Source organism: Canis aureus, chromosome 1 (genome assembly GCF_053574225.1).
Source record: "Canis aureus isolate CA01 chromosome 1, VMU_Caureus_v.1.0, whole genome shotgun sequence".
Classification (NCBI taxonomy): Eukaryota; Metazoa; Chordata; class Mammalia; order Carnivora; family Canidae; genus Canis; species Canis aureus.
The window spans coordinates 56639415-56711503 of NC_135611.1; the positions used below are offsets into that span (position 1 = coordinate 56639415).

The following is a 72089-nucleotide window of genomic DNA, read 5'->3' on the forward strand; positions in this document are numbered from 1 at the left end:
AGCCGATGCCGGCTGTGATCAGGGCCTCCCCAGGCAGCACCCCTTTGTGAACGAGTCTAAATTCATCCTGGGGAGTCTCCCTCTAGCTCCATGGTTAGCGATAAACAGCAACATTTTAAAAAGGAGAAAAAGCGATCGTCCGAAACCGTTCTTGGGAGGCATTGTCTGCCTCGGAGAGCCGGGAGCAGGCTTCATGCACCCCGGCAGGGGCGGGTTGAGGGACGATGATTAATACCAGACGTCCGGAGAACCACGTGAGCATGCGGGCAATCTTTCTTATTCAGTTATGCAGAATATTTAAAAGTAAGTGCTGTGTTGGAATTTTTAGGCAAAACACCCTCAAAGCTTTGGGTTTGATTTACAGATGTTACCATTTTGTTCTAGAGAAAAAGCAATTGTCCCTCATAGAATCTACCTTCATATAGACAGGAGAGGGGTCTGAATCCATCCCCCGATGTGATTGTTTTCAGGGAGAGGAGGGGTAATGTTGCAACCTCGCAGGATGAGATCATCTGAGAGCTTATCCCAAGAGATGAAGGAGAAAGGTTATGCATGCCCGTTGCATCTAAGCAGAGTAATAGGTTTTTTTTTTAATTTCCAGAGGTGTTTTTAGGGATTTGGACTAGAAAAATAAGAATGAGGCCGGAGGTGTTTCTGTGGGTAGGCTCCCAGCTGGCTCCCAGGTGAAGGGAGCAAAAATAGTTGCCTGCTCCTTGAGCTGATGTAGCCAACACAGAGCTGGCCTGTCACCTTGGAGCAACCACGACTGGGAATGGGATGAAGCAGAGGAAGTACGTTTCCTTCTTTGTGGTTCAAGAGGGCCTTGCGCATTTCTCTCTCTCTCTCTCTCTCAAGCACAACATCTCCAAAGAAACAAGAGCTTTAAATGATACGCTGGACCGGATGGATTTCACAGATATCTACAGAACTTTACATCCAAACTCAACTGAATACATATTCTTCTCAAGTGCACATGGAACTTTCTCCAGAATAGACCCATACTGGGTCACAAATCAGGTCTTAACTGATACCAAAAGATTGGGATCGTCCCCTACATATTTTCAGACCATAATGCTTTGAAATTAGAACTAAATCACAAGAAGTTTGGAAGGATTTCAAACACATGAAGGTTAAGGACCATCCTGCTAAAAGATGAAAGGGTCAACCAGGAAATTAAGGAAGCATTAAAAAGATTCATGGAAACTAATGAGAATGAAGATACAACCGTTCAAAATCTTTGGGATAAAAAAAAAAAATCTTTGGGATACAGCAAAAGCAGTCCTGAGGGGGAAATACATCGCAATACAAGCAGCCATCCAAAAACTGGAAAGAACTCAAATACAAAAGCTAACCTTGCACCTTAAGGAGCTGGAGAAAAAACAGGCAATAGATCCTACACCCAGGAGAAGAAGAGAGTTAATAAAGATTCGAGCAGAACTCAATGAAATCGAGACCAGAAGAACTGTGGAACAGATCAACAAAACCAGGAGTTGGTTCTTTGAAAGAATTAATAAGATAGATAAACCTTTAGCCAGCCTTATTAAAAAGAAGAGAGAAAAGACTCAAATTAATAAAATCATGAATGAGAAAGGAGAGATCACTACCAACACCAAGGAAATACAAACAATTTTAAAAACATATTATGAGCAGCTATACGCTAATAAATTAGGCAATCTAGAAGAAATGGACCCATTTCTGGAAAACCACAAACTACCAAAACTGGAACTGGAAGAAATAGAAAACCTGAACAGGTCTCTCTTTCTTTCTTTCTTTCTTTCTTTCTTTCTTTCTTTCTTTCTTTCTTTCTTTCTTTCTTTCTTTCTTTTTAAGATTTTATTTATTTATTTGTCAAAGAGAGTGAGTACACAAGCAGGAGGGAGCAGCAGAGGGGAAGGAGAAGCAGGTCCCCCACTGAGCGGAAGCCCGATGCAGGACTCGATCCCAGGACCCTGAGATCATGACCTGAGCTGAAGACAGATGCTTCACCGCCTGAGCTACCCAGGCGCCCCTCTTTCTATTTTCGAATTTAATATGCTTACTGAATCTGACATATACCTGTCTTATCCATAGCCACAGACCTCCAGTGTGGCTCAACTGTACCTCTGAGGCTGTCTAGGGGCCTCCCCCAGGCAGCCTAGATGCTGTGTGATGGGGAAGTCACTTCTGAGAGAGAAAAAGAAAGGAAAAGTAATCTGAGCAAAGGAAATACACATGTCATGTGCTAAACGACCAGGATGCTTCCTAAAAGTCCCAGAGGGGGGAAGATTTCAATTTAGAATCTGATGGATCCCAGCTCACCTGTTTTATTACTGAGCACACTGCTGGCCAGATCCATTTGCTGCTGAGCTAGGTCTGTTCTAAATTCAGACTTGGCTAGTAAAAGTTCTACAATAAAAGCGATTCTTTGATGTCCAATCCCAGCACATAAAATCCAAAAATATGCTTTTACTAAGGTGAATGAGTGAGTGGTTTGGGTTAGCATGTGAACAGTTACAAATGTCAGTGGCTTGGAGGGATAGAAACTCAACTGGAAATTTCACTCAAGCCAGGTGTCTGGTTTAAATTTGGAGAAAAGAATATATTAAATACGCTTTATTGAGCTGTCATGCATGAAATTGCATCTCACATACCTGGAAACACACTGCATCTTTTTCTCAGAAACTGGTAGGATCCCAGTGGGTTTTTTGGGGAGAGGTGAGGAAAGTTCTTGCCTGGCACCCTGTCGTATGGAGTCGGGAGCCATGTACAGCCTGAGGGCACTGGGTTCAAGGCTGCAGGCAGCCCAATGTGGCTGTCGACACACTTGCGTGGACCGTGGCCATCATCACTGAGTCAAGGCCACGAAGCCTGACCACCAAGTCATCAGAATAGCTACTTTTCATGTGTGAACAGAAGGAAGTGAGGTGTTCTTTCCCTGCAGAGGAAACAGAGTGGTTTCCCGCCACGGCCGCCACTCCTCTGTCTCCGCACAGGAAACTCCAATGATTTAAAAGAAACGAATGCATGCTTTGTGATGAGGAACTTAATGAAGAAAAGTCCAAAGATGTATGGTTGTGACAATTTTGCCTTTAGAGATTGATTAAAAAAAAAAAAAAAAAAAGAGTTACAGAATGTAAAACAGTACCTGCGAAGCAGCAGTATAAATACAGTCATGTTTGATGTAACTTAGGGAATTCCATAGAGACCACCTTCTCTACATGTTCTCTCCCCCTCTCCTTGGGGTTGAGGGGCACATGTGAGAAAGTGCCTGCATAGCCCCTCACACATGGCATCAAGGAGGGGAATCACTGGCGGTTACCGTCACCCTTGGTGAACGATCGTTGTTCTGACACTTGATGTGTCAGCAGACAGGCTGCAGGATCGGATTTCTGAGGCCACACATGCTTTTTCTACTGCCCATTGCCTGTGTGCATGTGTGTGAGAGAAGAGCTACTTCCAGTGGAGAAAACACCCAAGATGCTTGAGCCGCCGTGGCCTAGTGTCTCCACCTTGCACTCGGCACCTTGGACTGGAAGTTCCAGCAGAAAACGGATGCTCTGTGGCACACAGATTTTGCAGGGAACACGCAGGGAGTTAAGTGGCCGTCCCCAGGGCAGCAGCCTCTTCCCAGTAATTTCACACCTGTGTTTAACACTTCTGAAGTGGAACATTAGTCAACGGAGACCAATGCCCATCCTGGAACCCAGCTCTGCATGCATATTCCCTGTGAGCGGTCCCCACCGCTGGATGCCCATGTGTGCAGCTCACACATCGCAGGCATGTTGACCGTCACAGCAAGGCCACAGACCAGCCCCAAGGCTGAGGTGTCTCTTGGAGGTAAGAATGGTATCAAGAGTTAGAACATACTAACAATTGGAGTCTCAGAAATAGTGAGACAAGAATATTCGAGAAAATCATGGTCAAAACATTTCTAAATTTGATAAAAACAACAACCACAACAACAAAAAACCCTCCAAATCAGTAGATCCAGAAAGCTCAGACACACCAGAGGTGTCTACCAAAGTGGATCACAAGCAAATCGCTGAAGTCCAGTGATAAAGAGAAAAATCTTAAAAGTAGCCCAACACACACAAAGGTAAAAATAGAAGACTTTTTTAAGTCCGAAGGTAATGAAACAACAAATAAAGACCCGTCAACCAAGAATCTCAAACCAGCAAAAATACCCTTTGAAAACCAAGACCAGCTGTGTGAGCTGCCACCCCAGACCCACTAGAATGTCCATAACCAAGATGTCTGATGTGACTCGGGGCTGGCAAAGCACAGTGACCTCCATGCATTGTTGGGGGGGATGTAAGATAGTGAAGCCATTCTGGAAAACAGTCTAGCAGTCCCTTAAAGAGATTAGCATCCACCTACCCTATGATCCAGCCCTAGGGTCCTATGCATACACCCCGAGATACACGGAAGCACATGTCCACGCAAAGACCGGCCTCTGACTGCCCATCATTCTATTTCTCATAACAGCCAAAATGAGAAGAAACCCAAATATCCATCAAGAGACTAGTGAATGAACGCGCTGCAGCAGTCTAGCCATACTGTGGGATATTCTTTACCCAAGAAGTGCATTCAACAGACTGGATGGATAGCAAAAAAATAGTACGCAGAATTTAAGAAGGCAGACACAAAAGGCAATACACTGTATGGTATTGTTTACATGAAATTTCTAGAAAAAGCAAGTGTGTAGAGAGAGCAGATAAGGGAGGGCTCTGGGGCCAGGTGTGTGCATTCGTCAGGCCGGTCTGAGGAACGGGTCCTGCAGGGAAGGCCCAGGCATGGAGGACGTGTGGGCTACAGCTTGTCTAACTGGGTGGCCCCTGCACCCAGTGACCCCCGTACTCCTGCAACAGCATCCTGCCTCCCCCATGGCATGCTCAGATCTTAGCATCGTCTAGATGCCGAGAGCAAAGCCCCATTTATTCTACTACATAGAAATATCAGCCAGAAGTTGTCATCCATTACTACCATTTCTTTTATCTTGATATAAAGAAAGTAGGGCTTTTTAGTTGACAAAGAGTTAACAAGCAGGAATGCTGATGATCTATCTTTGCTTATTCTCCTTGACGGCTTTCCTATTATTTATGGGAACCAGGGGACTGTGGCATTCTATCAGCCCACCTGTAAAACATCTGGCATTCATTTAGGGGGAGCTGGTTCATTAAGGGAGCTGTAATTTATTGGACTATTTTGGCATTGGTCAGGAAATACTCGGTTGTCAATATTCTGAGCAGACCGGTGTGTGGGTGCGTGACCCGATGGGTGTGCAAATAACAGCAAACACTCTTTAGAAGAAGAGCTCGAGGCTTTAAAAGGAAGCCTGGCTCAGCACTGACCGCACATGGACTTCTCTGTAGCGGGGACCAGAAATAACGGGTCTGAATTTGTATTAAGTGCCATTTTTTTGTTTTGTTGTTTATGATATTGTTACATTCCTGCTAATCACGACGTATCCACTAAAAACCAATCACAGTCACCAATCTATCAAAGAGCAAAGCAGAGTACAGGAAAGGTCCTCAGGATCCTGAGAGCATGCCTAAAGGGATGGATCATACTAGAATTTGTCCTCCCTGCAGGTGACGGGAGGCCCGTGGCGAAGCTGTCAGGAACCGACATCCCGTCGTATGTAACGATGAGACCGCAGGAAGGTAACTGAGACTCTTCCCAACAAAGAAAGTTCACGACACAGGTGACTTTCCCATTGCAATTCCAAGTCGGACCCTTGCACGAGGAAAGCACATTTTGTGTCCCGGGGACTGGGAGCACCATGGGGATGTCATGACCAGGATTTACTGCCAATAAATGTGGGCTACGAGCCGGATTCGGCTTTTCCAATAGGATAAAATGGTGCATGGTCGGGGCCCACAGAAAGTATTTTACCTGCAGAGCAGGGGCTTGTGGATTTGCTTTTTTGAAGATAAAAATAAAATCCAATGGAGATCTTCGATAATTTCCAACATGTAGGATAATATTTCCTGTAATTGCCTTGAATGCAAAATTTTGAGTGATTCACCCAGGAGCTGAAAACCTCATAAAAGTTGCCTTTCTCCATCTGTGAGAAGAGAGAGCTTTCCATCTCCAAGTCTCTAAGAACTGAGAACAGTTCTCCGGGAATGCTGGTCAAAGGGAAGGGCCAGACACAGAGGGAAACGTAAGCAAAAACCAACAACAAAGCAAAATAATGCCTTATTTGTATTTGTTTTTCAGGGTTTAGGGATTGATCACGGGTCCCAGGGGAAGGGGGGACGAGGGAGAGGAACTTATTAGTCTTGTTACTATGTGTTTTGTTTTTTCAGAGGTTAGTTTTTGTTTAGTTTGCTTTATTAAAAATTGAAATGGAGCACTGAATTTGAATGATTTTCTTAGGGTAAGAACAACTGGATATGAAATGAATAAAATATTGCAATTAAAGGAAAATAAAATGAATCTTACAGTGACTAGAACTTCATTTTGGGGAAAACATACTTGCTGAGCAATACCTACCCCAGGAGTGGTGGGCGTGCAGAGTGGTGAGACCACCACCGGCCCGATGGGCTGCACCATCTGGCTCATGTGTGATTGTCAAGCTGCCGAATGGTGCACCCACTTAAGTGGTGCTAGCAGCCCACTAAAGATTTACTTATGTAAAAACTTGGTTCAAAATACAACATTTGAGGGGCACCTGGGTAGTTCAGTAGTTGAGCATCTGCCTTTGGCCCAGGGCATGATCCCCGGTCCCGAGATTGAGCCCCGCATCGGGCTCCCCGCAGGGAGCCTGCTTCTCTCTCTGCCTGTGTCTCTGCCTCTCTGTGTGTGTCTCTCACAAATAAATAAGTAAAATCTTTTTTTTTTTAAATACAACATTTGATATTCATTTTATACATTGAATTTAAGTACGAAATAAAATTTTATCCTGAGGTTGAAGATATTAACTCTGGGGCAAGGTCTACATTCCTTTTTTATTACTTGTTTTCTTTAAGGTCTGCATTTTAAAAGTTCAGAAAAGAACAAAGGTAGGAACCAGTCACTCTGTAGTGGGAAAGTGAATTGATAGAGTACACTGTACCTTTTGATATTTATCCTATCAGAAACTAAAACTGAAGAGGTTTTAAAGCTTAAAAGCACATTAATCAACCCATTTCTTATTTGTCAACATGAGTAACGTTTAATGAAAAATAAATGTAATTTTCAAGCCAAACAATCGTTAGTGGCAAGAGCTGGTGTTACTTCACATTGCTCACAATCCAGAGCGGGCTTGCAGAAGGCAGCCAGGGTCTCCCACCTGCCCTCGTGTTAAGTCTGTGTCGATAGGATGTTTTGATCGAAGTGTGCAAAGAATATCAAGCATCCTTCAGATACATAGACAGGAGAGGGAGGATTATTTTCAAAAAATTAGCCCAGGAAACTGGCTATTGTTCTCTGGCAGGTCCTGTGGTAGTAGTTTCCTGAAAGTGAGCTGCACTTGGGGACCTGGAAGCCCCCAAGTTGGAAGGTCTGGGTTCTGCATTTGCCTCATCGACCTGCTGCACCATGTGAGCGCACCTGTTCCCCCTGCGTCACATTACAGCATCATGCATGGAACTTCCAGAAATATCGGCCCATTGAGGTATATGCAGGTCTTCCAAACATCATCAGGTCTCATTCAACCTTCTGTTCAGAATCGTTTTGTTAACGTCACCACCGCTACCAGAAAACTCACCGATGGGGCGGCTGGCAGGCTTACAGGCCAGAAGCTCCAGTTTTCACTCGGATGCTCGGAGTGTACCTTGGCAAGTATTGTAGTCCTGGAAAAGACAGTCACCTCCTTGTTTTTGAGAAAGTGTCTGCCTGATTCCCGAGTCCGAGTCATCAGAGTTTGTCTGTCGATTTTTCTTACAGAACCTCGTGTCCCCTGGAATGGAAGCAGAGGGTTTTCCCGACAACACCTGCAATACACGCATGCTTTTCCTGGGGAATGCCCTTGTGTTTTTGGGTGTACCTGAGCCCCCACAGACTGTCCTGCCGTGTCATCCGCGCTCTGGAACCCAGACGGCACCGTTTATAGTAGCGGCTGTGCTGCACTAGCCGCCCCACTGCCGCCTCCGCTCACCCGGGAAGCCCACTCCATAAAGCATCGCTGGATCTCATGTGGTTTTATCTAGGCAGAGGGAGGGGACCGAGTTCCCATCACTGGTGTCCATCAACTCCCTCAGGTCCCGCACACCCCACTCCTCCGCGTGTTGCCAGCTGTATACGGATCTAACTTACATCCTGGTGATGCTCACCCAAAGGGCCTCTGGTGCATTTTCCTGCCTTCTGTCCCCTGTAGGGTCAGGAAAGTGGGACTCTGGACCCTATGCTCAACTGCATTCATGCTTTTCAGAGGCGTGAGGCTGCCTGAGGCTTCTGGGTGGAACCCAGCCTCCAGCCTCCTGCCTCAGTCTCCACGTTCAGCCTTCAGCCTCCACTTCAACCTCCGGCCTCAGTGTCCAGCCTTGGCCTCCACATTCAACCTTTAGCCTCCAACTTCAACCTCAGCTTCCAGCCTCCAACCTCCACCTCAGCTTCCAGCCTCCAGGCTCACCCTACACCCTCAGTCTCCACTCTCAGTCTCCAACTTCCAACTTCAACCTCAGGCTCTAGTCCCAGCCTCAGTCTCAGCCTCAGGCTCCAGCCTCCAAAGCTTCTAACCTCAACCTCCAGCCTCCAGCCTCAGTCTGAGCCTCAGCCTCCAGGCATTCACAGCACTGAGGGAGCATGATTTCAATACCCAAAGCCTTTACCCCATGTTAGCAGGTAGTCCATGTTTTTTATGTAAGAGTTAAGCTCTGAGCTTTAAAACGACAAATGCTATTTTATTCTAATCATTTACAAATGAGCTTGGGAAAATGGAAGTAAGTCGGTCACGTCTCTGAAGTCAGGCATCTTGGCAAAAACCTTCTAACCAATATCACATTTACAGACTTCCCCATGGGCTTGCGTTTGGTTTTGCATACATGCAGTAATGAGGGTAATCAGGATAATGATCTGACCATTTTGCTTTGGTTTTGGTTAATTGTGAATAAATGGAATTCTCGGGAGGAGAAAAAAACCCCTATTTTTAGATTTTCACCTAAGATGGGTTATGGTGTTCAAGCTACAGTTACAGGAATAGCCAGACTCATATTCTATTCCTGTTTCTTAAGAAGGTCCTGGTTAAGTTGTTATTTTTATGTTCTATATAGATTTCGCTTTCTGGAGGTTTTCTTGAATGTGGGTTTGACGTGAGATTTCTGATCGGTATGGTTTGTTTCTGAAAATGCTGTTGTCCGTACATTCGAGGACTTGCCGACCTGCAGGGTGTACGTCCTAGAGCTACAAAACATTCTTAAGGGCGAAGAGGCCGATACAGGGCTGCCTGAGGAGCACACCCAGAGCTCAGGGTAGTTAGGGCTGACGCTCACCGGACAACAGGGAGGGGACCACAGGGCTGTGGGTCCCACCAGGTTCCACTAAGCCGTGGCCTCTCCCCACACAGCCTGTTGCTCCTTTGACCACTGAGTCGGTCTCTGCACAGATGGCTCATGCACAGGTGTTTCTCTTCCTGCAGGTACGAGTTTGATGATGTGAATTCTTATGGGGTGGGGTGTACCTGGTGTTCCTTTTGTGCCCAAGCCTTTCAGAGAAGGGTGGACGACAGTAACCGTCGCTCATCGGGCACCTCCTCTGTGCGGGACGCGGACTCGGACGCTTTCCTGAGTGATTGCTAGGTTCCAAGGCCACTCTGCGAAGCTGTGGTTTATTTCACCATCTGGCTTTCTTCTTTCTCGTCATGTCCCTGGTGTGTGGGGACGTTGATGGCTTTCTGAGGCTGTGCAGTGAGTGAACACAAGGGTCGGCTGTGCGGTGAACGTGCAGATTTTACTTGGAATCCTGAACAAATACTTCATTATGTTTTTTTTTTCCTTCAGTCTTCTGTTATCTTTTAAACTTTCATTGCAGAACGAACTTTTTTTTTTTAATTATTTATTCTTGAGAGACACACAGAGAGGGACAGGGACACAGGCAGAGGGAGAAGCAGGCTCCATGCAGGGAGACTGACTGTGGGACTCGATCCCTGGATCCTGGGATCACACCCTGAGCTGAAGGCAGACGCTCCACTGCTGAACCACTCAGGCGTCCTCAGAATGAACTTTTTTTAAGAGCCCAGGATAATGGTAAATATATGATGGTGAACACACTTGAATATTTAAGGGTATAACTCATCACCTATATAAGGTGATATATACATTCCATCACCATACAACATCTAACACAATTTCCATTAAAATTGCTGGGTTTTGAATGTGGTCTCCTGATAATCGGGCAAGTCATCCTGATCTTGAGTTTAGGGTAAGCCCACCAAGTGTGGACGGGCACCTTCAGGAGAAGAGCGTCCTGACTCCCCAGGAGCATCGTCCCAGTGGAGGACTCTGCTGGCCCCATGGGAAGAGGACACGCACATCAGGTGACGTGGGGATGGCGCCGGTCCTGTGCCTCACCCGAGCCGATATCACTTCAGATGCTGTGTCTCTGCCTCTCCTTCTTCCTGAAGTCAACACCAAATCGGCTTCTCTTTCTGGTCTACAGGGGCCATCGTCTCAGGGGAAACACAAGATGCCCCAGCTACAGCAGAAGCAGGGGGGCGCATCCACGTCCCGTTGGCATGACTCCCAGCAAGGGTGGGCCCAGATGCTCCGCAGTGACAGCCGCGTGCAGCTCCATGGTCTCCGTGTCCGTGTGCTCATCTCAGCCTCCTCACTCTTAGCATAGACAGGATGGCCCAGCTGAGCCCTGGCAGGAATCCCATCAACTGACCCCACCCCCACCCTCACCCCACTGCCAAGGGGCCAGTCTCACAGGTGGATGCCTCCAGACTGGAGGCGTTTCACACCAGACAGGAGGGTTAGGTCCCAAAGAGAACGGGCTGGAAGCTCATGATCCGGAGAGGGTGGGCCAGAGACTAAGGCTGGCACCTTTGTGTGAGGCCTGCCAGCCGGTGCTGCAGCCTCCTCCAGCCCAAGAAGGGACACAGATGGTGCGTGGATGGACGTCCCTGCTGGGACCTGCCCCACCTGGGCACGAGTCCCTGCCCTCTTCACGGGGGACAGGTCACCACCTCCTCCTTGCTGCCTGTGGCACATTTGCTCCACGTGAACCCAGGGCCCTAGCGGGTTGAACCCGATGGCACAAGGCGATCCCTTCTCTCTTTTTTTTTTTTAAGATTTTATTTATTTATTCACAGAGATGCAGAGAGAGTGAGAGAGAGACAGAGACACAGGCAGAGGGAGAAGCAGGCTCCATGCAGAGAGCCCAATGTGGGACTCCATCCCGGGTCTCCAGGATCACACCCTGGGCTGCAGGCGGCGCTAAACCGCTGCACCACTGGGGCTCCCTGGGGATCCCTTCTCTTGAATGTCTCTTGGGGACAGGCCTGCCGTGGTAGGTGCGTGTGCTGAGGGTGGGCAACCTGCAGAGGCACTTGGGGCCTTCAGCCACAGCCCCTCCTGGGCCCGCCTCTGGAGACAACACAAACCAGTCTGCTCACTCCTGCCACCTACTGCTGGGGAACCTCTGCTTGAGTCAGCCTGGACCTTCTTGGTATGAGGTCACTGGTCCTCCTCTAGGGCCCCTCTGCTCTGGAGGTGTGTGCAGAGTGTGTGATGTGTGTGAGTGTGTGCACTGGGTGTGTGCACTACGTGTGCATGCATGTGTGGTATGTTAGTATGTGCATGTGTGGGTGCATCTGCCCTGTGTGTGCAGTGTGTGGCTGTGTGCATGTGTGGGTGTGTGCACTGCTTGTGCATGCAGGTGTAGTGTATGTGCATGTGTGAGTGTATGCACTATGTGTGCATGCATGTGTGGTGTATAAGTGTGTGCATGTGTAGGTGCATCTACCCTGTGTGTGCACAGTGTATGGGTGTGCACATTGCATTGTGCACAGCATGAGAGCGTGAGTGTGCATGTACTGTGTGTGTGTGCAGGTGTGTGCATCGGTACTTCCTCCGATGCCCTGCAGACATTGGTGCCCTGCGGTGTCTGTGTGTGGCCACCACCCCCACCGCCCCCTCCCCGGTGCACACGTGTGTCCCTGCTGGTCCTGCTTCTCCGCGGCAGCTCACTCTTGTGTAGGCTCAGCTCTAGCCTTTCTGCTGAGCCCAAACTCAGGTTTGGGGACGGCCCCCTTTGGACAGGATGCAGGGCTTCAAGAAGCACCAGTCCAGACCTTTTATCCAGATTTGCTGCATCTGCATCATTTCCAACTCAGAGTGTGCAGTGTCCATGACTGCGTCAGGCCTGAAATCTGGGGCCCAGGCTGATGCTCCCCCGCTCCGATCCCAGTCATTCATCTGATGCCCTTCCCTGCAGCTACTTCTGAGCTGCCCTGTCATGTATGACAAGCCTTCCCCCCTTCACGTGGTATACTAAGATTTGTTTGTAAGGTTCAAGGGCCAAAAAGAAGCAGGAATTCCCTCCGGGGTCATGGGCACAAGGTGCTGGAGCCCCCCAAACAGATCCCTTCCCACACAGACCGGGAAGTCCCACGTGTGGAACTGCCTGTGACCCTAGGTTACTTGGGAGTGTGTCCTCGGAGGGCAGGCAGGGATGTCTCCTCCCCGGGAGGGGTGCTGTGTGGCCCCCTTGTTGCCAGCCCCTCTCACAGGGAGGCAGCAGGAGCTTGGAACCGCGTTCCACACCACTCAGTCTATATGGATAATATTTCCAAAAACTGAAAGATGAAATAGGAGCATTTGGTTTGCCCCCACAATATGTTTCTCCCAGTTGAATTAATTTGGGGTGATGCACATTCTCAGATGGAGAAACGAGACCTGGTCTTGGAGGAGCGGTGTTGGACTCCGACCCGTGCCCTCTCCCCAGGGGGACATCCCTGGCGTCCGCTCCTCCAATGGGCCTCAGCGCTGATGTTGCTGGTTTCTGACCTGTAGGGTCAATGGGGTCTGACTGCAGAATCTTCAGTTTTCTTAGAAGAACTTTATCCTGAAGAAGAATATGACTTCAGATATTTACAAAAGAGGGAATGAATCACTTCATCCATCACTGGGGAAGCTGAACTGTTTCAGAATCCAGGATCCCACAGAGTGAAATCACACTTCCCTTGTCATTGATAAGGGATGGGACGGCTTCTGCTCCACTGGGCCTGCTCCCACCACGACCTCACCCACAACGGGTGGAAATGGCATCATTCAGAAACCCAGGAATGCCCCATCATCGGTGTCATCTCTCCTCTGGGCTGCATCTGTATTTGCCATCAGGATTCCCCAGTGTCTTCCTTTCCTTCCCCCAAACACGCCCCTAGAAAATGGCACAGAATCTGATCATGGCAAAATCACACACATATTTCTTAGGCCTATGGGACCTCATGACATGCTCTTGGTCTGCGGGTGGCCGGGGGGCGTCCAGGCACACAGGGCCTTGGGTCAGGTGACATCCGCTCGTGCTCTACAGAACGAGGCAGAGCATAATCTGTATTCTTTTACAGAGAATTTACGTCTGGGTATTCCGAGTCAGAATTACTTTAACGTGAACCAGCTGTCAGCCGTCTTCTGCTGCTGCTTCAATACACACTAACGTCGCTGTAAATGTTTCTACTCGGACTTTGCTCCACACTCATAATATAATTAATTATCCTTGTCTCATCCTCTTCCCTGGTGATCGCAAATTACATTACATTCAAATTCAACTTAGTGGAAAAGAATGTTAATTTTTCCAAAGTCCATTATTCTAGAATGGAAACGCTTATGTGGTATTGTTTCAAAATTTCAAAATCAACAAAAAGGGATTTTTCTAAAGAGCGACTGGCAGGGGTATTTCTTGTTGCTTTTCTTCATTTCAAGAAGTTTCACGTGGTGTGATGGGTAATGTACAGAATAGAATCAAATCCCTCTCTCTTCCCTCTGCGTTTACGTGTGAAGTGCGTGAGATACACACACGCATTTCTCAGGATGGCAACTACTGTGCCTTTTATGGGCACGATGGGGACGAGGGGGGTTCTTGTCCTCAGGCTGGAAAGCTGAATTACTGATTTCCTGCTTACTACCCCTTACACAGTGCAAATCTATATATGCGTCTGTATGAATATGTGTATATATATATATGATTTTTAAATTTCAGAAAGTCTTACCTAAAAAATAATTTGATGGCATCCCACTGGCTATTCCGAAGCAATCTACACATCTGACAGCATTCATTCATTCACTCAGAAAGCATCCCTGCAGTGCGTGCCCTAACCACAGGCTGAGGACATAGACCTGGAGGCTTGGGCGTTTCTGCCCTTTGACGGATGCCCAGGGAAGAGCACATCACCGGGAGCGGGCCCAGTGCACTCCTTGGACTCCCATCTGGGAGGATGCAGCGGTGGTAACAGCACAAACGGTGGTATCAGCGGGATGCGGTGACAGTGTGAAAACACGGGTGAGGCCTCAGACCCTTGGACCTTCTGTAAAGGACGGTGCACCATTTAACTGAATGGGAGAGAAATGTCTACAACCTGCAGCATGTCTGCAGCAGTGAGTGCCCTCAGGCCAACAGGCGGCACCTGTAATGAGGTTTGGCATCACCGACTACGGAGCTGGGAGTTTTGTTCATAAAGTGGCTGACATCATGACGAGTGACAGATCACAATTTGGATTCATAACCAAGGTTCCAATAAACTTATGTATTATCGTGTGATCTGTTGAAAAATGACATTTACAGCACTGAAGCGTTATGCTTCCTGTCTTACGTAACCATGACAGAGACCATGCACTGCCTTCCTGCACCTGCTAGTCTGTGTACTGAGCTGATCTTCTAGCGACATGCAAGCAATGTCCTCACCTGGCCGGTGGACACCGAGTAATCGGTTCTTAGTGGATGCCTCGTGAATGAATGATTGGAGGGCCTAGGAGTGGGTTGGTAGCAGCAACAGACCACCGTAATGTGGTCAAACCTAAATTAAATGGTGTATCGGCCGGGATTCTCCAGAGAAACAAAACCAATAGGAGGGACAGAGGGAGGGAGAGAGATGGATGATAAGGATTTGGCTCCACTATCGTGGGGACCCACAGGGCAGACCTGCAAGCTGCAGACCCAGGAGGAGTTGAGGCCATCAGGAGGAGAATTCTCTCTTCTTGGGGGACCTCTGTCTTTTTCTCTTTAGTACTTCAACTGATTGGATGTGGCCCAACCACATTTTGGTGGGTCATCTGTTTTCCTCAAATTCTACCAATTAAAATATTAATCATATCTAAAAAATAGCTTCATAGAAATGTCTAGACTGGTGTCTGACCGAATATTTGAGCACCCTGCACCCTGGCCCAGCCAAGTTGACTCATGAAGTTGACCTTGCACTCAAAGGTGCGTATACATTAACATGTGCAGCAGGGAGATGCAGGCAGGCAGACCCAGCTCTGCAATGCTGGTGGCCTGGCACCGTGGTAGGACGGTGGGGGTGGGGATGCCGAGAGCCTCGCCTGCCACAGTGGGAGCCTACAGAGGAAGAGGGTGGTCATGGCTTCCAAGAACACTGGCGCTGGGTGGTGGATGCATGGGAGAATGCACAGCAGGTGCCTCCAGCTGTTTCTTGCATAATTTTGAGGACAACTCTTAAAGGGAAAGACTCTTCAGGAGGAAGCTGAACCCTAGAAGCTAGATGAGTGGTCTGGGGTCACAAGGCTAAGTAGGACAACTGGGGTGGACACTGGTCCATGTCCCAGGGCATCCTCTCTGTGACACAGCTGGGGCCATATGCAGGGTTAGCTCGGGAAGCAAGAACATCAGCACTTCCCAGGGCGTCTGACTCTTGCTTGTGCACCTGCTTCCTCCCCTAACCGCTCCCCCTCCCACCCACCCCCACCCCCGCCCCTGCAGCACAGTAGGCTGGTCAGTCTCACAAACAGGTATGAAGGGCATTTCCTAACTATTTCAGGGGCTGGGAGATCTCCTGCTGGCTCCGTGGGCCCTGTCTGCTCATGCCACACACCCTACCTGGTCACCTCAGGGGAAGCAGCCTCCTGCTCCTTCATGGAGCTGTGAGCGTCCCCCAGGCACCGTGCATGTGTCCGTGTCCTCCCTGCTTCTGCCTGCAGCTGGCACAGGACCTAAAAGTCCGAAAGTTAGCAATGACAGCATACATCCTGGGGTACCTTGAGCAAGGGACCTCCCTACATCTTGGCTCCCTGAGGTAAGCTCCGGATGTAGGGTCAGTAGGGCAGTAAGATTCTGGTGGCTGGGGAGGCTCATGCAGGGCAAGCCCGGAGCTGGCCTCAGGGACACAGCAGCACTCAGAGAATAAACGGTAGATACTGTGTCCACAGACAGGGCTTCCATGGTCATTGATGGATGCCCTCGTGGCTTCTGTGTGTGTAGGGAGCTAGAGAATGCTTCTGGGTGTGAGGTGTACAGGGAAATGGTGGAGCACGGGGGCCTGGGCCAGCCCTTCCTGAGAAAAGTAGTCTCTGCAGCCCCATGAGCATCTGACACAGCTACTGAGAGTCTGACCCCACAGCCACCATGGAGGTGCAGATCCACTGCTAGAGCCCAGTCCTGGGACCCGACTCAGAGATATGGACCTTCCAGGGCCTCGTGATCCACCAGGCCCCATGGTCCCAGGACCACCTACAGCTTTTGCCCTTGACTAAGGGCTCATGCGACTGCTGCCCTGCTCTGCTGATAGGCGAGGTGGCTCAGGACACCACACAGGCCATGATTGGTCAGGCCAGGTGCCAACCAGAGCCCAGCATCCAGCTCTGCAGGATTTCAGAAACCGCACCCTTGACCTCTGCACCCGACCTTTCCCTGCTTCATTTAATTGTATTTTCTATGTTTTTTGGAAATGAATGATCAGAGCATTTCCTCAGCAATGGTTGAGCAGCACATGGGGCAGATGTGCACCATGAAGGAAAGGCCTGAGTAGGAGAGTTCTTACGGAACTCTGCTCCCCTGGGTGGGACGTCTCTACTCTCCCTGGATTCAGCGAGCTCAACACCCTGGAGGGCAGACCCATGACATGACAAGTGCGCTTAAGATGAAGAGAGAAAGTCTTCAATAGATGAGGCCATTGGAAATAAGTGTAAGTACGTGTGTGTCCAGCACACTTGTTTGTACATATGTTAAGTACAGGTACCTGTAAAAGCATGCAAATATGGCCAATAAGTGTGAATATGGCATCAGAAGTAATGCTCCTTTACTTAAATCTTTCAAATCTGTGTCTCTGATCAGTACCGAAGCTGTATGGGCTACTGTCTTCCTAAGAAGCAGCCAGTGTGGTATGACCACTTCCTAAGCAGCAGCCATCAGTGTGTCCTGATGGTGAGAGGGTGCAAACCCGCAGGGCAGGAACCGGGGGTCATGAATCCCTGAGGCTCACTATCTTCCCAGAAACTATGAGGGAAGTGCCTAGTACCTGAACTCACCTGTCTACATCATGCGTGCAGCATGTTCTCTGCTGGTCCTGCAGGAAATGAAGGTGATAATAAGCATCTGGCCCCCACACACCACAGGGCAAAACCATCAAGACAACATCCTTCTTATGCAATGTTCTCATTGTTTGCATTTACTTCTAATTTTCAAAACGTCCTTCATGTGAGGATCAGCAGTGTGATATGACAAGTGTGGTCATCATGGCCGCAGGCCCTGAACGAGGACCCACCCTGCCTGCCTCAGCTCACTATCACCATCTTTATTTTCCTTTTCCTCACAGGTATGGCTTTATGCAGAGGTGCCTCACCTCCCTGTAGGAGCCTGACCTCTCTGTGGGCAGAGCATCCTTCATACGGCAGTACATGTGATCGTGTGATGGCAAAGTGATGTGATGCAGGTGGCACACGCTCCCAGAGCTCGAAGGTTGGGACTTAGTGCTGGAGATAGGACTTAGCCATGGAGGCCTGCTAGGGATGGGTGAAATCTCTGCTGTGTATATAAGGATGGGGAGTGCAGGCAGTGCCAGGAGGGACAGTGGGAGGCAGATGAGGGACAGGTTGGGCCGAGGGCTGTGAAGGTGAAGACCTGGTCTTTGTGTGGGGCTCTGGGGCAGGGACAGGCAGGGGGTACATGTGCGTGGGGAGCACAGGACAAAGTCATAGAGACTGTGAAGAGAGGGCATGGATTTGAATTTGAGGGTGTCCTGAATCTCTGAAATGTCATACAGCAGGATTTGCTGCAAGATAATATTAGGACAACTGTACATACTTGATATAGGACAGTTTCAGAGAAGAAAGAACAAGTCCACAAGGTGAGCTCAAGGTGGCTTCTTGCAAGCAATCTGAGGGAATGGGGGCCTGTGGATAGCAGTGAGGGGGTCTGGGAGGTAACAGGGTAGAGGTAGGGCACTAGGAATGAGCCTGGGCTGGTCTGGGGGCTCAAGACTGGGCCCTGCCAGGGGACACAGTGTCACTGGGCAGGAGGGCAGGGATTTAGCAGAATGATGAGGAACCTCACTATTGGTCCACTCTTTCAGGTGGTGGAAGGCATGCTCTTAAGTGTCTAGCTTCATCTCAGGGAAATAAAAGCATCATAACAGGGTGGCTGTGGGGAGACAACCAAAGAGGCCATTTACCCCATGTGCCTGTGAACACCCTGATGTGTGAGGGCGCTTTCATGTCTCCTTGTGGTCCTTTTACCTCGGGCTGCAGTGGGGCATCACCTCCAGCTCACCTCCAACCTAGAGAGAGCTTGGAAGTTGTCCCTCCATCCTTTCAATAGAAAGAGCTGAACAAACTGAAAATCAGTGACTTTTCATGGATCTATCAGGATTGGGATTCTGGGCACACTACCCCGAAGTCTGGAAAGACAGACAGACCCAGGGGTGACAGCCAAGTTCAATTTCAATGGGAGGAGTCATGGAGCCATAACCTGGGAAGAAAGGTCACATGGTGATTAAATTCTCAGAGGCCGAGTGTGGACACCTGTGAGAACAAGTGACCCCAGGGGCTGCGGTCACAGGGGACCCAACAATTTCCAAGGCTTTTCCCTCAGGTGTCCCAGCATCTTCTCAAGGCAAAGAATCAAGAAAAACTTTCATGTTTCTGGCAGTAGTAAGTAAAAATAACCACTTTGAAATATGCTCTTATGGGCTGAATTGTGTCCCTATACCCAGATTTATATGTGGAGTCCTAGTTTCCAGGACCTCAGAATGTGACTGTATTTGGGGATAGGGTCTTTACACAGCTAATCAAGGTAGGATGAGGCCTTCAGGGTGGGCCTGATGCAATCTGATCAACATCCATATTAGAAGATGAGATAAGGACAGAGACACACACAGGGTAACGGTCATGTGAGGACGCGGGGTGAGATGCCATCGACGCACCCAAGAGGGGCCTCTTGCCCACATTTGGTTATTGGACTTCCAGCTTCCAGAGCTGGGGCAGAATAAAGGTCTGTTGTTTGAATTGCACAGTCCGTGGTGTTTGTCACCATAGCCCAATGACACTGATGCATAGATTCAGTTTTCTCTGTTAAAAAAAAAAAAAAAAGCAACTCTCAAGGGACAAAGACTTAATAGAGAGGTATCCAGCCTGGGGGAAGGAGATTACCCAGCACCAGCCCCTCTCTCCTTCCTGTCTCACTGAAGGGAGTACAGACAAAGCTAAGAGACACTTGGGAAAGTAACAATCTGGGGACACATCCACAGAAGAGAAGAGATAGTGTCATCAGATTATAGATGAGTAAATCAGTACCATGCTGGCGTGTCCAGTTAGTGGCAGCAGTTACAGTGTGCAGAGTGTGTCTGAGAATTCTTAGAGACCCGAGAACAGATTCACAGAAAGGACCCTAGGGACCCTGGGGCCTTGGGCACCACAGCTGCAGCAACCGTTAAACACAACCCACTCCTCATGGTACTGACATATAGTCATGCCAAAGATCTGTTTGCCTCTGTTCCCATGATCTAATACATCATGTCCAGCTTTCAGCAAAAACAATTAGGACGTGATAAATGGCAAGAAAAAAATGCAACATGAAGAGACAAAGCCAGCATCAGAATCAGATTTAGCTATGATGCAGATTCTGGAATGATCAAACAGTGAAATTCAAATAACTGTAATTGGTAGGTGAGGGGCTCTAATGAAAAACTGAGCAGCACGCAGGAACAGGTGATGTCAACACGGGGGTGGGACCTCTAAGATCATATCAAAACAAAAGCTCAAAATCAAAAATACAACTGGCAGTGAAGGATGTCTTTGAAGATCTTATTAGTAGATAAAGCATGGCCAAGAAAAGAATCATGGAGTTTGAAGGTATGTCAGTAGAAGATCCTACACTGAAAAACAGAACAAAAGAAGGAAGAAGAAGAAAAAAAAAACAATTATCCAAGCACAATGATTATAACAGTGTAATGCACCCATAATGGGATTAACAGAAGGAGAGAATAAAGAAGAATATTTAAAGTAATAATAGCTAAGAATTTTCCAAATTTCATGACAGACACCTTACCACTGATCTGGAAAATTCAGAAAACACCAAGGATAAATACCGAAAAACCCACACATTGACACACCACTTTTCAAAGTGCAGAAAATCAAAGATAAAAAGAAAATGCTAAAAGAGCAAAATAAAACATAACCTTATGTATAAAGGAGTGAGGATGGATGGATGGATGGATGGGAATCACATTGGCCTCCTCATAAGATCCATGCAAGGAAAGAATGGAGTAAAATGTTGAAGAAATATTTTTCTTTAAAATGTTAAAAGGCAAAAAAAGCACCAACCAAGAATTTAATACCTAGTGAATTATTCTTCAAAAATGAAAGAGAAATCAAGACTTTTCCAGAGGAATAGAACCTGAGGGAGTTCATTGCCAGTGTAGCCATCCTGAAAGAAATGCTTAAACAATTCTCTAGAAGGAAAATGATAGAGCTCAGAAACCCAGATCTACATAAAGAAAGAAGAGCATTGGAAATGGAATTAAGTGAAGGTAAAGTAAAATATTTCATTTTCCTTATCTAACACACAGCTGTTTGTTCCCAGTAACTATGTGACACTTGGATGGGTGATTATGTCAGCAAAATGAATGACAGAAGTGTTATTAGGGACAGAAGAGAGGCATAGGAATTCTATGTTAATACCCGTGACATTTGGTGCGGGATATTTGAAAATGGATTCAAATTAGCTATATATGTATATTGTACACTTTAGGACGGACATAAAGATTTTCTAAAAGAGAAGTATATTTATGCTAAGGTAGGAGAGAATAGGAGAGAAAATGAAATCATGTAAACTGTTCAGGTAAAATCAGGGAAGGCAGAAAAAAGTAAGGAAAAAAGGAAGTACAATGAATAGAAAACAGTTATAAACATGGTAGATATTGAATCCAACTATATCAATAATCATTTTAAACATCAATGGTCATAATACAGCAATCGAAAGGCAGAAGCTGTCAGAATGAATAATATGAGTAACAATAATAGTAGTACACCCAACTGCATGTTGCCTACGAGATACCCATTTTCAAGGTATAGATACAGATAAATCACAGAAAGGGGTTGGGAGGCAGATACCACGTACAACTGGCTCAGAGGAGCTGGTGTAGCTGCCCTGCTGTCAGAACGACTAAGGTGGGCGGAGATAAAAGCATCAAGCCAAAATACAGGAAGGGGAGGGAGAGACCGTGACTTTGCTCAGTGGCTCTGTTGGATTCATTGGTAAAGTGAGTTGGAAACTGGACAGTAAAAGGAACTATGTTTCATAAGAAACCCAAAGGGAAATACTGAACGGAAGCCCTAATTCCAGTTTCTTTAGTATAACCATTTAAATAAATGTCTTGCTGCCTTTCAGACTTACCCAAAGGCAAGCAGAAAGGACTCTCTCCTCCTCCACAGACTGACCAGCCTTCCTGGGATGGCCCTGGTGTCCACTGAGAGTCCCATGTTCCAGGACCTCTCAGGGTCAGGCACACCAGACAACTGGCCAACCCAAGCGGGGCTGTCTGTGCAGGTAATTATGATCCAGGAAGTAGAATGTCAGCCTTCTCCTTAGTATTACTGTCTTCCCCACCACCGTGTGTCCACTCCAGTGTCCCTTCCACAAACTCTTCCCTGCTGCATTGAATAAGGCTTCATCCTGTCTCTCTGAGAAAATTTACCCAGCTGCATAGGAACTTATTAAAGATTATGCCTCACCCCAAATTTCCCCCTGATAGATAAAAATGCCTATTTTTGAAAGTTTAGCAGCAAAATCACTTCCATAGCCACTTAAGTAGAAATGACACATTTTAAAGTCATTATGCTTTGATCTTGGAAGCTTTCCACTGCTCAGCTTTGTTCAGCTTTTGGTAGGGCTTGGGAGGCTCTGGTAGCACTTTGTGTCTCCCTGGGAAGTCCCTGCCAGCCCGTGTTCAGCAGTGCAGACTCCAAGAATCAACTGAATCAGTGAAGTGGTAAGACACTGACCACTCCAGATGCACTCCATCTGAAAGAGAAACTTTCAAAGGCAGATGGCAGGCTGAGTTGCTGGTAGTTGGCCAAGGAGAACGTGTTCCGACAGCTATAGTCCCAGGCCTCCCTCTGGGCTCGCTTTCTTATTATAAGATACTTTCCATGTTCTGTGAAATATGCTGATCCTATAAAGTGTAATTGCTAAAGGCCCCACAATGGGTGAAAATACGGCATGGGCTGGACTCAGTCCAGGAACCATGAGAGAGTGAGGAGCAGGGACCTGTGTTTGCCTGCAGTGAGCAGAGCGCTTCTCAGGAGAAGGCAAGTAGCCATAAGCCAAAACCACTGTGGATTAAAAGAGAAGTCAACACATACAATTTATGGAGATGCTAACCTCCGCACCATGATGCAAGCATGTTGTATGGCAAAGAGAATGAATGAATGCAACACTGAGATTGTATTTCTCTTTCAGAAAGGGTTTTATTTCCATGAAAAAGAGCATTATATCTCATCAGAACCTCTTATTGAGGTTCTGTAGACAATTCTACAGACTCCCGAAGAAGAGGTAAAGAGCAATGGAAAGCTACTTCTCCACTTTGAAGAACTGTTGGGACTCTCCAGGTGTTGTTCGGACTTCCCTTTCTCTGAAAGAAAGTATAGGTTTAAATACTGACCAAGGTAAGAATGATCCCATACTTATCTCCAGGACATGGAATAACCACTTCATGATCAATATCTGTTTTTTTTTTTTTAATATTGAGAAGAATTGATAGAGAGGGAGGTGCAGGAAGGGAGAGAGATGGAGAAGGAGAAGGGGAGAGAAACAATAGGCCAGCCCCGGCTCCCTTCCACGGTTCCCAGTCAGGATCCCACATACTCACTTGACACTGCTGAACCATTCATGGAGGCGCTTTGCTCCGTCATACCTTGCATGCACTGTGAGTCCTTGCTCTTATTTCACAGCATTAACACGTTATTAATCATTTGGTTATTAATCACTCAGTGATGATTTAGCAGGTACGACAGGCCCTTGAACAATGTTGGAGTTAGGGGCGCCAAACCAGCACAGTCAAAAACAGGAGTGTTACTTTTGACTCCCCCCAAATCTAAGAGTCTACTATTGACAGAAGGCCTTGCCAATCACACGAAAGGTTAATTAACATGTATTTTGTGTGTTACATGCATTATTCTTACAATAAAGTAAGCTAGAGAAGAGAAAAATGTTATTAAAAATTGTAAGGAAGACAAAATACATTTACAAGATAGTACTGTATTTATCAAAAACAGAGTATAAGTGGATCCCTGCATTTGAAACCATGTTGTCCAGGGGTCAGCTACACTATTTTCCCAACATAGATTATTAAAAATGTTTTAAAAATATAAAAATGGAAAAGGCACATCTCTCTTAAACTACGTATTTTAATTCACTGTAGTAAAACAACACATACACGTCAGAGGTGGTTTAAGACAGAGACTGTTGCGAAATCCAGGACAACAGAAATTCTGGAAACCACTGACTGATACGAGCAGTTTTTAAAAGAACCTTTCAAACTGCATCTAAGTAGAGTAAAGTTTACTGTGACAGTTTATAAATGTCAATTTCAACACTCGTTAAGTACAAAGTTCAATTTATAATAAATGGAAATTTTAAGAAATATTCCAAATTGCTGCTTTGTGTTGGCATCCGTCGGCTATTAATGGTTGGGGGCAAGCAATGGCTCTGAAGCACATATTTTTGGTAACCTACGGATCCAGGAGCTAGATATATTTAGATGTGATAGAAACTCTTGGAGCGTTAGCAGAGGAAAGCCATACTAAATCCAATACTGAAATTAAATTTAACCAAATGCTTTACCCCAGCATCTGTTTCCTATCCAGTTCAACAAATCAAACTGGTCCTAAAATTCTAAAAATGAGCCAGAACCTCTTACTCATCATTTACAGGACGGTCTTCCATAAATCTCCTCGAGCGGCTGCATAGGCTTGCCTGCTGGACAGACTTCTCCCCGGGTCTGGCCACTGTTTGAAGCAGAGCAGCGGGGCACCAGGGTCAGCCGTCTGTGTCTGCTCAGTGATGGCAGGAGGCCAGAGTGCCCTGCGTGCCACCCAGCCTCCCTTCTCTGCCTCACCCTCTCAGGAGGGCAGTTGAAATCATCTCATTTGTACTGAAATTGCTGTGGCATCAGTTTGTGGAGGATCTGTGGACCCCACCTCCAGCCTGGCCCCTCCAGCACAGCCATGCTAGAGCTCGGGTGATCAGACCTCTGTGTCACTTGGGCACAGTGATTAATCATTCTGTGCCTTGGTTTCCTTTGTGGAATGCAGGGCTTTGATGAGGGCCAGGTGGGCAAGTACACACAGATCTCTTAGTACAACATCTAGCACTGAGACTGTTGGCTACTGTCAAAATTATTATTTATGGGGAAGAGGAGGGTGTGGTGGTACAGGTTGGGTGGGGTGACCCTGGAGGAGCAAAGTCAGTGGCCAGGAGCCTCCTGGGAGCTCAGCTCATCTTTGACTTTTGGAGTTTCCACAAATTGTGCTGTTCTCTCACCCCCTGCCACCCCTGCATTGGGGACTAAGCCACGTGGACTTGGTGACGGGGGCTTGTGATTATTCATGGGGCTCACTTTTGCCTTTCCACCTCGGCTTGCATGAGCTTGCTTCCTCTTCGAGAGCAGGAAGACCAAAGTCTTCTGCTTCTCTGGCATCCCGTGCACTGCCAGCCACAGCGATAGGCACCCCGGGGGGCACTGCCCGGTTCCTCACAACCAGGTGAAGGAAGTCTGGGGACTGACCTGGGGGCGGGTGCTTCCGCCTGTGACTTCAGTGCTGATTATCCTGAGCGGTCTGTGAGTGGGCCTGCCAATCACTCACACTCTCCAGTTACACAGTCATTCGTGTCTTCCCTAATTTCTCTGCCCATTTCTTTATTGTGGTCCTGCACCAAGTGAGGCCCTGTGCCCGGAACCAGCGTGAATGAGGTGGACTTGCTTTGTCAGATGCAGATGTGTCATTACAATAAGACTGTGTTGTACAGGAATATGTGCACGGTGCTTTGAAACCAGAGAAGCCAGCAATTCAATGGGTGTTTCAGGGACTCCCTAAGCGACAGCGACGGAGAGCTCTGTGGCAGGTAACAGTCCTGGAGGGCGTGCTCACCTGGCAGCAGGGTGGAGCATGGCGTCAGGGCCCGTGGCAGCTGTGTGATGGTCTGGGTGGGAGTGTGACGTGGTACAAGTCATCATTTTGTAGCCACCACCTGGTTCCAACAGCAGCCAGTAACGGGGAGAAGCTCTGGCTCCTTCACGTCCTTTCCGGCTGGCGGCTTGCGACCTAGACAGGATGGTGGCCCAAAGCACATGTGGTTCCCAACACAAGAAAGGGAGAAAGTGGACAGGTTCTAGAAAATGAGGCTTATGGCGGTCTGTAATCATGATATACTGGGGGGTTGGAAAGAATTCTAGAAGAATAAAGCCAGGTATCCAATAAGAAATTTATTGCTCCATGGATAGCAATCACATAGCCCACCGAACTCCTCCTGGTTCTGCCCACGCAGACTCGCTGTCTGGCGTTGAGTCTGCCCTGAGTGAGGCCTGTTCAGTGATGGTGAGAACATTGGCCGTCGAGGGCGCAGGGCTCCGTGGATTGGGCCCCAGGACCAAGACCGACAGCTGAGCTGCTGGACTGAATGATCCAGAGTGTCCTGTGCAGCACAGGGCAGCACCTGTTCCCATCACCAGCACCCCCTGCCAAATACCTGATTCTGGGGGAGGCAATGTCAGACGGGACTTACACAGGAGGTAATACTCTCTTTGTTAGATTTTCAAGGTGTACAGGCAGCACCTGGGTGTGTTTACCGCAGGGCCTGGGTTTGGCACAGGGTCTAACCTTAAAATTTGACTTGAAACTCTGATAATCACATGCACGTCATCAAGTAGATACCTACTGACTTCCAGCATGTTTCCAGCACGTTCCAGCAAGGAAATACCTTTCATGCACGAGGTCAAGGCCGACGCCCCACAATGCCCGGCTCTGAGGTCGCTGGCCCATTTGCTCATTCAGCAAGTGGACACTTAGACCAGACCCATGTGCATCAGTCCCCTCGGATCTGAAATGATCATGGTCCACGACACTATGTTTGCTTCTCCGCAGTCACCTTGCACACATTTGGACACCAATAGCAGTGGGGCTGACGGCTCAGCCGTGGCCCTAGCTGCTCCCACAGCCAGGGCCCATGCTGTGGAAATGCCCATCAGCCATGTGTGTTTGTGGGACCTGCAGAGTTGGCTACCGCAGGTGCAGGCGAAGCAGGTGGTGCAGGCCGCTGTCTGTCTGCCCTCGTTCCTGTCATCTCTGCCGCCTGTCCCCCCTGTCTGTGCTGTGTTTAGTTTGGGCAAAGTGGGATATTCACATAGTTTGCCATTGCCTCTGTGGACAGTTCAACTACTGCCCATCTTCCCAGCCTGGAGACAGCTTCTAGAATATCCACCTACACATTGCCCTCCACCTGGCCTGTGACCCAAAGTGGAGGGCAGAGGCCAGTCCCAATACAGAGGTGTCCTCTGGGCCAGGGTTGGGCAAGCTGGGCAGTTGGAGGGGGGGATGGAGGGTAGGCTTTGAGGGAGTGGCCTGAAGCCATTCTGTGGGAAATGCTTACATTTCTCATGCCCATAAATTTTTAGCAGGTTTCATCCAGACCTGGTCAAAACAGAAGTCCTCTCATGTCCAGAATATTCTGTTAAGAATGCAATGATAAACACATGACATGTACATATATAAAATGCATACATATAAACATTTATGCTAATAATGCAAGATAGAATTCATCAAGGCACACATCTTGCCTTGTCAGCAAGGCACACATCTGGAATGGTGTTACGGACAGCAAGTATTTTTGGTGTGAAGTCACATGTTTTACGGCCAGCAATTAATAACAATAAAAATAGATTTCATGCATCTATGGAAATTGATTTTTCATTCTGTTCTCTTTATAGGAAACATTAAGTTAGGAATAGTCATTGGTACATGGAAAGATGGTAAAAGAGTATGCAGAAAATTGGGGGAAATTTGGCGTCTATTGGGTAGACAAAAATATTATATTATGCTCGTGTGGGTTTTATTATGTTTGGAGTACTTGTCAGAGTTTTCAAATGCATAATTTGTTGAGGTTTCTTTCCACATTGTGAATAAATGTTCACTTTTATAACGCATTTTCTATTTGTGCTTCCGTGTTACTTTTGTTAGAGGCTCCCTGAATCTTCTCGGTGTGAAAACCTGCATCCACCTGAGTGTATCCGTCAACCTGAAAATGCCTCAGATGTGTCCATAGACACCGAGGTTTATGTACTGCGTGTCTGTTTTATACCAGAATTTCGAGGGTCAGTAATGTTTCTAAGGACCGTGAGATGCATTCCATGGTCCATGGAGGCCTATGAAGAAATTACAAAGAGAAGACGCAGGGGAATCATCCCACATTTTTCCATTTCTTTCAAAAGGAAGTCGGGCAGTGTCCTGGGGCGACAGCTCCTCATTCTCCATGAAACTCACTCAAAGTGATGGTTTTATCCTGGGGAATCTACTGAAGGGATTTTGAAGGGGAAAGGGAAAGAAACCCTGTCTTGCTTGTGCTCACGCGTTGTTCTGTGCATCCCGTCCAAAGCCCCCCTCCTCCCCACCCTGCCCTGGAGCATCCTCTCTGTCCTGGGACCACCCTCGGGAGGACCAGCAGCCCGAAGCTCCCGGGGGAGGAAGCTCTGGTCTCAGGATCTGGTCTTGAGGCAGCTGCTGGGCTGCAGTTGGTCTCTCTCTGCCCTGGAGACAAATCTCAGCCACGCACTGGAGCTGTGAGTCCTGCCACGGGGATCCCTGACTCAGATGCCCGCCAGGAGCACCAACCCCCCGGGCTCAGGCTGGAAGCTGGAAGATCTGGACTTAGGCTTTCTTTCTTTCTTTCTTTCTTTCTTTCTTTCTTTCTTTCTTTCTTTCTTTCTTTCTTTCTTTCTTTCTTTCTCTCTTTCTTTCTTCTTTCTTTCTTCTTTCTTTCTTTCTCTCTTTCTTTCTTTCTCTCTTTCTTTCTTCTTTCTTTCTTTCTTTCTTTCTTTCTTTCTTTCTTTCTTCTTTCTTTCTTTTTTTTTTATTTTTCTTTTTTTTTTTTTTAAGATTTTATTCATGAGAGACACACAGAGAGAGGCAGAGACACAGCCAAAGGGAGAAGCAGGCTCCATGCAGGGAGCTCGATACGGGACTCGATCCCAGAACCCCGGGATCACACCCTAAGCCGAAGGCAGACGCTCAACCACTGAGCCACCCAGGCGTCCCTGGACTTGCGCTTATTCTCTTCCCTTGCAGAGACTGAGAGGGGAACTGCCTCTGAATTCTGTATTAAATTTTTAAATAAGCGCGGAAGCTCCACCTTTTCTGATGATCAGGAAAGTCAGGAGAGAAAGGAAAGAAGGCCCTGACCGGCACCGCTGGGTTCCCTCTCCCCCGGGGTCCCCTGCCCCCGGGACAACGAGGGTCTCCAGGGTGCCAAGAGGTCCCGATACAGCAGGCGGCCGCGGCGCGAAAGTGGCCTGGTGGCTGCCACGCAGGTGGCGAGTCCGGGCTGAGTGTTTCCTCCAGCGGCGCTGCCATCCGGAGCCCGTGTGCATTATTTCTGGATGCAGGGCTCCAGGGCTGGCCCATGAGTCATTAGCGGCGAGGGCCAAGCCCCCGCGGCTCTGTCTTCAGGTGCCGGCGCCGACCCCGCCCGGGGCCGCCAGCAACAAAGAGCCCACTGATCCCGCTCGCCGGCCGTCCTGCAGCCCTGCCCTTTATTTTATGAAACAGAGATTCATGATGCCGTATTTACGGCATGTCTGCAGGCCGTGTGACCTGCGGCATTTATTCATTCCTGACCGTAATATCCTAGAACAACGATGCTGTTGATTCCCACGGCTAGATTTATCACTGGAGGGGGTGCGGAGGAGAAGGCTGACTGTACACAGGAAAAATGCACTTCTGGAAACTATTATTTATGGGCTGCTCAGGAACTGACCCCAAGACACGGCCGGGCTGTTTCCAGTAAGTGGACGCGGCCACCGAGTGGGGCCTCCCCAGGTGGTGGCCGCCGGGGCTGCGGTCGGGAGGGTGGCCCTGGTGGCGCGGCCGGCCCTTCCATCCCGCCTGGGCCGCCGAGATTGACGCCCCGGTGCCCGCAGAGCCCACGGAGCCAGCGCCGCTCTCTCATTAGCCTGGCCACACGGCACAGCCGAGGATTCCTGCGGAACCTCCAGACTTTATTAGTAAGAGCTGTTTTTGCTTTTCTGTATCTAATGAAAGGTTATCTCAGGCAGTCGGTCAACAGAAAGCCGAGGAGGCAGGTTGTCACCGACGGAAGGTCCAGGCGGCCCGGCTCAGCCTCGCGGGGGACAAAGAGCCGGGAAATACTTGCCGGGGGATGGATTTCCACCGGCTCCAGGGCTCCTTTCTCTCCCTTTCTCCTTCCAGTTCCAAGAGAAAATTTAAAATGCATGACACACTAGCCGTTGTTTACAAGAAAGTAAAATCTCAACAAGTACTAAAACTAATGCTGGGAGGTCCCTCCTCTGTCCCTATTTTCCTGATGTTTCTCTCTAACGAGGGGACCGCGCTAGGCCCCTGGGCAGGTGTGACTGCACCCCGGCAGCCGCACTCTCAGTGTGGGAAGGTTTGCAGGGTTAGTTAATATTTAAAAGGTGACTCATGTCCCACTTCAACGTTTACACAATCAGATGAGGTCAGTACCTGTCGGTGATGAGATGATCACAGGAGAGGCTTGGCTGCGCCCTGAGCCAGCCCTGGGAGGGAACAGATAACACTGTTGGGCTCTGCTCACAAGTTTGATGCAAAACTCTTCAAGATGAAGTTGGGAAGCCTCAGTGCCTGAGGATTTTTGTCTGGTTGACTGTCTGTGGCTTTTGTTCAATATCTTCTGGAAGAAAATCCAGAGGCTTATGTTCATATCGTGCTTCCCACGTCTTTTCTTGTCCCTCCCACCTCCCCATGGTGCCCAGACACATGGTGTCGACCAGATGAGGGGCACCAGAATGGGGAATGCCCCCCCCCAGGGGCGGGTGCCCCACTCGGGCTGCTATGCTCTGGGGTCAGGAGGTCCTGGGCTGCTGGGGGGTGAGAGGGAGGGACCTGTCATGTTGCACATGGGGCAGGGTGGGGGCTGCTGTGTTGCACACCAAGGGGGACCTGGAGTGTCACACATGGCACAGGAGGGTCTTTCAAGTAGTACATTGGGGGGGGGGCTGTTGTGTCGCACACCAGGGCTGGTGATTGCTGTGTCACACATTAGGGGCGGGGGGCCTCCATGTCACACACCCGGGGGTCTTCCGTGTTGCACCCCGGGGCAAAAAAGGAACTGCTCCCCAGCAGAGCACCACTCTTGTTGGGGCTGCGTGTTCACTTTTGCTTTCTTTCTTCCCAGGTGGGCTTTGTCACAAGAGGACGCTTGGACCTCAGGTTCAAAGGTCACACAGGTGACCCTGCATCCTCTTCCACCGAGATGCAGCTGAGGGGCCCGGATCTGAAGAGGTGCCCGTTGCTCTCACCTTCTGCTCTAAGATCTTTTTTTTTATATATATAATTTTTTTTTAGGATGTTATTCATAGAGACACAGAGAGAGAAAGAGAAAGGCAGAGGGAGAAGCAGGCTCCATGCGGGGAGCCCGACGTGGGACTCGATCCCAGGTCTCCAGGATCACACCCCGGGCTGCAGGTGGCACCAAACCGCTGCGCCACCGGGGCTGCCCTGCTCTAAGATCTTTTGGGGAAAAGGATGACAGTAAATGGAGGAAATGAGGTCCCGGTTCAGATAGGAGGATGTTCACCCCCTTTGGCCTAGGTCTCAGAGTGTGGAGCCGCCTACTGACCTGCCTGTCACCCCAACAGTGCCTTCCCCAGCACCTTACATGAGGTGTAAAAATCCGCCTGGATTTCATTTCTGTAAAAATTGTAGGATTTCAAAAGATTGAAAAAGTATCCATTTTGTATGCTGTGCTGCTGCTCTTTGGGCCTCTCTGGGGTCGCCACCACGTAGGACTTACAAAGTATGTTTGGTGGTGTGTGAATCCATGAGGCTGGATTCCTTTACTGTGGGTGTGGACAGCTGACAACACCTTACTAACCTACATGCTGCTGTCCCTGTTCGGGGTTGACTAAGTTGTTTTTAAACTTCAGACATTGCAGTAGACCCTTGAGTATTGTGCCTCCAATAAGTATCCTGGGGACAACCTTATCTGTTCTGTATGGGAGGCCGGGTAATAGTCACAGGGACGGCCCCGTCTGAAACCACCGTAGACTGTGAATACGTGGTCAGCTCCGAGGCAGGAGGGACTTTGCAGGGGGTTTGGGTTAAGATTCCACGCTGGGGGCCTCCCCACTAGATGGGGACATGGTCCTGGGTTGTCCAGGGGCCAGGGTCATCATAAAGGTCTTGTAAGGAGAGGCCAAGGGGTCAGGGCTAGGAACCAGACAGCTGGAGCTTGGAGGGGCCCTTAAAGACAGAGGGAGGCTGTGGCCGAGGTACGCAGGTGTCTCTAGAAGCTGGAAAGGCAAGAAACAGGTTTCCCTCAGAGGCACCAAAAGGAACTCTGCTGACATCTTAACTGCAGACTTTTCACCTCCAAAACCAAAAGAGAGTAAATCTGTGTTGTTTTAATCCACTGGTTTGCCTTGATTTATGATATAATAACAAGAGGAAAGTAACAGGTCCCTCAGCTACTGACCAGCTACTCGTGCACCTCAGGCTTCTGGCTAGCGGGCCTCTCTTTTGGGGTCTTCTGCTGGTGTTTGTGTTTGTGAGGGGTTGCTGACCTGGACTGGGGACCCCCCCGCACCCACCTCTCTCGCCTTGTTTCCACAAAGGAAACAGGAAGAGACAGGAAGAGATGGTAGACGGGGGCCTGTGGGGACCCACCTGCCCAGCAGGAAGTGTGAAGCATGTGCTCCCTTGGGGTGCAATGCATCTGGATCAAGGATCAGAAGCTCACAGTATCAGGAAGCCTTGAATGCATTTTAAGTACTATCGGGTCTTTTAAAAAGAAAAAACAAACTCCATCTCCACGTGGGTTCTAGCTGCGGAAATGTAATACTGATTAAAACTAACCACGTGACTTCCTGTAACCCACCTGCACAGGCATTTTCATTTTTAGATATTTTGTTCCACATTTTATTTGACTACAAATATAAAGTCTAAGATATATATTCTGGGCTTATACTTAAAAGCTAATGTTTTTTTTTTTTTCATTTCCAAAAAAAGGACAAGTGGTCCAACTAGAATATATGAAAGTAATTTCTGTATTTTGAATATTTTTGAAACAAATCTGTATGTTTTGGTAGCTCAGATTCTGTATTAAAGGGAGGCCTCAGATATATTGAGAACATTGTGATAAATGGAATCTGAGTTGGACTTTGCACACGTGAATTTTAAGCTTCTGAGCATGGCTGTGGTCTTCTTGTGGCAGCAGCTGGCATGGCCCCGGCATGGGTGGTCCACGGGTATTTTTAATCAGTGGAGGCTCTTTCTTTCCATCTTGGATGTGTGCATATGTTTCCCAATGCATCGTTTTGTGAATATTTAGGAAGCATCTCCCATGTACTTACATTGCACTGTTGCACGAAAGTAGTGCTTGGTTGACAGAGACTAGAAGTCAGTCTGTGGTCCGCAGTGAGCTGACAAGGTACTTGGGGGAAAGCTAGTTGATGCACCGGACAAGGGAGACACAGCGTGAGGAAGGGTGCCCTCCGGGGCCCCTGGACTGCCCATTCCTGCGCCCTGGGCATGCAAGGAGAGGCTGCAGCCTGCACAGCCGCTGGGAAGTCTTGCAGACGGATCGACATGGGCTGGAGGCTCCGGAGAGCAGGAGGGGATTATGGCAACAGTGCCTGCAGTAGATAGAGTGCCGAGGAACGGGATGGGCCGCAGAAAGCGCCCCAAGGTAGTTTAACGACACATTGCCACCCCTTGCCCTTGAGCTGTTTCACAGGGCACCTTCAGAAAAGGACAGTTCTCTGTTGTCCTGTCCGCGGGACAGATTTGCACGGAGCTGAGATTCTGGGGACTTGACTTGGACACCAGCTGCGCCTGCCGGGCCGGGTGAGCAGCACTGCCACCTGCCGGCTGAGCCCAGGCCTCCCGCCACCTGCATCTGTAGCCGCTGGTATTTGTCATGAAAAGTTAGGGACAATGTGGATGGAACTGGAGGGTATTATGCTGAGTGAAATAAGTCAATTGGAGGACAAACATTATATGGTCTCATTCATTTGGGGAATATAAAGAATAGTGAAAGGGAATAGAAGGGAAGGGAGAAGAAATGGGTAGGAAATATCAGAAAGGGAGACAGAACATGAAGACCCCTAACTCTGGGAAACGAACTAGGGGTGGTGGAAGGGGAGGAGAGAGGGGTTGGGGGTGACTGGGTGACGGGCACTGAGGGGGGCACTTGACGGGATGAGCACTGGGTGTTATTCTGTATGTTGGCAAATTGAACACCAATAAAAAATAAATTTATTATTAAAAAAAAAGAAAAGAAAAGTTAGGGACAGTCAGTTAAGCATCTGCCTTTGCTCAGATCATGATCTCAGGGTCCAGGGATCGAGCTCTGGGCTTCCTGCCCACAGAAAGTCTGCTTCTCCCTCTCCCTCTGTGCTTTCTCTCTCTCTCTCTGTCTCTCTCTCTCTCGGTAAACAAATAAAATCTTAAAAAAAAAAAGAAAATGTAATTTTTAGTGTACTATTTAGGCAACATAAAGGTAATTTAGGATAAACCCTACCAAATATGGGTAAAACATCTATTGAAAACATTTTAAACTTTATAATATTATCAATTCATTGTTTACATACACATTTTAAAGATTCTTCAATGAAATATTTCACAATACAAAAAGTTAAAAATTATGTTTATAAAAACATAAAATTACCAAGAGTAAAATTTTCTATTGTAAACTCACCAAAACATACAAGTGAGAAAATCTTATTTGGAAAATAAGCCTATTCGTTTAAAAATGTGTCTGTAAATTGTATCCGTGTGAACATAGAAAAAAGGCTGGAATGATAAAAGAAAAAAAAGAAAAAGAAAAAGAAAGAAAAGTTACGGAATGTACCTTGAGGGCAAAGATCCAGCCGCCTCCATGGTCGGGGCAGGTCAGTGTCCTGTGCGCAGGGCCCCCAGGCTGAGCAGATTTCCGTGGGCCTGGGGGATGTCCACTCGAGTCCCTGTGGGCTCAGAGCAGGTCTGCGGAGGCTCTAGGAGGTAGAACGTTCTGGTTCAGAGAAAATGGGGCCTGGGGACAAAGACCCCGCTGGGGAGGAGGAATTCTCGGCTTGTTGGTGGAATCCCGGGCCTTGGCCTGGACCACACCCACCCCTTTCCTCCACTCCTGCTTCATGGCACTGGCGGGAGTCTGTCTTCCTCAAGTAAGGGTGCATCAAGGTGGCATCTGCACTAGTTCGTGCAAGGACAAGACCTTTTCTACCCAAGGAAGCAAAGAACATGGTTTTGCCTCTTTGAGGAACCAGTGCATTTAATGACTCCTCCTGCTAGAAACAAAGGATTGGCTCTGGCCTTGAGATTAAGACCAAATTTTACTGATGGTGACAGGCCAGGGGTATCGGGTATAATGTGACAGCCAACAACCAGTGTTGCTCAGGTGTCCTCGCTGATGGCCGAGGCCCATGGCCTGGACCCCGGTCTGGGCAGCAGGGAGCAGCCTCCTTTGGGACACGCTGCCCACACGGGCCAGACTGGTCCCCTGCTCTGCGCCTGGTGACCCAGGAGGGACAGAAGGACCTTGGAAAAGTAACGTCGTCATTACTAAGACTCGAAGATCACTTTGCTAGATAAAGGACACTTTTACAAGAATGTCAGATCAGAAATGACATTGTCATCTTCCTGCCAAATTGGTGCACACTTGCTCCAGAGAATACATGAAACCTGGGCTTCACCTGCCGTAGCTTCCCAAACACCTTCATGCCCTGGTGACCTCACGAGCGAGTGGAACAGGAATGACAGCCGGGTTCTCGTGCAGATTGAGTTGAGACAGGACAGGGCTTAGCACATGGTAAGGAATCCACCAGTCGTACATTTTACTGTTTGACGCTTGAGTTTAGTACCGAAGTTCTTGCAAGAGGACCTTGAGGTTGTTGGTCTTAGGTGGTGGTGGGGTTCACTTCCCAAATCACAATCCCTGCAACACTAGTACATGGATCGTGCATGTGTGAATACACACCTCACTTCTAATGAAGCCATGAGTTTAAATCACATGTGTATGGGTAAGTTCTTCCAGTTTATAATTTCACATCTCATTGTCATACTTTAGATTTGGTTTTCTTGTCTTTTTTTCTAATTTTATATATCTCTGTTGTGACTTTGTTATGTTTTTATTTTTACTCTTTTTTTAATGCTTTTCCATTTTGTGTTTTTATTATGATCCTAATGCATTAACTCCTGGGAGCTCCAGCTGTTCACTCTTCAAACCCCACATTTTGTGATGAAGGCTCCTGAAAGTATTTGAAAGGTATAACCACCACTTTCCATTTGTGCCCGGTTACCAACACCTCCCTCCATCTCCAGGAAGTTCTAACCAGGGGAGAGGACTCTAGGTAACTAGATCTCCTTAGGGCTCCTCACAGATATCATATTAACTTCCCCCAACAGATCATGCTGGCTTCCTGGTCCTCAAGCTCATGTGCTGGCCCCATTTGAGAGGACAGGGGAACAGCAGCTTCCTGGCGTGTATAGGAGACCTTCTTGGGGACGGGTCACCCTGAGGATGTCCAGCGGCCTGTGGGTGTTGTCTCATCTGGTAATATGACTTTCACCTTGTTGGTGGGCTGAGAAGGAGCCTCTGGGGACAGGCCTGGCTCCTGGGGGAGGGGGGGATGTGAACGTGGAGCGCTGTCTTCCTAACTGACTTCACTCTTTCTTGCTGTGATCCCAGCAGAGTCACGAGAGCTCCCATGCAAGGTTCTTATGATGACAGCGTGCAGTGCTGTTGTAGCCACAGTATGTTCTAGTTCCTTCTCCTCTGCACAAATCTGGGTACCCATGTTTTCTATTTTCTACACACAAAAGATGTATTTGATTTTTTTCCCATTGTTTTAGAAACATTGCCTTTCCCCTTTACCAGCTCCTTCTACTTGTGGTGTTATTCTTGTTGCATTTGATTGCTTTGGAACACAAAGTATTTTGGTTCAATTTGTCCCCACTTTGTATTTGCTTAATATTCTTATCACTTTACCTCCTTGACCACCTGATGGCGTTCGGTCTTGGTTTCTTAAAAGAATAGGTTTTTATCTTTCTAAGTTTGACAACGGTGTGATGGTTTTTATTTTCTCCCCCTAGACCATTGAACGTAATTTTATGTGAAACAGTAAATTTATCAGTACGAAATTGGGAATTAGAAATGTAAATCTGAATCAAAGTTTTGCCTCCTTAGGTCAGACCTATCAGCAGAGACAAAGTGTTTTATTTTTTTCTCTTCCTTCAGCCTCCTTGAACCGTATTGAAATCATCTTTGCCATTTGCTAAAGAAAAAAAAATCATTATTTAAATACCAGGCAGTCAGTCTAATGGATTTTAGTGCATCCAACAAATGCAGGGGTTTGGCCTCCTGCTGTGACAGGGCCACCATCCGCCTGGTGCAATGGCCATGCTTGTCCACGCGAGGGCACCACACACCAGCATTTCGGGGCATGCAGTGTTCTCAGCAGAGGTCGGATTAGAGTTGCTCTTCCAATTGTCTCAGTTGGTCTGTTTGCTTCTCCGGGTGCTTTCACTGATATATTCAAGAAACATACAAAGTGATAAAAGGCAAACAGGATGCTACAATAACAATAATCTCCTTTACATACGCTGAAAAATGATTTGCCGTCCAGAAGGGATCTGATGAAGTCCATGATCTCTGTGCCAAGTGTGTGCACACGTGCATGCATGTGTGTGCCCACATACGGAACCTGTGAGGAAAGGAAGCAGGCTGGCATTTCTGCAGGGCCTGACTTGCGGCTGGTCTGCTGGCCTCTGAAACCTTTTCTGTAACAGGGACGAGCAGATCCAAAATCACACTGCGCTGTTAGAGCAAAACCATGACATTTCTGCTTGTCAACAACATATATCCTGATGCAATTACTTATACAAGTGTGCCCTTGCTTCTCTGATGAGGAAGTTTGAATCATGTTCTCTGGAATTCCAGGCCTGCCTCCCCCACTCCCTTCCTCCCTAGCTGCCTTCACCACACCCCCAAGTAGGTATCTGAGGCACCTGACACAAGGACTTGCCATCAGCATCCTTCGGGAGTATGTATCCACACCTACAAGAGAGCAGCCCATTCCCTCTTGTCCTGTGTCCCCATCAGCCTGGCCTCTTCCTGTGATGAGAAGGTGGGTGCATCTGACACATCTACATAATCACCTTTCTGATCCTTCACCTGCCACGACAGCACCTCCCTCTGTTCTCCTTCCACACCCCCATGAGGAAGGGGCTTCTGCAGCCAGGATCCAACATCTACAAACATTCCGCCAAGATTTTCTCTTCTTGCTTCACTTTGCACTTTTCCTGTTCATTTTCATTTTCACATCCAAAGAGAAAGTCTCATTAATTCTAAATTCCCGTTCCTTGATGTGTGCCACAACTGCTGTATTAGACTCAGTCCTTGCCCCTGTCCCCTCTGCCCCCCACTTCGACTGCTGGTCCCGCTGTGTAACTGGTGTCCTACTTCCAGCTTGGACATATTCATACCATCCACACTCTCCTCTTCACTGGATGAGAGCAGGCTTTCTAAACTGCACTTATGGTGATCTCCCTCACCTGGTTCCAGTCGTACGGTGGGTATAGGGCTCCGAAAACCTCCCATTGAATGCACGAAACAGAGCTCAATATTGTTTACACTTTTTCATTTTAAATTCCTGGCTCAAGTGAGTAAATGCAATAAATTGGACAAGTAACAACTAGAGCCTTGTGTTTACCTTGCAAGACAGGAAAGGTACTTGCCATACAGGCCTATATGAGGTGGGCGTGAAGCCCAGAGCAGGCAAGGAGCTGAGGTCTCTGAGCAGAACAGAGCACTAATGCCCAGGCAGATGCGTGAGCCCCACCCCCCACCCCCCCGGCCTGTGAACAGGAGGAACCAAAGGATAAGCCTGGTCCTTAATGGGCACAGAATCTGATTTTATGCCCCCTGCTTGTTGGTATCCCAGGGAAAGAGATTAACACAAAAATTGGTCCTAAGATAGTAATGTCTCTGCAGTACACCACAAAAATACATGCAGTTATGTTGTGGGAGACTGTTGGATGACCCTTATGGTATATTACAGTTTAAACAAAAGAAGTGAAAAAGAAATCTGAAAAAAGAAAATAGCTCACAATAAAAATTGATAAACGCACAAAGAACAATATATTGTGATAAAAAAGTCAGTCAATTCAATAAAGATTCCATTGACAGAAAGTAAAAGACAAAAAATTGAATAGATACTTAAAACAAGTTTATTTGAAATTAGAGACATAAATGGTAATAAAGAAACTATAACAAAATAGTTAACTCTAAGGAAAACAAATGGGCAGATTTGAAAAAAAAATTCTATAAATAAAAATAGGATCACTGATTCTATTTGGTGAATGTGTAAGAAGCAGAAGAATAGGTGAATAAGAGGATAGTTTGAAGAAATGACCTGGAAGTGGGCACTGCAGCAGTGATGAAGACGGGACGCTCAGATCTCCCCCTGGGAAGCACAGTGGAATGAAGCCCCACCTGCTGCCCCTGTGGGCCATCGCTGCATTTGTAGGTGGCCATCCTTCTCTCAGTCTGCCTTTCAAAGCAGCTGAGCTGGGTGAGGGCAGTGAGGCAGGCCCCCTCCTGGGAGAAACAGACTGGCCCTCTTCCTATCCAGTCTTTTCCTCTTCTTCCTCCTCTCACGAGATCCAGACATGTGTTGGTTCTGAAGACTCCCCACCTCACCTTCCAATACGTCTCTTGCAACATCCCATCCCCCATTTCAATTCTTTATGGATATATTTCCACTATGTTACTGAACATAGTATTAATACTTGCTTTAGAGTCTTAGTCTGGGTCAGTTCCCACTGACTGTCTTTTTCTTGAGATTGGGTCATATTATCCTGTTTCCTTGAAGGTTGTATAAATTTGGATTCCTTCTTGACATTGTGAATATTATTTTGTTCAGACTGGATTTTGTTATATTCCCCTAAAGAGTGTTCTGTGGTTGTTACAGCATACTAACTTGGTTGGAATCAAAGTGCAAGCTCTGTCTCTGGATGGCAGCTCAGATTTTGTCCTTAGCTGGCCTGCCTGTATCTGTCTTATATATGCATGCTCCAGACATATTAGCACAGATTTTATGAATGCTCTCCTTCCTAGGATTTCTACTCAATTTTCCCATATCTATGGATGCCCTACATTTTAACTTCTGGATTTTCAGGTGACAAAGACTGCAGACTATCTATTGGACTTTTAGCTACCTCACATGCTTTCTGGGGCCTGGCCTCAGACTAGAAGCTGTGAAGATAGAAAATCAATTCTCTACAAAGTACCTTTTTTTTCCGAGTGATAATTCCTTTCAAAAACCTGCCCACTCTTGGCCATGTGATAAACTATAAGGATGGGAAACCCATCCTATGCCTATAGAGTGCTGGAGCCATCTTCCATTGGCTCACAAGAACCAATTGCCAAATATTCTGAAATTTTCCAATTGATTGTAAAGTTATTTACAGTTTGAAATCAGACATGGTGGGAATTAACACCATGATAACTGACAAATTATCAAGCACCTCTCTCTTTAGCAGAGGGGAGGGTGGTGGAGAGACCAATTTACAGCTACATTGATGTTCAACACCACTTGTCTTTTTTTTTTTCCTTCAAAGATTGGCTTACCTCTAGAATATCCCTGGTTTTGATCGCTGTCCACTTCCCCTACTTAGTTGCTCTGTGTTTGTGTGTGTGTGTTGTGTGGTAGCAGCAGTTCTACAAAGAGAGCTTATTGCTGCTACATGAGAGAAGATGGGTCTGTAGGAACATGTTCAACCATTGGCATGAGTAAAAGCCCTTTGATTTTGAATGAAGAGCTTCCCTGTTTCTTCTTTCTGGGCTCAATTTGAGATTCCCATTTCTATAAATATCTGTTCTAATTTCCATCAACAGCTTTACCCACTTCTGAGATGTTAATTTTTGGTCTTTTTTTTAAGATTTTATTTATTCATGAGAGACAGAGAGAGGCAGAGACATAGGCAGACGGAGGGGAAGCAGGCTCCCTGCAAGGATCCCGATGTGGGACTCAATCCCAGGGCTCCAGGATCATGCCCTGAGCCAAAGCAGATGCTCAACCACTGAGCCACTCAGGGGTCCCTAATTTTTGGTCTGATCAATAGCAGTGCTCACAGAGAGCTTTCCAACATCCACTTGTGAGGGTTTTTTTTAAAAATAATATATTTAATCATTTAGAAAACTGAAATACATGTATGCCCATAGAAAGATAAGGAAGTTCCTCACATATTCTCCATATAAATAGCTCACTGATTAACAGAAACATGGTTTTCCAAACCCAGAGGCTGTCCATGAGACTCTTATGTTTTGGTCATGAAGACTGAGCTTAACTCCTAGTAGTGAACATTCATTTTCATTTATTCATAAAACATGAATTACTTGGATAGGCAACAATCAAGGAAAGCAGCACATTTTGAACTATTACAATACCTCTTGTGCTCTAAAATGAGGGAATAATGTGATGTAATGCCATAGGAGAGAAAGTCACTAGAGACTGTATTTATGAAAAGTACAGCCATGCAAGCAATATTGGAGCTGATACCTACGGATGAAAATAACTTAATTACAAACGAGCTGATGAATTAAGAAATAAATATTTTGACATAAAGAAACCTATGATGAGATTCCCTAGGATGGGACAGAGTGTTTTGGCATCTCAAACTAAGAGAAAGAAGTCCATGTGGATGGAGTTTAATACTCCAGTTGAGGGTGATATCGAGGTGGTCAGGGGCAGAAGCAGGAGGTGAGTTGTGGAGAGCAGACCAAACTAGGAACTCTGGGTTTTAGAGATATTGGGATGGAAGGACATTGAAAGGTTATAGTCAGGGGTAATCTGATATAATTTATGAGATAAACAGATAGCCCTTCCCCCTGAATTGCCAATGGGTTAAAGAGGACTCTTGGACAGTAGAGTAATCAAGGGCTGTGTGGTTGCGTGAGGGGAGACATTCTGGGCAACAGAATGTGTGGGGCAACAGAGATGGACTATATCACTAGAAACAGTGCTCCAGGATGACATGGGAACGAAATCTCTAAAATCACCTCAGGTAGAAGATAAACTGCTTGCTGTGAATACATAGAAGGAACAAATAGTAGCAAGAAGGAGAGCTGTTCCGCAACTACCCCATGATTCCCACCTGAATCTACAAGGTCTGATGATGGGTTGGAGGAAGGGGGATGACAGAGCGTGGTGACATGGAAACAAGGCCTGTGAGGGGATGTGGCTGGAGAAGAACAGCACAGAGATGTGCAGGTGAGACATTTTGATGGGAGAGTTCAAACAGGTGACTAACTATACATGGCCTGGGGGCTGTGCAGCATGCTCTGGGTTGGGGAGGAATGTGGAGTCAGCAGCCTGCAAGTGAGATCGAAAGCCATGAGGAGTGCACAAAACCCCACCCCCTGCAATGGTTCTGCTGATTTAATGTGTATTTCTGGGCATTTCCTCTTCCTTATCCCATCTTGTAATTCAGCAGGTATAGTGGACTGATTGGTGGCTCTGAAGATATGCACAGTCTTAATCATTGAGATAAGGAGATAATAAGCCCCCTCTTCAGTCCCCAGGCCATGCAGTTTGCTAAGACAGCTTGGGGAAATGAGCACGGTGGGTGCTGAGTAGGATCTGGAAATCTTCATTTTAAACCAAAATACTAGGTGGTCCTGGTTTGTAGATCACATTTTGGGAAATTTGGACCCAGGATGATGCTGTGATGGGAATTTGAGGAGCATCAGAATCACAGACTTAGAAGGGAAGAGTGTCCGGGTGCTGGGGGAGGCACACAATGAGCCGGGAGAAAAAGAGTGTTTGGCTTCTGAGTTGTTTTCGTCTGGCTGCACCACATAATTGCACCTCAGAAAACGGTCCAGAAGTGATTAGATTTGCATAATGTTTTTCAGCTCTTCAAGCTTTATGCCTCTGTCTCAGTTTGTAACTAAACATTCCCAGCAGGTGGAAATGCTCCTTGGAACGAAACCCAGGATGATCTTCAGAAGGCTAACGTGGTGCATTCCTGTGCTGGCAAAGGAAGAAGGAAAAGCTGCACGAGCTGAAGTTCAGGCCACTGAGTCCCTTGGTCCCTCACTGCCCACCATGACTCCAAGCTCCTTTTAAGCCTGGAACATGCTCTTTATCCCAGCTGGGTGCATTCCTTTCCTTTCTTCAAAGGATTTCTTGGCATTCTAACCACCAATCTGAAATTCTGCTTCATAAAATATCTACCACAACCTCACCTTCTCATCTTCCACATATATGGACCTGCAAACAGGACTCGTCCAGAACGTATATGCTGGGACCTTAAGTAAATCCCAAAGCAAGCCAGAGAGCAGCTGATGAAAATGTGACCCTAGGTTTACGACAAACACAAAATGTTAAGGCTCTTGGATTTGATGTGTCTATTTTGACACTGCTGGAGACTGCAATGTTCTATTCTAGAATTTTCCCTTGACCTAAACAAGACTGTGTTGGAATTTGCCTTCCCATTGCTTCTTGAAATACGTCATCATTGGTTTGGAAAAATGTGGTGTTCCAGTTTCCACTGGAAAAACTCATACCTTAAAATCAATGGTTTTAATAAAGATCTTTCTCGGGGAGTGGCCCCAGGAAAAGAAAGAGAAGAGAGTGAATTGATTTTTCTGAGCTTCCACTATGTTTAAGCTATTTTTTTAAAGCTTTATTGGAAGCATAACTGATGCACAAACATTGCATCCATTTAGATGGGTTTGGACACATGCACACACCCGCAATACCCTCACCACAATCGAGTTTCTGAGCATATCCATCACCTCCATAAAGGTCCTTTTGTTCTCTTGCAGTATTTTTGTTTGCTTGTGTGTGCATGTCTGTGTTAAGAACACTTAATATGAGGCATAGAGTCTTGGCATATTTCAAAGTGCACAATATGGTATGAAAAATAGGCATTTTGTTAGAACTCTAGAACTTATTCATCTTGTATAACAGAAACTTTACACCCAGAAAAACTACTGTCCCTCCCCCTCAGCCCTGCCAACCACCATTCTATTCTCTGCTTCTGAGTTTGACTGTTCTAGATTTCTCACCTAAGTGCTATAGTATTTGTCCTTCTGTGATTGGCTTATTCCACCCAGTGGGAATGTAAAATGGTATAGCCCCTTTGGAAAACAATATGGAGGCTCCTCAAAAAATTAAAAATGGCACTATCACATGATCTAGCAATCCCACTGAGTATATATCTAAAAGAACTGAATAAGAATCCCAAAGAGGTGTCTATACTCCCATATTCATCTCAACATTCATAATAGCTGAGACATGGAAACAATCTTAATTAATGCCACCCATGGATGAATGGAGAAGGGAGTTGTGGTATATCCGTGGAGTGGATGGTGGCCAGGAAAAAGTTAAGATGCTTGTAGCTGTGTGGTTGTATGAACTGCCTGCTTTTCAGAAGGTTCTTGCAGGAGATCTCACCGGCTTCCTTAAAAATTCCAAATGAATCCCCCTCAAATATCTAGAAGCCAATACACACAAAATTAATGAAACCAACCAACCAACCAACCAACCCTCCATCACTGGCTTCAGCAGAAGCTCTAAGTGCCCAGGGTCTCATTCGCTTTCTGTCTTTGGAAGAAAATGGCCTGGTAAAAAGCCCCAAGAACCATGATCCTTCTTCGGCCACTTGTTTGGTGGTCAGTGTCTGGGGTACCCTTCCTTCTCGTTCAGGTCATGTGTAAAACTTTTTCTTCACTCCAGGGAGATTCTCCTTCCCAGAGAACAGGAAAATCACTATCCCTGCTGCAGTGTGTCTCGGAGAAGCTAGCTCAGCTTTCTGCAAACCCACACATTTTGGCAATGATTGCCTTTTGATCCACTAACTTTGGGAAGAGTGGCATGTGATAATCCTTCCAACCATATCTGGTGCCCATGTATCAGAGGTGTGCCCCTAGCACAAGAAAACGTGTTCCTACTCTCACAGACAGAACCTTTCTGGTTAACCAGCCCCTGGTAAGCTCCTCCTGCTCAACCTTAGAGAGCGCACGAGCCTGTGTCCATAGTTCTCCCGATAGGGGGTGCTCAGGTGACTTTGGAGGCTCTGGTTTGCCTGTAGGTTGATTCCCATGTGCACATAACAGGGTCATGGATTCTCTGCATTGCAGTAACAGTGACAGACTCCCACACACTCATGTGCCTCTAAAATCCTCACCTTCTATTTCCACCTGCCTTCCCTATGAGTTGGCTCCTCCACTTGGTAATCGTTTTCTCAGTTTCCCATGACCATGTATTACACTATATTCTGACTACACTTAAATAGGGTTTTTTATTTCCCACTTTGAAACTCAAGTGCAGAAGGCTCATTGGACAGTACCCGAGGAGGGCTCACCATCATCTTCGTCGGCACAGCTGCTCAGTTTAGCGTGGCCTAACTGATCTCAGAGTAACACTGTGGAGTCCCCAGCACCATTTCTGTCATTCGATTTCTCCACGTGTGACAACTTCGGTGTGTTTAGTATGGCTGCTCCCTCTGTCTCTGTGTGGTTCTACCTTACAGAGCTTCCATCATCCTCATTGTCCTGTAGGCATCACGCTGTTTTCCCATCTTTGTCATTCAACAGCATCTTTTAAAAAATCAGCATCATCCAGTGTGTGTCTACCCCAGGGTAGTGTGTACCCCATGCAACTGAATTTAATGCCTTTCTAGTATTTAAAAGGTACTTTACAATATGCAAACTCCACTTAGGATTATTCCCGCCCTTACCTCTGAACTTCTCAGGGGCCCAGAGAAGTGGGCAGTGAGCCCCTTGTGTCTGCAGCTGCGTGGCTGGATCTCCTTGGGGGCTGCTGAACCACTTGTCCGCTTGAGCCACAGCACCTTCTGAACATCGCTGGGCAGGGCTTGTTTCCTCACATTCTCGCCAATGCTTCCCCTTCCCCGTCTCTCTCATTTGGCCATTCTGGTGGGAAAAAAGAAGTCTCAACCTCAATTTCTCAGTGGGACTGGATAAGGCCCACATGCTCAGTAGCTGCTCAGTTTCACTTCTGTGATTTTCATATTCAGATCTGTCTTGGACAGACGAGCCCTGCTGGTGTTGGGGTGTGGCCATCAGTTATGAGAGATTCTGATAACTTCTTGATTTTATACAGAATCTTCCCACCGTCAATTACCTCTCAATTTTCTTAATGTCCTCTTTCAATGGAAAGAAATCCTTAATGTTGGCTTATCAATTATTCTAACTTTTGTTTTGTCCTTGGCATCTTATTTAAGAAGTCTACTTCAAATCCACAAGGATATTCTTAGAGTTCTTCTTTATTTCCTTTACAATTCTGAGCTTTCACAGTTAGGGCTTTCATCCCTGTGACATTCATCAAACATGGAATAAGATAGAATCCAACTTTTTCTCTTAATGAGCTGAACCAGTTTTCCTAACACTATCCACTAAAGATCGCACTTTTCTCACTAGTTATTAGGGCTTCCTTGGAAAAAGTAGCTTCTGCTTTGTGTCATAAATTTGGTAAAGTTAAAAAAAAAAAAACTTAAAAAATGAGTGGGAAATATCAGGGAGGGAGAAAGAACATGAGAGACTCCTAACTCTAGGAAATGAACTAGGAGTGGTGGAAGGGGAGGTGGGCGGGGGGTGGGGGTGACTGGATGATGGGCACTGAGGGGGGCACTTGATGGGATGAGCACTGGGTGTTATTCTATATGTTGGCAAATTGAACACCAATAAAAAATAAATTTATATATATATATTAAAAAAAAACAGTTAAGCCTACACTGGTGCTGCTTTTGCAAACTCCACTTATGGCACCTGTTGTCCTACTGAGCAGGACACTCTTCCTTATGTCCTGGGATCTAGCCTCTCCAGTGGCCCCAGGCTTCTCGTAGCTCTCACACCTGCCTCTTTCCTGCTCCATGTCCATCTCTGCAGTATCTCGGGGCTATGTTTAGGGGGACCCAGCAACTAGTGTGAGTTTGCTATTGTGTTGGGAGCTGGGAGGTAATAATATCTGGGTGCATATTTTTTGATAGTCAATTTTCCTTCTTTTTCTCTTGATATTCTTCCTAAGGGTCTACTGTAGAATTTAGGATTCCTGGAACACCTGAGTGGCTCAGGTGGTTAAGCATCTGTCTTTGGTTCAGGTCATGATCTCAGGGTCCTGGGATCGAGCCTCACATTGGGTTTGCCACTCTGTAGGGAATCTGCTCTGCCTCTCCCTCCGCCCCTCTTTCCCCATTTGTTCTCTGTCTCTCCATCTCTTTCTCCCAAATATATAAATAAAATCTCTTTAAAAATCGAATTTGGGATTCTCAACATCCAACTGTGCCTGATGTTTGAAGGTGGCAACAATATGGAGTTCTTTACTCCAAAAGTAGTCATTGGATTCCCACTCTGAGGAGCCATACACTTGGTTCTGGAAGTCAGCCATGAAGAAGACCAAAATGCTCATAGATTTTTTCTTTTTACCTTCCTAGTAAAAAAGTGCTGTTCACAAATAAGCAAGCAAATAAGCAGTAGGGTGGTTACAGTTCATGGTCAGTGAGAGGAGGAAGTAGGGATGAACCCTGGGATGGGAAAGGGTTTGCTGCTCTGCAGAAGGTATCATTGACCGAGACAAGAAAGAGCTGTCTTGGGAAGAGCAGGATGAAAGGGTCTGGGGGGACCCTGGAGTGAGCCTAGTTGGAGGAGCCACTGGCATGGAAGGCAGTTGGTGAGGATGAGGGCTACCATGTAGAGCAGCAGATAGGCCCCCACGGATTTGATGCTATACCAAGGATTTAGATTTTATTCTAAAATGATTCTATGTACATGAAGATGAAAGGATGTGACAATGACAGGAGTAAGAAGTCTTGTCAATATTATGAGAAAAACAACCAAATTTTATGTGAAGTTTTGACTACTTTGGATTACTTCTTTTTTTGCAATACTTCACTATGGAACCCTTGATATAACACAAAATACAAAATATTGTTAATATCTCTCTCATATATAATTATTTGTTTTATCCACATTTCCTTCAATCTGTATGCCCAGGAATTACTTTTCCTTTAGAAGACATTTTTCAATTGCAACAAAAATAAAATGCACACATAGTCTTATTGGGACATGTTATACTCAGCTAGGAGGGACCTTGGGAATCATCAGATCCATTGGCTCCAATCTTTATGTTTTGATGAGTAGTCACTTCTGTTGTGGTTGACAACACAGAAAGAATATTGAAGAAAGTGAAGATTGGCAGAGTTTTTAAATTTATCCCCATCTGCGTTACACATAAGAACATTGAATCCATCCTGTAGGAAATTATTTTCGAGGTTATATAGCTCAGAGTAAGGATGCTCCAGGCTCTGTGATCTCAATTTCCGGAATGGCTATCTCCTGCACTAACACAGGGTAACTGAGCAGGCTTATGTCACGTGCCTTGAACAGGAGGCCTTCCAGGGATATATTCCACTGCGGGTCCCTCTTCAGCATTTTTACAGTTGGTTGATAACGACCCCCAAATGCAGATGTGCATCAAAGCCTCTTAAGAAAAATGGGATTTTCTTTGAAAAAGACTTAGTAGAAAAATGCATAAATATTTATGCAACAGAAAGGAATGAATTGTAAGGCACGCGCACACACGCAGATGTTGCTTTGCTAAGGGGGAAATTGGGGGAAGTTTTTATGTGGAAGGAGAAAGGCCTGACAGTGTTGGACATGTTTATTCGAACTGCAGCTAATGAGCAACATATGCTCCATATTTCTGGGGCAAATGTCTGTATCATAGGAATTATTTATCAACTTGTCCCCATAGGCTGTGATGAGATAGAAAGCAGGAAGTGCTGGGGCTCACACCACCAGCAGATGGACAGGCTGGGGCTTCTTGGATGGAGTGAGCCCCACATGACAAGCATCCATGACCAAGAGACCACTTGTGCACTGCCTCCATGGAAGATTTAGGACCCCGCTTACATGACTGTACATGGCTTTTAAAATTATTTTTTCTGATGTTCAGAAGGGGAAAAAAGTATTTCTCATGTTTCTTCCCACCTACTGGTCCATAATGTTTAGGGAACTTGCTGAGAAAATTCTCAGTAAGAAGAGATTTACAGAGACCCTGTCAATACAGAAATAGGCACATTATATATTAAATACATATTACATAATATTTTATTCCTTTCCAAAGTCCATTCTCATGTCAGATCTCCAAAGCTCCTTGTTGGATACAGATCAGGCAGGTGGAGATGGACAGGATTCATGTGCAGGCAGTGGCCAGCTGCCTCCAAACCCTCACCAGTGAGTAGAATACAAAGAGGCTCTCAGCAGGTGGAGGGATGTGGTGGTGGGGGGGATGTGGCCTGTTCACTTACACCTGTTTCTTCCCATGCACTTGATGGGGACAGTGCAGAACAAGAACAAGCTATTGCACCTGAGGGACATCCTGTGAAAGAAGCGTCTAGAAGGATGATGCTGACCACCAGCATGGTGCCTGCCTACTACAACCTCCATGGCCTCCAGGTCTCTTTTTCAGTACTAGTGCACAACCAGAAAAATAGATATCTTTAGTGACATGCCGTGACACTGCTTTTGTGTATGCTGTCCTTTTCACGACATGCCCCTCATCAGCCATAATTACCTCCAGGGTTATCTGAATCAGACTGAGAGGTGCCCTCCCGTCAGCCCTGGGGGTTCAGATGCACAATGGGGACAATTAACTATGGTGTCACTTTCTGGCATGTGCACAGCTTCCACATTTTGACCTTGCTTCTCTGCAGCTTAATGTAAAGATTTTCTTTTTCTTATGGGGACAAGTGGGCCAGTCTATGACATTTACATAGCTCTGTCATTACAAATCAAATGCATGTACAATATGAGAAAAATGCCCAAGTGTGGTTTCCATTGCCTCAGGGAAGTTCTGAGTCAGAGGCGGTGAAACTTCCGTCAGCAGAATGTACTGTGCACCCTTCCTACCCCTCAGACCTCCAGACGGCTACACTGGGACACTCAGCATGTCTGAAATGCCTGCATACTGTGTGGTTTTCATAGCTGTAAATTATAGAACTTTGTTTTATTTTAGATTTACAGAAGAACTGAGAAAACAGTGCAGGGAGTCCCATAAGCCCCTGCATCAGTTTCTCCTGTTCACATCTTTCCTTAGAATGGTACCTCTGTTACAATTAATGAACCAACATTGATTTGATACTATTCTGGTTTCCTTGTTTCCCCTAATGTCCAACGTCCATCCCAAGGTCCCCTCCAGGATCCTACAGCAGTTAGTGACCATATCTCCTGCCTTTCCTATCCACTGTGACCATTTTAGACAACTGGAATAATGGCTTTCAAGTATGGAGGTCAGTCACAAGGCTGCAAGTCAACTATTCTTTAAACTTGCTACTGAAAGTGGAATTCTGAGATTCCACACACAAAAATAAGTCAAAATACTACCTGCCTTTGTTTTGTTGTAAAATAAAGACGTATATAATCCATATTATGACTACATGAGTCTCAGGGGAGTGATTACTTCTCCAAGGACGGGTGGGGGGGTGGCTCTCAGCTTTGCTCTCTTTGTGTCTTAGTCTCTCATGCTTGCTCTTCCTGTCTTTTACAGACACACACACAGACACACAGACACCCACGTACACACACACAGACATGCACACAGACACGCATGGACACACACACACAGATATGTACACAGACATGCATGGACATGCACACAGACACACACACACAGACTCTACAATGCTTGCTCCTTCTCCCTCTCACCTCCCTCTTGCTAATATGTTCACATCACAGAAAATGCACATCCTCACAATATCTTTACCTAAAGTATGATCTCCTAATTCAGAACTGGCTGCTGTAGCCAAACTCTTAAAATCCTGCGAGCTTTCGTTTCTTCAGCTCAAAAATACGGCAGACTGGAGGGCCGGCCTTGGGAGGTATTGTGAGAACTGGCTCACAGCCGGGGCAGAGCCTCAGGGGTGTAGCCTCTGGCTCCCCCATCCAGAGGTAATCACATTCACACAGTCTCCTGTTACTGCTCAGCTGGGCAAACGCCTCGAGCCATAGACAATGTCACTGTCTCCTTTAAGTGAGAATGAGCTTGGCTCCTTGTACACTAGGCTCTGTAAAGTGAGCTTACTTCTGGCCTAATGTCTGCAGTCTTTAATGTGAGGCCAAGGCTTTCTGTGGACAATGAGACAGGCAACAGGCCATCCAGACTTCCTCAGGGCCTTAAAACTCCCTGTCCAGTGAGCCCTTTGCTTGCCTTGGTTTCTCCACAGTGATCCGCACACTCTGGGCCTCTCCCATATCTGTCCTTTCTGTCACCGATGGGTTCCTGGGCAGTGGATCTCTGCAGTCTGCTTCCTGAACATCCTTGGGCCTCCTCTCTGCTCTGATCTTGCTCTTCCTGGATGTCTCTGTTTCATCTCTTCCTAAATCCAGTGGGATCCTAAAATCCCTAGACTGGGCTACACAGCGGAAGATGCCAGACGCTCACCAGCTGGGTTGAAAATCTGTTCCTCCCCCTACCTCCCCCATTTCTACTCATCCAATCTGTTCCTCTCCTTCCAGGACTTGCCTGGAACAAAGGTAAGCCTGGGCTTGACAATCATTTGCTTCCTCTGACTCCAGACAGAGGGCATGCCATTGGGTGACCCCCACCTTTACCTGGGACGGAGTTCACCCAGAACCCGAGGCTCGCTTACTTCCTTACCAACATCCATCCCACTGGGATGGCCTCCGTTTCCACATGTCCGATGGCATCCGTTCAGAGTTCTCAGGGACAGTTGGTCGCGGCAGACATTCCCGCTGAGCGCAGCTCCATGCACGGTACTCTGTGGTGTCTGCGGTGCAGAATGGGTGCTGCACTCAGCCCGGCCCACGCTCAGGGAGGTTGGTCGCCAGCCTCCCCACACCGCGGAACACAGCGAGGCCCCTGTCATCACCAGGTCAGGCTAATCTACCAGATGGGGTTTCATGGAAGGATGATGCCTCCCGGTCTCCTCACTGGGAGAGGCAGTGGTCCTCACTCCAACTGCCCTGGAGTCCCCGGTGGATGGGCAGCAGAGAACCCCCTTGGGACATGGAGGGCCTCCTTCTCTGTCCTTCCTTCTTCTGTCCTGTGACGTAGCACCCAGAGGCGGTTCTAACCCACTGATTCACAGATGGACTTAAGGAGTTTGCAGAGGGCCAGCTGTAGCCCGGTGCTCTGACCTCACGGAGCTCGTGGCCTGCTGGGGACATGCTGGGTCCCATCTGCCCCTCCAGATCCTACCTGTCAGGCTCTCTGAAGGACAACAGGGACTTCAAGCATCCCAGAACATCCCATGGGACCACAGCTTTCTTGAGTGGAAAGCTTCCCGGACTATACCTCTCCCAGTTGAACTCGATTATTTATCTTCTGCAAATTCCCCGTCTGTGGCATCGAGGTGGTTTTGCTATTAAATTTCAAGGTTTTTTTTCCCCAGAATCTCCCTCTCAGAAGGTAAAATGTAGAGCAACGTCTATTCCAGAAGAATTCATGGTTATGAAGAGACCCTCTAGGTGCATGAATATGCTCATTAAGTGTTTGCTTTGTTGTGCAGAAAGAGGGGTGATGGTTTGCTGAGCAGTGGTTTTAAAAGCATTCACTGGGCATCTACTCTGTGCTGAAATGGGTAAGACACAAAAACTGCCAACAAAGAGTTTACCATGTAGAAGGGGATCCGGCCTTCAGGCAGGCAATTGTCACATGCACACTTACTGTGCTCTAAGCCAGAAGTGACACGCAAGGTGCCAAGGACCCAAGGCAGACAGGACGCAAAGTGAGATGGATGGATGAGTGTTGTACCACCAGATGGGGCACCGTGGTGGCCAGGGCCTCACACAAACCTCCATCATGCTGGCATGTGACCTCACACTCACCGTTTTTATAGTCCATGGGGATGTGGTCCAGAGTAGTCATGCCTCTTCTCTACATGGTAAAGCAGATGCCCACCCTGACACTTCTGTCTGCAAGGTTCACCCAGAGATCAAGGGCAAGAGATCAGAGACGGTGATAAATGGGAATATAAGGCCCTTTATCCCTCCCCAGCCCAGGAGGGGAATGCCTGTGCCAGAGAGGATGCCTGCTGCCATGCACGCTGTGCCCCCAGAGGCCATGTGCACATGGGAGAGGAGGCCAGGGACTCCCAGGGATTGGTGCCTGTGATTTCCAGGAAGACCAGTAGGACAGAAGCTCACTTGAGCTACAAAGTCCCAACTCTTTTCATAGGGCAGCTGCAAAGAGCAGTTGGATTCAGGCAAGACTGACCTGGGCTGGTTTGCCCTCTGGGCCAGAACCCCTGCCAGTCCTGGAGCATGAATTAGAGGACGTAGAGAATACAGGGCACCTGCCCTGAGACACAGAACTTGTTGGGTGGAGAAAACAAGTGAAACAAAACTCCTCAATTCTTTCAAGGAGGCACTTCTGGAACCTCTTTGGAGGAATAAGAAATATTTTATTCTTGTTCCATAAGAAGCTGCTGATCTTCTCTGTGGAATGAATGGGTGAGCATATCCTTCCCACCCACAGTGGGAATGAAGTCACCTGACAGCCTGGCCTAGAAGGGCTTCTGTGCCAGGTATTACGGTTCACTAAAGATTATATTTTCAGCAAACATAGGCTTCAAATAAGAATTAAGACCCTGCAAAACCACTAGAAGGCCTGGAGAAGCAGAATGTATGGCTTCACGGCTGGCTGTGAACTTAGGAGGAAGACAGGTGTCTCCGGGTCAGCCTTCGAAACGCGTGCAGGTGCCCCTCACCAGCAGATCCCAACAAGGTCCCTCCTGCTGGCAAGGAACTTGGGTCGATGTCCAAGGAGGTACAAGGTACAGCAGCCCTGCTCTACCAGTCCTGCCAGAGGGAGAAGCCCTGATGCCCTGAGGCTTCACTCATATTTAATGAAGTACCTTCTCTGTCTCTAGAATAGTGCCAGACTCGTGAGAATAAAGAACATAGTCACAAATCATTTTCAGTAGGGCTTGCTTCTCTTGTGAAACCCTGGTTGAGAAAGGATCCTCAAGGAACTAGTGGTTCAAAACATGCCACTTGCCAATAAAGATTATCTAGCACAGTCTACCGCTTAAAATGTCATGAAATCATCCTTCAGAAAGTGTGTCTTGAGGCTGGACCATGGGTAAAGTCATTTACTGGGTAAGTAAGAAATATGACTAGCTGTATTGTGCCTCACAAACTTACAGATGTATATGTGCATATATGTTCATTTTATACCCACACACAATACACGTGATTTGCAGGATTCATATTTATATGCAATCATTAGTAGATATAAAAGAACACTATGGAATATGGAAATTTCCATAATATGGAAACTCTGAAAGCAGTAGATCTGAGGACAGCCTGGAGGGAGGTGTCAAGGGAATGGCCTCCAGGAGGGTCTAAGGACACAGTGTGGAGGAGAAGGTGGAGGAAGGCAGGACTTTCAAAGCAGGCTCAAGTCAGGGAATGAAGTCACTTCACAAACAGTCTTTTCTGGAGGAAACCAAAAGACCGACCACACTCAGGAAAGTGTTCTATTTCTCCAAAAACCAGAAACATGGCAGTTTGGTCTTGGTACTGGAGGGCACAGAGTGTAAGTGCTACCAAACTGTGACTCTCCAGTTAGGGGTCTAAGAAGAGAGTCCCACACCGAGGAGGAGGAGGAGGAGGAGAGTGCTGGCAGGAGACTGGGATCCACATCCTGTGTTCCCACCGAACAGTTCACTGCACCTGCTGATTGAGAAAACTGGAGTCTGCTCCCGCCAGAACTGGTTCTGCTGTGCTGACAGGTGCGTCACTGGGGAGGAGGCTGGGACGCGGGGAGCTCGGCCCCCTTCACCCCTGCGTGGTCAGTCCAGCCAACGGCCGATCACGGTGAATGGGCCTGGAACACAGGACATTTTACTTACCTGCAGCGGGGACAGTCCTTACCTCCCCTGGGCAATGTGGGGCAACTGCTAATAAGTGCTTCCTGCGCCGCATCTCACGTAGTCCTCACAACAGATCAGAAGGATGGAGTGCCTGGCTCTTGCCTCCGCTCTGCAGGGGAGAGGAGATGGGGGCTTACAGAAGGGACGTGCCTCATCCAGGATCACAGGGCTGCAAGTTTGGAAGTCATGATTGGAACCGGGGTCTGCTTCCAGAGCACAGGCACTGAGCCTCTGTGTGTGATGCCCACCTCCCAAGGGCGGGACGTCTCCAGGGAGATACCAAGGGGGATCCCGTGGACACTGAGAACCTCTCCAATGCGCTGGTGTTCACAGGACACAGAACAGGGACGTTTGCAAACGAGGTGCGAGGGTGATACAGGAGCCACGTTCACCCCTTAGCTACCCCACAGCGGCGTGGCCGACCTCACCTGGTCAATACACAGGTGTTTGCACCACTTTCTTCCCTTTCTGGTTTAGGAATGCCTTTCCCCTGCCTCCGCCTGTCCTACAGCCAGCTACGGTCCCATCATCAAATCTAACATCTCAGGGTCCACGCTTCTTTTACCTCTTTCTTTCCTCCTGGACTCCTGGCTGTTTCTCAGACACTCCAAGACCCTTGCAGTATTTCACCTTGGGCTCCTCTCTGCTTGGCTTGACAAGCCCCATGTCACCTTCTCAGGAGGGTCTTCTCTGACCACACAAAGATAGTGCCTACTGAGTCATTCAACATCCCTTCTACGCTATTTTGTCCATCTTCATGGAGCATATGGTTCCAAGAAATTTTATTGTCTTCCTATGTCTTTTGGTAGGTGCCCAACATCAACAGTGGAGATGTCAAATCCATGAGAAAATGTTCGCTGTCCCCAGAAAGCCAGGTCCCAACATATTCGGTAGATGGTTCTGAATAGACCAACAAATGTCATTTTACCTGCCAGTTTTGTCTAAATAACATTTTGAAAACTTTTTTATCCTTATAAGCCATCTTTGACGTTATTTTTCAGAATGGAGGAATTTCTTCACGTCCTGTGGTTTCGACTTCGTCAGCTCAGGGAAGATTGCGGCCACCCTGGGCAGACCCAGCCCTGGGGACGGCCTAATCTGCCGGGCTTCCTCCTGCCGAACCCCTGCCTTTGAGGCAGGCAGCTGGAGAAAGCCGATGAGCACATTTTCCTAACGTCTTCCCTATTCTTTCGTTTCACAATCAGGCAGGGCTTTGCTTTCAATTACTAAAGAGCCAAGGATCATTTTTCAACCTCAAAAATAAAGACAACAGTTTGCAAACAGTTATGTAGTGTTTCCATGCACACGTGTGTTTCATTCAAGCAGATCAAAATCAGGCCCAACGTTAAGGAACTCCATGCTTACCGTGGTTCATCAGACGCAGGGATGGTGTGAGGTTAACATGATGCCTCATTCCTACAGAGAAACTCATGTAGCGCAGAAACTTTTACTGTCGGGTATATTAAGAAATGAATGTGACAATGGCATGAGAAAATCATACTTAATTATAAAAAACTAAAGTAATAAAGTAGATTTTAAATTTTACATCTTGAGCAGGCTCAGCCTGAAACCAGGAAGGATGGTGAGGTTTGGCTCAGAGGTGTGTGCGTGTGCTGCCAGCCCCAAGCCATCGCTCTTCACGCAGGCTGCTCTCTGTTATTCAATCAGCAAGAATGGGGGGGGGGGTGCAGGTCTCCTTGAACCTGTGGTGACAGTTTTGCACAACTAAAAGTGGGGCTGCTCACACGAGGAGTCTCATCTTTGCACAGCTTTTGCAAAGGCTTTTCTTCCATGGAGGGCACACCTTTGGTATGCATCAGCCACCTGCCGTGGATAGAGTGGCAGAGGTGTGGTCATGGGACTTCCTAGAATCCACCACCTGACTCCCAGCTCTTCCAAAGGACTTCTGAGTTGGGACATTTATTTTACACCCACAGAAGGAATGGGAAAGATAAACTATGGACCAACGAAGCAATGCCCAGCCATGGCCCCTTATTTTACCTTGTGCTGTGGCAAACATTAAACAAGACCCAAGTAGTGTTGAAGAACTTACTCTTCAAAACAGCTTTGGCACGAGACAAGGGAAGATGTGTACACTAATGTTCTAGGCTAATGGGATTTTTCCATTTCAGTTACATTATTGGTCAGATGGTCGACCAGATGCTTCCCACGCTGACCCTAGAGGTACTCTGCACTCGGGTCTGCCAGATTTAACAAGCAGGTCAGCAAACACAAACTTACAAAACCAAGTACCCAGTTCAACCCGAATATCAATAAACATTGAATAACTTTTTAGTATAAGTATGTCCCATGCAAGGATTGGGGCATACTTGGAGTAACGAAAAACATATTGTTTACCTACAAGTAGCATTTAACCGGGTGTCCTGTATTTTACCTGGCAAATCTATCTCCATCCCAAGTAGTCCTCTGCGGTTCTGGTTCATGGAGCACAGCTCAGCTCATCCTCAAGGCTGACGGTGGTGCCATTCCATCTATATGCTGATTCCCAAAGTCTACATTTCTCAAACAAAGAGCCAAGAATATTGCCTCAGGGGTGATCACCTATTTTATAAGAATTTTTAAGTTGACTTCCAAGATTATTTAATGAAATTAGTCTAAAAATTCTGAAACACCTATGTGACCACTTGTATCACTTAATGCCATGGCATCATTGATCAGTTTGCATCGCTTCTTGTATTTGTCATCAGATTGATGGCAATACTACTTGAGAAGTAACTCAGCAAATGAGACAAAGATGGAAGTCTTCTGTGACACGCGGGATGTGAGCTGTAGCGTGACAGCTACGTGATGTCATGTGCACGATACAAATGCAGGTGGACCTATGCTCCCAATCAGGATGAGCGGCTGAACAGGAGGTGTACACACATGCCAAACTAAAGAACCTGCACTGGACAATTGAGTGCCACAGCCCCTGTTTAACCAGCTGGTTTTATCTAAATATCATTTGTCATATTAAATTAATATTGTCAATTTTAATTGGTATTGTGATTTGTAGTTTTTTTAGTTGTATAAGAATTAAAAGAATAAAGATTTTATACCTAATTATCGACATATTTTTAAGTAACATTGTGATAAAAATAATTTATCACAATATTATGGATATATGAGATATATTGTTTTTTCATTTTGGAGACTACATTTTGCCTAATTATAAGAATTACGGCTGAAATGACACATGACCTTCTGCTTTTCTTTCTTCATTGGTTGGTTTGTCTAGCTGCTGGCTCGGTGTTCTCTTTGGCCAAACTACCAAGCCTGAGACACCCATTCAGGCAACGGGAGGCAGGCTTTCCATTAGTTAGCGTACTGTCTGGTTTCTCCATGAATCATTGAGTTTCATGGTGTTGGGGGTTGGAGAGAAAGAAGGAAAATTCAACAGATTCACGTGGTATGTCTGCTTCTTTACCTCCCCCTTGTGTGCTGCCCCACAGCAGGACCAGAAAGAACAGACAGGCTACCCTCGAGCACAAATGGGTTCCAGGATGGATGCCGGAGCAAGCGCGGCCCCTTTGGTCCTGGGACTCCATCTGCCTCCTGTGAGCTGTGGGATATACTAACCTGACAACGTGTATCTCCAAAAGCTTCTTTTGGTGAGCCATTCCCAAGACAGCAGGACTATTGGCATTATTTGTGTGTGTGTAGCCTAAATTTAAACCAAGACAAAGGAGACTGCAAAATGCTGACATTTAAAAAAAAAGTTATAAAGCCTATTTTTTTCTGACTTTCAAATGTAGCTGGAAAATTTTGGAACCCTTCTTTAAACTGTTCAAAAAAAAAGCAAGTTCAGATCAGTTCATCCACTTCTTCAAAACAGGATTATAAAGCAAACCAAAGGAAATTAAACCACAGAAATGTGTTAAAGTGCACTGCAGATGTGACTGGAACCCACGGGCGTGGAAGCTTGGATTGGGGGTTGAAACCCCATCCTCAGCACCAGGCATCTTGAACGTGACCCTGAGACCCTATCGCTCGCTCTTTGCGTTTAAATTACATCGATTCCAGCACTTCTGTGAACGGTTAACTTTAATGATACGGTGGTTGTGCTTTCAGCAGAGCCATCGAGGTTTTTGGTTGAACATGGTTAATATGGTTGTAAAGAGTTTTATTAACCTCTTTTGACGACTGGCTTATTTGAACGAAAGTTAGATAAGTACAGACTGTGTTCAGCTGTCACACTAAGTAAACTCTCAAGTGAGGATATTTTCCGGAATTTTTTTTTTAATTAAAAAGTAAATTTTTTTTTGAATTAAAAAGTAATACTTCATGAAAATGATCTTTTTTAAATCAAAAGGCATTTTTTATTTACTCAAGACTGAAGACTGGGGACCCGGGTCCCCTCGGTGGCCCTGTGGCGGCCCAGTTCTGGGCTAGCCACTGCAGTTTCTGTGGCCTTACCCCAACGGGTAGAGACAGCGGCCAGACCAGAGGCACCAAGCCCTCACGGCCTTAGCTCTAGGCAGGAGGGCGGCAGCGGAAAACAGATCTCCTTCCCACAATATTAAAAAAAAATACATGGCAGAAAGCTTTCCCCTAGCCACGAGCCATGAGTCTGGCCTCAGCTCTTCACACGTGTGCAATTCCGTCTACTTAGGAATCCAGACTGAGGGCTTAGGGGGCAGCCAGCTCAGCTCCAACGCCCTGCTGTGAGAGTCCCTCCATCTCAGGGTCACGCGAGCGTCCATCCCATCTGTTAATTTAGCTGTGGTTTTTAATATGGCTCACTTTATTTTTTAAAAAATATTCTTAGTATTGTGAAATATTTTTTAAAAAGACACAAAGCAAAAATAAACTATTCAATGACTTATGGTCTATGTCACCACTGCCAGGTCCACACACAGGGTGACCAGGATATCAGAAGACCTGCCTGTCTGCTCCAAACCACGATCCTGTCTCTGCTCACAGGGTTCACTACTTTTCTGTCTGTAATGCTAATCACTTATTTGCTTTTCTGAAAAAAAGTTTACCACACAAGCATATGTCCCTAAACACGATAGCATTGAGTGCTGTTGAACTTCATTGAAACATGATCATGACGCGTACAGTCCTTTGGATTCTCTCAACATTCTGTCCATGAGATGCACCTGTGACTACTAGGAACTGTCATCCCTTTAGCTTTGTTTCTGTGTATTGTCCTGTCCCATAGCATCTCTTGTGGAGGCAATGGGGGCTGTTCAGAGTTTGGGGATTCAATACCAGTAACGGCTGCAAATCACCCTGCACCAGGCTCAGCGCTCCTGAGCACAAATCTCCCCCCCTAGGTGTGGGCTCGCCGGGGGCACAGGTATGCATGTCTGTCACTCATCAGAGATGATCTCACACTATTTCCAGGGCGGCTGCACTGACTTACCTCCCCCACCGACATATGAGGCCGACTCTGCCCACGTGCCCTCTCGTGAACGCTCAGTGAGGACGGATTCAGATTCAGCCATTCCAGCCGTGGTGGGATTGCATCTACTCCTTGATCAATTTGCATCCCTCGGCCATTATCGAGATGGAGCATCTGGCCACTTGGGGATCCATATTTGTAAGCTTAACTCTCTTACATGATTTTCTTAGTGTTGATATATAGATGATCCTAATGTAGTCTGGGTAAGAGTTCTTTGTTCATTCAATGAATATCCTTCCTCTCTGGGCCTTACCTTTTCTCACTTTTCATGAGTGTCTTGATGAGCAGAAGTTCTTGTGTATACCTAGCCTGATATCGTTTCTTCCCCTTTTTTGGCTGGTGCTAACTTTGAGAAAGAATCAAATTTAACTTCTTAGTCTTTACTGTTAGGTTTTTGTCTTTATTTTTCCTTTTTTTCTAATATTTACAGTAAAGGTTATAAATGAGCTTTTAAGTATGCCGTCGGTTGGATTTTATGTTTTCATGTGCATTATTTTCTGTCATTCATTTTATACTAGTTTTTTAAAAACTTTTATTTATTTATTCATGAGAGACACACACAGAGAGAGAGAGAGAGAGAGAGAGGCAGAGACACAGGCAGAGGGAAAAGCAGGCTCCAGTCAGGGAGCTTGACGTGGGACTCGATCCCGGGACCCCGGGATTACGACCTGAGCCAAAGGCAGACCTCCATCCACCAAGCCAGCCAGGTGTCCCTATCAAGTAAATTTTAATACTTGGAATTAAAATGTCGGATTTCAAGTTTTTTACATTTCTAGATGAAGAAATTAAATGAGATCATACTTGTGGAAACATTCGAAAATCGAAAAATGTTTTTAAGTAAGTTATCATTGTTATCACTTCAGATCAAGTGATTTCCAACTCTTGTCTTATTATGGACTCAAGACTTCTGAATGGGAGGGAGATCTCTGGAATCTGAGCAACTGCAAACCTAGGTCATTAGTGTCCCCATAGCAGCTGGGAGCACTCCAAGTGAGGCTAGTCCAAATGGACATGTGCTAAACGTGCAGAATGCACACCCAAGGTGAAGACTTAGTATGAAAAAAAGAAAGAATGTGAGAGAATGTAAGATGTCTCATTAATTCTTTCCATAGTCATTACATGTTTGGATAATGGGCTTTGGGATGTATTGGTTAAGGAAGATATGGTGTCAGAGTTAATGTCATCTGTTTCTTCTTGCTTTACTGACCCATCCTGCTTGCTGGGTCCTTCAGTAGCTTGCCCGGCCCCCTGCCCTCCTGGCCACAGACATAAGGTGACCCGGCACCACCCCAATGCCATCCCCACACACATGCACCTGTCAGGGAGCCCTGCTACCTCTCATTGCCACTTCCCATGCCTGGAAAATATGTGTTTATTTACACAGGTCTGTATCACACTGTGGATAACCACAGGGTGGGAAGTGTGTTCAAGGCCACTTGGCCCTACTGAGTCTGCAATGGGGCACTGGGGATGTGATCACCATCCCTCGTCTCTGAGCTTCCCCGGGGTTCAGCAGGTGCTGCGACTCCGGCAGTGTGTCAGGCTAGGGGATGCGCAGGGAGGTCCTCCCCTCTACCCTGTCCTTGCCCCAAAGAGTTCCTCCCTGCTCCCCTGCTTGCAGTCCACCCAGGCACCTGAGGCTGCAGCTCCTCGACGATCACCCTTGAGTCCTGGGATCCCACTCCCTAACTGGGGACCTGCGGGGCACCTGTCATGGAATCCTATCCCGTTCCTGGGGATCCCCCGGACACATGCCGCACTTCCCTTTGGTTGCCACAAACCCAGGGGCCAAGTGGTGCCCGGGGATCAGTGAGCCAGGTGCGAAGGTGGCCTCTGAGCTATCACCGTTGGGCAGAGCTGTGGTGTGAGGAGGGCCTCAGAGACCCGGTGGCCCCTGAGCAGGAGCTGCTGGCGGAGGGCGAGGCGGGGTTCCTAAGAAGTGGTCTCCGCGGTGCGCCAGCTTCCAAGGGCACAGCTTGCAGCCCAGCACCTGCTGGCCCTTGGCCTAGGCACCTGTACCTGCGTCTGCACCTGCGCCCACACCTGCACTCACATCTGTGCCAGGCCCTGCCCTCCGGGGCGGCTGAGATTCGAGCAGCAGGTGTCATCCTGCTGACATGTGTCCTGCATGTCCCTCATCCCCCACTTTCCGAGTTTCCAGGCTGGGTGATGGGCTCAAAGGAGGGACACCTGCCATGTGTGGTTGGAAAATCGCCCGTTAACCGCGCTGATGGAGCGTCGGACTTCACACCCTGTGTGCAGAGCGCCCTAACCACAGCTGCACAGGATGATTGTCCCCATGCGAGGGAGAGCCTGACGGAAGGAGCTGCCACTGCCGCTGCTGCCTGCAATGACCACCGCACAGCCATGACCCCTGAGTCCCAGACCTCGGCCAGGGGGTCCCCCGGGCCCTGCCCCATCCAGCCCAGGTCCTCCTGCGGCCCTCCAGGAAGGGCGGGACTCACTCGCGGCCCATGGGCCAGGAGGGAGCAAAGCCAGTGCAGCCAGCTTATTGCTCTCATTGCCTGCAAGTGTGCACAGTAACAAAACTCCTCACATGCTGGGTTAGCACTAATTACCCACACATTGACACGTGAATTCATTCTGACCGGATTAGTTTAAGTGAAAATTTTAGTTTTATCAGAGAGCATAATGTCCCTGTCCCTTGGGGGTTGGAGCACATCTCACACACACATATACTCCCCCCCACCAATCACACACATGGAATACACGCATACACAATACATGTATACACACATACCAATCACATGCAGGTTGCATGCACACACATACCACTCACACACACATACATTTATATAGACTCATGCACACACATCTAGCACACCAGTAACATTCATGCACAGACTCACATTTCATGATTGTAAGTCTGGGCATAATTTAAACATCATCAAAAATTTTGAAAGACTTTCTATGTGCAGGGGTATTGCGTGTATGTAAATCTCAGCCTATGTGTTGAGCGATGCAAGAAATATCATTGCCTTATTATCTAAAATGCCACTTCATGTCTAATCTCCATTCTAAAAAACTGGCAAATCAAACCAATTATTCTTGAAACCACATTCCCAGGCATTGCCTCATTTAGGAGTCTTGCACGGTGCCATTAGGTTATCTAACAAATATTTATACAACCCTTTATGTATTTGGCATGCCATTCCAGGTGCTTTGTCAATATTAACTCATTAATCCTCATGGCAAATTTATTTTTTATTTTTTAAAGATTTATTTATTCATGAGAGAGAGAGAGAGAGGCAGAGACACAGGCAGAGGGAGAAGCAGGATCCCCACAGGGAGCCGGATGTGGGACTCGATCCCGGATACTCAGATCACACCCTGAGCCAAAGGCAGACGCTTAACCGCTGAACCACCCAGGTGTCCCCCTCATGGGAAATTTAGTGAGAAACGAGGATGCTTGGGAACAGAGTCGTTCCTGACTTGCCTGAGGCCACAGAGCTGGAAGTTGGTGGCAGTGGAGTCTGAACTCAGCTGGTGCAGCGCTGTCCTCCCAAGCAGACCTCTCCCGAGATGAGATCACCCTCTGCCTGCCGGTTACGCCACAGCGGGCTGGGACCTGGAATTCTCTGGGGAAAGTGGCTGGCTGTCGTCCCCGTTTTCCCAACACCTCATATTCCTGCTTCGCATTCCTTCATTTCATGCCAGGAAGCAAAAGGCTGCTTCTGCCCACCTTCAGAGTCCTAGACCTCCCCTCACTCCCACAGGGGAGCACCTGGACCCGGGGCCCCATGAAATTTCCAAGACTCTTTTCAAATACCTAATTTTCAAACTCCGTTTCCCTTTCTTTTAACTCTTCCAAAACTTTCAAGTTTTCCGAAAGCCTTCAACATTGGGGAGACATCCTTGGGAAGCTTGCAGGCCACTTCCATGGGAAAGAGGAGATGGGACCCTGCAGGAGGGACACTCCTGAGCGTGTGGGTCTCACGCCAGCCAGCCACAGGTGCATCTGGCCTATGGTATCTTCTCTTTGCATTCTACGCTTCCTTCCTTCTTTTGTTGGCCAAAATCTTAGATGCTTACCATGGGCCATTGAGACAGATTTGTGGGTACTGCCAAGATTGGAAACAGCAAAATGTTCCAAACCAAGCTTTTGACTACTAAGCCCTTTTTTGCTTGGCCAGTGGGATAGCTTGGAAAGGAACACCATCTCAGCACAGCACACCATTGATACCTTCTGGCTGAAAAATAGATTTCTCACTGAACGATTTCCCAGACGAGGGTCCTCAGTGAGTGCCGAGGTGAGCGTGTGACCTCTAGTGGTGCTCTCATGACTTCTGTCCGTGGTGCATGTTTTCCCACACGAGGTACGGATTCTGCAAGTCCAGGCGTGAAATTTCCCTAAAACCTGGAGAAAGAACTCAGTGTTCCAGTGGCACTGACACATTGTCAGCTTGGCTTCCATACACCATGGTCCAGTGACGGGAACACCTAGTACCCAAGGCATACAGAGTGCCGTAAATAGCGAGGCCGAAGGTCCCAGGGTTCCCTGAGGCAAAACCATACAGCAGCCTGGAGACAGGAGACAGACTTGACAACCCAATGTTCAGCCTTTTCCCATCCCAAGGGTTTCTGCTTTAGTGACCTGGATTGAGTTCCAGCCACCAGCACGTTCCTGTTCTCCATTATGGGGAAGTAGAGAGAAGCACTTTGACTTAGTGTCTGAATAATGCGAAGGCTTCAGCCATAGAAGCCATTTACCTGTAGAATGCCAGGTGAATTAGCATAGATATTAATAAGGAATCTATAAAAAAATAATTTTTAGGGACGCCTGGGTGACTCAGCTGTTAAAGCATCTACCTTCAGCTCAGGGCATGATTCTGGAGTCCCGGGATTGAGTCCCACATCGGGCTCCCTGCATGGAGCCTGCTTCTCCCTCAGCTTATTTCTCTCTCTCTCTCTCTCTCTCTCTCTCTCCGTCTCTCTCATGAATAAATAAATAAAATCTTTAAAAAAACAATTTTCAAAAGAGTGCTTTGAAGTTTTTTAAAAAGCTATTTAGCAGAAGTTCAGAATTCAAATAAACCAAAGACGTGATTTTTATGTTTACTTAAATAATTCAAAATGTACCTACTCACATATATACCAGCTGTGTGTATATATCCACATATGCACGCATGTATATTATCCTATTATATTTATTATGTACAAATGCTATGAATCCTTGCGAATCCTTGTGAATCTCTTGTGCTGTAAGTCATAGTACATTTCCCCGGTGAACCACGCACAGGAGAACAGGTACGGATGCTCACTATTTAAAGGAGAACGTGTACATTTAGGGAAAGAAGTTTCATGTTTGTGTTACTTTCTGGATGTCTCTGCCTGGTTAACCATTTCACGTTACAGGGTCTACAGGTCTTCATCCTCACTGAGGCAGAAACACCTTCCAAAATGTGCTCTTCCTGGGCAGCCCGGGTGGCTCAGCGATTTAGCACCGCCTTCAGCCCAGGGCATGATCCTGGAGACCCAGGATCGAGTCCCACGTTGGGCTCCCTGCATGGAGCCTGCTTCTCCCTCTGCCTCTGTCTCTCTCTGTATATCTCTCATTAATAAATAAAATCTTTTAAAAAAACAAAATGTGCTCTTCCGTTTTAAGCATCTATGATAAGAATAAACATCAGTATTAGCCAAAATCATGGCAATTCTGTATTTTCAATTGTTGTAACAATTTATTGAGATATAATTCACATTCCATAAAAATTCACTTGTTTAAAATGTAAAATTAGCTTCTACTATATTCACAAGTTGTGCAACCATCACCACAGTCCATTTTAGAGTGGTTTTGCCACCACAACAGGACCCCTGTGTCCCTTGCGGTGGCTTCTTGTTCCCCGGGTGCCGCCCCCCCCACCCCAGGGCTCACCTCGAGTGGACGTGTCACGTGTGGGACCCCAGCACAGCTCGGCAGTGACAAAAGCAGCAGAACTTATTTCTTACTGTGGGGTCAGGGGGCCAGCCAACCGAGATACTTGCGCGAATAGAAACTGCTCTGTTTATTTTGTTACCCTGGCCCCACCAGCTGGGTGTGTGGGTTCACAAGCCTCGTGAGGGTCAGACGTACTGCCCCGGGAGTCTCATGTGGCGCTGCCGAGGATGTGCTGCTCACACTTCAGGCGGTGGCCGTGCGGGGACGCCGATGGGCACATGTCACAGTCACGAGGGAGTGCCTCCCTCACCACCCTCCATAGAGAAGTTTATCTCAGGTGATACGGGAGCTGACAGTCACAGCTAAGGTAAGTGCAAGCAAAGGGCTGTGGGCTCCCAGACCGAGGGCCCCATGCCTGCTTATCCACGGCCACAGGACAAATTCCAGATCAGAGAACTGCAAGTTGGACATGGACGTGTGAGAAACTGTAAACCTGAGTGCTTTAAAATGTGGAGTGACTAGAAGCAGTTTGATCTATAATATCACTGATCACCCGTTAAAAAAGACGTAAGTGTCGGCCTTTACTAATAGTAGCAGGTCCAGGTCTGTGGCACTGGTTATGATGCAAGACCATATGCAATTTTTAAATTATATTTAGTTACACATATAATTAATATTTATTTAGGAACTTTGGAACTGCTGGATATTTCGTGGGATGCAAGTAAGCAAGCAGCCCTCTCTTGAGGCTGCAGAGTGCGTGATGCATCCCGGCTGGGAGAGGACGGCACGTTTCTGGGCTTGCAGAGTCTGCAAAGTCGGGAGCAGCGGTGCCCCATGGAGTTCGTTCTGGCCTTCTTCACTCCACAGGGCAAGTCCCAGCTCTCTCTCCTCCAGATCGGGGCTACATCAGGGATCATTATTCACTTAGAAATTGTGAGCACCTACTGTGTGCCAAGCCCCGTGGCAGGCATCAGAGAAGACAGGAGACAAGAGAATACAAAGCACAGACAGATCCAAACAGTAGGTTTAGTGGAGACAGACATCGGCCCCAATAGGACAGCAGGTCTGGCTTCCTCAGGACCAGATGGAGGTGGATGGGGTAAAATTTCCTTAGGACTGAGCTCTCCTCCATGTCACCTGGGAAAGGGGTGCCTACATGTCACACATAACTGATGTTTTTAGAGTTACTTAACTATTTTATTGGCTGTTTCTCTCTTTGTGCCAATAAACAAATTGTGAAAACCCAGTAGCACACTATGTTTAAGAAATGCAGCTTTAAAAAGGTATAAAAATGAAAATACAAAGGGTCATTATTGTGCTCTACTAAAAGCACTGTTGGGGGACGCCTGGGTGGCTCAGAGGTTGAGCATCTGCCTTCAGCCCAGGGCCTGATCCTGGAGTCCCGGGATCGAGTCCCACGTCGGGCTCCCTGCATGGAGCCTGCTTCTCCCTCTGCCTGTGTCTCTGCCTCTCTATCTGTGTCACTCGTGAATGAATAAATAAAATCTTTAAAAAAATAAATAAAAACACAGTGGAGTGTCTGGGCGGCGCAATCAGCTAAGCGACTGACTCTAGGTTTCAGCTCAGGTCGTGATCTCAGCGTCTTGAGATTGAGTTCCGGCAGCATAAGTCTCGCACTGGGCACAGAGTCTGCTTGAGATTCTTTCTCTCTTTCCCGCTGCCCCTTCCCTGACCTCTCTCTAAAATAAATAAATAAATAAATAAATAAATAAATAAATAATTTAAAATAATTAAAACAAATGAAAACACTGTTGGATGTGAGGGCGACCTGGCTGCGACATCTGTCACCTCATTGGCGGCCAGGTTGATTCGGCTGACCTGGCTGACCAGGCGGTTGTCCCCGCCCTCCCTCACTGCCTCACGTGTGTCCCTCCCAAAGCTGTGCACGTGGTGGAAGGGGACAGCCTTCCCCATAGAAGAGGACCGTTCTTGGGTCAAGGGTAATGAGTGGCTGCACTCCCCTGCTAGAACCTCCAAGCAAACCCTCAAGGTCCATTTGTAGGAGAACATAGGGTTCCAAGCTCCCAAGGCTCCAGGCCCATCCACATGAGGTGCCACATGTGGTAGTCTGACTTTCTTCAAAATAAATTAAAAAAAAAAACCCAAAACAAACAAAAGTACCCAATAGTCTTTTAATCTTGTGATATTTCTTTTGAAAAATTTTCCAATACACATTTCAAAATAGTGTTATATTCATGCATACATTTAAAACAGTAACCAGTTGTTTTTCATTTAAGATCGTTATCACCTGTTTCTATGCATTACTCCTTTATTAATGTCTCACCCATAACAGAGCCTCTGGACCCTATGACTAACAGTATTTATCCCACAGGTATGATGGAATATAGTGAAGAATGTATAAATAACAAGGTAATGGATGCTCACGTACTTAGTTACCAGATAAAGAAATAAAATATTACCCACACATCAGAGCTAGGCCTCCTTTCCCGCTGCAGAAATAGCATCGCCTGAATTGACAATCCTTCCCAGACATTATTCATATTTTACTACACAAGTATGGAGTCTTACACAGTATTTGGTATTGATGTACATGCTTTAAAATTTATATAAGCATAATCTTGCATTACATTTTTTAATAACCTGCTTTTTAAACACTTCTGAGATTAATTCACATTGAGGTATATAGATATTGCTTACTTATTTTCATTTTTGTATATTACTGCATGAATGAATACCTCATTATTCACATATTCTCTGGTTTTGCCCAACGAAGTTGGCACGGAAAATTAACCACTGCAGACCTATACCCTTGCATGTTTAATTGAGTTTTAAAAAATACAAATAAAATCTGCTCTGTCCTTACTTGGAGCCTCTCAGTGCTGGCTCTCCAAACACAGGTTGATGTTTATCCCATGAATCTGGCTCCTAAGTCCTTGTGTCTGAACCCACAATGCCTGCCCAGCACTGCCAGCTGGGTGTGCCCATGTGTTCATGCTGCTCATTCCTCATCAGGACCCAGATCTACAGAAACGCCCCTTCCGGAGTAACATCTGGAGTAATTTCTAGAGTCGCTGCTGCTTCATTTTGCTCTTCCATCATATAGCACTTCTTTTATATGTCTCCTTTTACTTAGCTGGAAATTTCTTAAGGGCAGGGTTTATGTCTAATTTATTTTTGTTTTTAATATCTAAAGCAATAACCAGACATAGCAAGTGTTCAATGAATATTTAGTAAATGCAAAATCTGTGGAATAGAGAAGGAAAGAAATGATCCAGATTAACCCAGATTAAGTGAGGAGTGTGAGATCCTGCATGGGGAACATGCTGATAGAAATTCAATAGAAAAGGAAATTATTTCAAGACCAAGGTGAAGCATATAACTAATAACTAATAGGTAAGAGAAACAGGGTCAATGCCAAATTGTTTTTCTTAGACTTAATTTCAGTGATCAGTGGTCTGGGCCAGGACCGTGTGCGCCGTGTCCATGTGATGCCTGGCCCCACGAATATGCGAGGGCTCGCACAGGAGTCCATCTACACGCACAGATTCCTTCACTTGAAGCCCAAATCTTTCAAATTATCTGCCTTTATTTTTTTAGATCTATATTCTTCCATTTTTTCTCAGAGTATTTTTGATGTTTACATTAACATATGTATATCTTTATCCATGGTTTGATTCACTGATTGAAATATTCTTATTTGATGTGACTAACAATGCCAGTGTTCCAGACGTCTTAAAATATGTGAAAAGATTGCAACCAGGATAGTCCTGTAGCAGAAATAACAGATATAGTGATTTTTCTGGGAGTCAGAAGTGCAGAAAAAGATGTGTTTTCTACTTGGAAATCTCATCTCCAGAATCCTAGAACTGCTGTGTAAATTTAGAAGCAAAATGTCTAAGTTGTAGGTGGGGGTCACTTACATTTCCCATCTGCTCATCCTTGGAAGTGGTGAGTCTCAGCTGTGGCCGGGAGAACCCACCCGGGTTCTCTGGAGGGCCAGGGGCTCCGGCATTAGCCCAGCCGGCTTACCTGTCAGCTGCTGCTGCTCCGTGCCTGTGGGGTCCGGCGCGTCCCCCTCCTGTAGGCCATGCAGCTGGCTCAGGACAGACCAGTGCAAGTTAAATGCTGGAGGCAATCAGGAGAATGTCCCCACATACAGCCTTCACCTTAGTCAGACTTGCTAAAATCTTTTGAAAGGACCTAGACAGATGTCCACCGAATCTCAAAAGTGTCAGTTACTATAGATCAGTGACTTATGTAAGAAAAAACCAGTATCCTAATATCATTGAGACTTATTGAATGGCAATGAGAATCAACATTTCTCTATAAATCTATTCACTTGAAAAGTTACTTATATTAGTTTCCCCTTTAAAACCTAAGACTTAGGACACCTGAATGGCTCAGTGGCTGAGCTTCTGCCTTCAGCTCAGGTCATGATCCTGGGGTCCTAGGATCATGTCCCTCATAGGGCTCCTTGGGGGGAGCCTGCTTCTCCCTCTGCCTGTGTCTCTGGTTCTCTCTCTCTCTCTCTCTCTCTCTCTTTCTCTCTCTCTCTCTCTCTCTTTCCCTCTCTGTCTCTCATGAATAAATAAATAAAATCTTAAAAAAAAAACCCTTAAGACTTGTAAGAAAGCCTGGGAATCTGCATTCTCTCAAGCAGCCCAGGTAATTCTGATGCCATTCTGAGCTCTGATGTAAGGGTTTTCTGGATTCTATGTGCTCGTTAAATGGAGTATCTGTTTAGAACACAAGAAGCATCTGAGTTAACCGTTCTTACTTCCTTGCACGCATGGAGTCAGGTACCCTAGTGAAAAAGTCTTAATCATCCCACCTGTGTTAGGAAAACAACATCCATTCTCGCTCCTTCAAGAGTCCTTTACCTTCACACGAATGCCTCGCTTCCGACACCCTGGTCGCCATGGGCGTGGGGGTCCCTGCACACTAGGCGGTTCTCCAGCATGCCCATGGGGTGTCCTACAATCTCAGTTCGGACATTGTCTGCTGGAGACACGCAGGTGAGGGGCCGGATCCCATGCGATGACACCCCCTTCACACACCAACCACACACAGTAGGTTCTGGGCAACCTGGCTACAGACTGGACGTGTTTCCACCTCCGCTTTGGATTCCTTTGATTTGCTAGAGCCACTTGCAGACCTCAGGGAAAGCTTATTTGCCCGTTTGCCAGTCAATTTTTCTTTAAAGATTGATTTATTTGAGAATGAGAGACAGAACATGAGCGGGAAGGGCAGAGGAAGAGAGCATCTCAAGCAGATTCTCCGCTGAACACGGAGCCCAACACAGAGTTTGATCCCATGACCCTGAGATCACGACCTGAGCGGAAACCAAGAATCAGACATTTAACTGACTGAGCCACCAGGTGCCCCCAGTTTACCTGCTTAATAAAAGGATGTGATAAAGGACAGACAGCAGCCAGCTGGAGAGGCGAGTATGGCGAGGTTGGGGAGGGTCACCCTCTGGTGGGGGCTGCAGGTGTGTTCACCAACCTGGAAGCTCCCTGAATCCCTTACTTTTAGGGTTTTATGGAGATTTCTTTATGCAGGCAATCATTAACTCCATTTCCAGCCCTCTCCCCTCTCTGGAGGATGGGGGTGGGGCTGAAAACCCCATGCTTCTAACCATGGCTGCCTTTTCTGATGACCACACCTCATTCAGGAGCCCCTAACCCACCCCCAAGAATCCTCTCATTAGGACAAGAGACCTTCCCAGTTTCTTACCCATTAAGGATGTGTGAGAATTTTAGGAGCTCTGGGATAGGAACTGGAGGTCAGAGATCAATATATGTATATATTTTTCTAGTATCTCACAAGTATTAAACTAAGTCCCCAATACACTTAATCGGGTTCATCTGATTCGTGAGCAAGTATTCTTTCTACCAAGAAATATTTCCTAAAGGAAAGCCAACAGCTGAGATCCTTTACAACCACTAAATAAAATGGAATTTCAAACTTCTGTCTTAAAAAAAGAAAATTTCTGTGTTCTGAGATGGATTATTTCATAATCCATTCAACTATGAAATTCTGATATAATTGCTTGGAAATTTTTGCTTATCTTGTAATCCTATGACTCAGTAATATCTGGTTGGTTGGGGGAAAGGTCACCAGGCTGGTGAGAACCAAAGCCAGATTGATGCCAATTCTGGTGAGTGACTGGATGTGCACATCCATGGTTCCATGCCATGCTGTGTAGCACACGTGTCCTGGGGCATTTGGAAGCCCCCCTCCCTACTGATATATTAATCAC

The 72089-nt window shown here is 46.9% G+C and overlaps 1 long non-coding RNA gene across 2 annotated transcripts; it reads right to left on the minus strand.

Annotated features, from left to right (window-relative positions):
* Positions 1–28471: 28471 nt before the first annotated feature.
* LOC144315505 (uncharacterized) lies at positions 28472–51704 on the minus strand. Of its 2 annotated transcripts, XR_013381222.1 has the most exons (4): positions 51305–51704; positions 45366–45561; positions 34471–34612; positions 28472–30291 (listed from the first exon to the last, which is right to left on the minus strand). It is a non-coding gene; the product is annotated as an uncharacterized LOC144315505 (long non-coding RNA). The 2 variants fall into 2 exon arrangements; XR_013381223.1 differs by lacking the exons at positions 28472–30291; positions 34471–34612 and adding an exon at positions 40978–42652.
* Positions 51705–72089: the final 20385 nt, after the last annotated feature.